The sequence below is a fragment of the Pholis gunnellus genome (assembly GCF_910591455.1).
Source record: "Pholis gunnellus genome assembly, chromosome: 13".
NCBI classification, from domain to species: domain Eukaryota; kingdom Metazoa; phylum Chordata; class Actinopteri; order Perciformes; family Pholidae; genus Pholis; species Pholis gunnellus.
Window position 1 is genome coordinate 24677507 of NC_136540.1, and position 70566 is coordinate 24748072.

The following is a 70566-nucleotide window of genomic DNA, read 5'->3' on the forward strand; positions in this document are numbered from 1 at the left end:
GGCCACAGGGTTCATCTGTGTCCGCTAGTTTACGGGCTCAGGCTCATTTACGACACAACACGGCTGAGTGTGGTCACCGCTTCACAAGAACTTGCGGTGACAATATACAAACGGACTTCCTCATTCAGCCCTGCCGTAAGCCTCAAGTCCTTTCTCACCTTCAGATGAAGAAGTAACATTAGTGTTAAATGAGAACATGGCAGTTCATATCATACTGTAAGAGATGAATAGAAGAATGTGTGAGCCAAAAAATACAATTACCAAAGCAATTGTGTAATGAATGACACAAAGCATTTCAATGCTTTTCTATTTATTTTCTTTCTTTCTATTTCTTTCTATGTTATGCTTTTGTAAAATGTAGTTTAGTAGTGGTGATTTTTCCACATATTTGCTATTCATTGTTTTTATTACTATTGTTGTTATTATTTGAAGAAGAAGTAGGCCACTGGTAATAGTAAGTACAACCAAAATAAATATTGGTATCAGTTATCGCTATCTAGTGTCTACTGTCAGCACTACAGTCAGCACTCAGATCCAATACCAACAATGGTCCAACATTAACATTTCAGGTTTTGGTTAAGTATCATAAACAAACTTTCAGGGACATATTGTACTCCTTTGTAGTTTTCAGGTACTCTCTCCATGGTGATTGTACTTGGTCTGGACCTGAATATTTGAGTGGGATTTGGTTGAAGTGAGCTAGCTAACCTAATGTCAGAAATGTTAAGTTTCCTTCTTATACATACCTGGATTATTAGCAGTAGTTGTAAAAGCGGTCCTGTAATGGTAATACAACCAAAGTAAACTTTGCTATCGTAAAGAGCATTTTGTTGTCATTTTGTTGGGGGCTGTAAGGATCGCGTGAGTGTTTGCCACCTAGTGTCTACTGTGAGCATTACAGTCGACACGAACATCCACATTTAAACTGATTCATACATCTGAGAACTATTCAACCCAAACTCCAGACTATGCAAGTCTGACCAGATTTCAACTCAACAATGTAAATGACAGTCAAAACATCATAAATGGTCCAACCTTCTTTATTCCCATGTTCTGCAGAGAAAGGTTCCAAAGGATTTACATTTTCCATCTCAAAGATGTCTATTGGCCAACTGACATGTTTACCAACAGAGGCCACAGATCACAGGTGTCTAACCCTCAGTGTTTCCTTTGTCCTAGTTCGTATTTTGGCGTATTTCCTTTGTGCAGCAAAGCCAACAACAAAAGCAGGGGAGAAATGCAAAGAGGATGCATTGCATCCACCTCATAAACTCTCATGCAAGTCCCATATTTCAGAGAGTTCGCCACATAAAGTTGTCTGTCACTGCTGTCGCTGAATGCAAAACAACAGAAATACATAACTTTGTGTTGCTAGCAAGCATTTACTGGTAGAATTATATCCCTGGTGTTTAGAGAACCTGTGTGTTTGTATGACTTTGCCAGGCCTTTAATCCACATGCATCGCCCAAAGCTGACTGTTTTCATCGTCATTGTTGGCTCACAGCTATAGTTCAATCAGGAGAGAGACAAACAGTATATTAAAGCTTATGATAAACCACACAGGTTTGGGGAATATTTGATTGGCAGGTTACAACCCACAGTACGGTTGACATTGAGAAAATGTCTCGTCTGTGAGTACAGCATTACTTTATAGCGTTATTTCAGAAAATAGCTAAATGAATGCAGGGAAAGAGAACGGACATATATGTAGATACTGACAGAAACAGGGGCATGCATTAAGATGACTACTATGTGTGCTGTTGTAAAATCTTTCAGATTACTAGAATGTACATTTTAGCAGGATATAGTGTGTATCCCCAAGCACATTTTACAAAGAACACACTTAGGTATTTTATTTTATTTATTTCTGGATTCTTTTCTGTTTTATTTGAAGGCAAACATTAGGAAAGACAGCACTAGTGGAATGACATTCAGCTAAGGTCATACGCCAGACCTGTAACCATGATCTCATCGCCACATGTCGTACAGCGACAGAAACACCAGCAGCAGCAGACACCAGCAGCTTGTAAAAGGGGATGTGAACCAGGGATAGTCAAAGAAAAAGGGATGCGGTCAATATAATGCTTTTAGTGGAGAGGTTGAAGTTGAACAAGCCAATACTGAAAGATAAATAAACTGACATTTCAAACCGAATGCACATATGACGGGATGGTCATGTTAAATAAATAATGCCTCAAAATACAAGACAACATTGGGATCTAATGATGGAGGGTCGGCGTGGTTGAAAAATCACGTTAAGTGATTTCATTTCTAACATATAGATACTTTTGTGGTGGCATTTCTCCTCGTGGAATATTGAACCTGGACTTCCTTACGCTTTGAACTGTCACAGAGCACATAGAGTTCAGTAAAACATGCAGAACTGAGGCTGAGTGTGGAGACTGTAGTAGTACTGTACAACACCATAGCAGAAGCAGGAAGAGGCATAATGACTGACATCTGACTCGCTGCGCTCCTCTTACCTGCCTCTCCGATGAAATATGAGGCATGTTGAACAAGGCCAGAGACCACTCTGCTGCTGGAGGATGGAAACACAATTCACACTTTAACAATACACATTACACATTCAGACAGGTGCATTGGCGAGTGCAGTAAAGTATGAAAATGCATGCATGCGTGTTTGTATTTGTCTATTTGCTTGTGCTGCATATGCACACACACGCATGCACACCTAGATAACAGAAGCATAGAAAGACTGACGAAAAGACACAAATGTATACACACGCACACATATTTCTCACACCTTTTTAAAGGGAAAATTGGTGTGATGGAGAAATGATTTTATCATTGCTGCTTGAAGTGATGAATAGTAATGAGGAGGGAAGGAATACTATATCCTATACATCTACAAAGTCCTGCAGCCAATGCCTCTTCTCAAGAGTCAATGGGAAGGATCACACCGCCCTCTGGTGGTCAATAAAAGAACAACAGCTTTAAGCATGATTGATTATTACTCAGAGTCTCCGCTGGAGTGAAAAGCGTGGGGCACAAAACAACTGAGAGCATGTACCGGCTGACGAGTGCTGACCAGCCATTGCTATGCACGATTTATTTAACTGTAGCCTGGGAAATAAAGACGTTAGATTTTATGTAACTGGGGTAGTAACTTTAAGAAAGTAACTTTATTCAGTTTCTCCCCTTCCTGTATTTTTTTATTTATAGTATATTATTGATTCTTTCAAGTGATAAATGACAATATTCTAATACGATTATCTGGCATTGATGTCACCACTCTAGGTCTGAATATTCCGTGCAGTACACACTCATATAATCTGAAACGGTCCCAAAATATTACTGTAATTTAAACTGTGATTAGTTGAAAACTATCAAACTATCGCTATCAAAATGCCTATTTGGCCCAATAAAGTCCAGAGTTTTGTTAACTTTTTAAACTTCAAATCATTTTTCTACGTTCAAGTATATCGAGTCGCTATGGGCCCAAAATGTAGTGTTGTTTTTTTAGCTCTCTTTACACCGAAACCCCATGTGTGTGTGTGTGTATGTGGACATTTTTGATAAGGCTTTACAGCCTTGTTGCAACACAGCCACACTGAATTCAGGATTGAAAACTGTAATTTCACGAGCACATTGCAGGATAAACTCAATAACGTAGTATTTGTGGGATATGCTTGGTGCGATACATTTGAGAAAAGTTTGAAATCGAAGCTATTTCCAGGAGATGGCAGTCGTGCATCATTCGGGATGCCGGCTTCTGTAAAGTCCCAAAGAAGAAGAAGAAGAAAACGAAGCAGCAGCAGCAGCAGAAGAAGACGAAGAAGAAGAATGACGAGAATACTAAACGGAAAATAGAGGGGACGAAGTACAGTTTGGTGAACGTTAAATTAACGCTGTTACCTCAAAATATTACCATTGAACACTGCTGCATTATACTTGCTAAGCTATGACAGAGCCGCAGTCAGTGCTGTTACTCAGGAGACAGCTTGCAGGTAATTAAACCTTAGTGTTGACTGATGCTGGCTGCAGAGCTAGCGAACACCGCCGTTAGCTGTGATTCAACCGATGGTGCTGGCGACAACAGTTTTCTTGAATCTCCCCCCAACTAACCTTACTGTCCCATGACAAATAAACTGCGTTGAGATCATAGCAGTGCTTGTCGACAGGCACATTCCACTCTTGACAATTAAACGCGTTCAGTGTGTTGGGAGACAAACTGATCTCAGTTAAAGCCGCTGTCAGAAGTCCCAACGACTCTCTGGTGTCGGGCTAGCTAAGAACAGTTAGCCTAACGTTAGCCTCTAGCTGGCTGGACCGACTCGATGTGTTTACATATATTTTATGCGACATAACAAGTGGTGTTTTGCATTTTTAGACAAGGTGTTTGCTAGTTATGTGATCAACGTGATGTCCATTGCTATATGTATGCAAACATAGAAGTCATGTTTTACTAGTTGACCCAATTTCTCCTGCTAACCATATTTAATTATTTACATATTTAGCCAACTCGCTACATCTGATTGCTAAAGTTAGCCGCTGTCACTGTTGTTAGCTTCGACACGCCAAGCTAACAAGCTAACGTTAATCTCGCATTGTCTCTCACGTTATTCGCGATTTTAGCAGTAAGTCGTGAATTTAACTGAGCAACCCTAATATTAGCTTCTTTACAAAAGCAGTGTTGATAACGTTGTTTAATGTTTCTGGTTAGATTTTTACTAAGATTGTGTTTTCCATAAGCAACCTTTCAGGGACATATTGTACTCCTTTGTAGTTTTCAGGTACTCTCTCCATAGTGATTGTACTTGGTCTGGACCTGAATATTTGAGTGGGATTTAGTTGAAATGAGCTAGCTAACCTAATGTCAGAAATGTTAAGTTGCCTTCTTATACATACCTGGATCTGTTGCAGAGGCTTTTAAAAATGGAACAAGTACATTTTTATTGACAAATACATGTCATTTGTTTTATACATACACTTATAAAAGAGTGTCATTTAAACTATCAAAGTATCAGACTTGTAACACAGAGGCAGCTATTGTAAATCAACATGCAGCAGTTAGTGTGCCTTTATCAGTGAGCATTCATAGAGCACATACTGTACCTTTTTACAAGACGTACCAATAAACAAATAAGAAAACATGTTTAGAAGTTATTTATCTTCTCAATGTGGATGTGCATCAAAATACTGAGATAGACTCCTCTACAGATTTTTTCAGAATTCCTAAATCAGCAAAAAATATCAAATGAAATCAGACTGATGTCATTATTGCTGCTGCATTGCCAACTGTTGCTTAAATCCCCCCCCCAAAGCAGCATCATTTTGAGTTGGTAATGCATGTAGTCTACATTTGATTGCAGTTGCTCACGATTGTCAAGAATTATGAGAAATTGGCCGTTTCTATTAAAAATGGCAGATTGTCACAAAATTATAAATTTTCTTGGGGTCAGATCTGATGTAGTTGGGTGAAATGTGAGGAGTGGTGGTGTCAAATGGCAGGAAATCTGTGTCAGGGGATACGGAGACGGCCTTCATTTGCATGTGTGTTGGTAAAATAACAGTTGCCCCTTGACCTATTGTGTTACATTCAACACAATTTAGTAGTAGTAGTATTGAAGATGTCATAGTAACTAACAGACCAAAATGATGTATTCTTTTGTAGAGGTGCCAAACCTTCAGGGTGTCAAACTCAATATAAGTGGTTATGGTGTTTCAGTTTGTAATTATTCAATAATTAGTAATGCAAGTTGAAAATATGTTTAAGTTAGGAGTTGCAAAGTGCTGTATATCTGGATGAATGCATGTGTGCGTGTGAGTTGGCTGTGGACCATTAAGGTGGTGTGTGCTTTCAGCAGCATGCTGCTTCTTATTCAACCCCCAGGCAGGCCTCCTAAGACAAGGGGTATGTTGTCTCCTCAGCAGGTCTGCAGAAAAGAACATCAGTCAACCAGCATACTGTAGGCATTATGATACAAGCTCATGGTTGTCTGAATTTGGCATTTGTTTTTATATCCAGAGCTGAACAAAAACCCAGTGGAAGGATTCTCAGCAGGCCTGATCGAGGATAATGATCTCTACAGATGGGAAGTCCTCATCATTGGTCCTCCAGATACACTGTAGTAAGTCTATCATTGTGTTAACGTGGGATATAGTAGGAGAGATGTGTTATTGTGTTGTGCTAATGTTGTGTAACAACTCTTTTTGCCTCTTTTGCTTTGGATGCTTTAAAGCGTGAACAGGATTCACCCATTATATTGATTTTTCTCTTCCATCTTTTTTTGTTCACAGTGAAGGTGGTGTGTTTAAAGCTCATCTGACATTTCCCAAAGACTACCCTCTCAGGCCACCTAAAATGAAATTTATCACAGATATTTGGCACCCTAATGGTAGGTACAGGTGTAGCACACTGAATCATTTTGCTTTTGTTTGTAGCTAGACACCCGTACGTAGTTCCATTTTAGACGTGTTTAGGATTTTCCCTTTTGTGATGTGCATTAATACCAAGGAATATCTAAACGCAATTCATTAAACAGAATGTAAACTTAAAGTTACCTTTTTTAAATTAAAGAAACATTCAGAGCAATACTTTTCCCAGCAAGAGTAAGAGTCTAGCAGAGTCAACGTCAAACAGTTGCAACACACACTCAGGTTTGCATTTTTGAACTTCAGTACTGCTGAGAAATGCAATTTGTGAAACGACAATAAACTGAAATGCACCAATCAATCTGTTGAAGAAAACCGAGTAGTGTTAGGTTTTATATAGATTATAATGTCACTGTGTGACAGAGTATGTGTTTTAGTTCACAATCAAATGTTTTGTACCATTTTGAATGTCGTATAAACAGCGCTATAGAAAAGGAAGTGCACCCTTTGAGCTTTTGCTCATGTTGACATAAACTATAATTATCTGAATTAGAATTATACTAGGGCAGTAGGCAGTTGTTTTTTGAGTAGTACTTTTTAGCTTTATGAAGTTTATACAAATCAAATATATTAAGTTGTGTGGGAGTGGATTCAAAATAGGAATAATGTCCTGGCCAAGTCACAATCTAGATTGCTGTTCACTCATGTCACAGAGTTATTTAACAGAAGCTGAGAAGCTTTGCGAGGAAAGGCCTTTAGACACCAGGGGCATTTCTTTTGATGCGATTAAATCAAACATCAATGTATTCATTTATATCTGTTGTTTCTATCTTGATTACTTTCACACATAAGGTGAACATTACATAAGACTTCATCTTTTTCAGGACGAGGTTGACTCTGCTGAGCTCTCGCACTGCGAATAGTAGCGTCAACCAACCAAGTGCGGAACGGACATATTCCAAACATCCACTATAGTGTACAACAACACGGGGGCTCCGTAGTCGGAACCAAGACGACAGACTTTATTCCTCCTTTCAACCCTGACAAAGGCAGCGCAGACCAGATCCACTACTTCCGTTCTTACCTTTCACAATAAAAACCCGAGACATATACACTGCGTAATTGTTTACAAGGAGAAAATTCACTCGGAGCGATAATACTCAATAAAATAGTAATAATGATAAACAGTTTACCTCGGACAGACTGTCAGACGTTGCTCTGGGTCAATAATATCCCACTAGATGGTCCTCTGCCTGCACAAATCTATTTGAATCTTATATTGAAACAGTGTTGCAACTGTCAACTGAAAAATTTGCATCGCTGCAAGTATTAATCGTTGTGAAACTATATTCGCTGGCGAGTATTTTGCATTTTTAATGTCTTTGTATGTGCACAGCTGATAGACCTATACACACCGTATACCTATGGCTAAAACTGCCTCTGCTAAATATTGATTCAAAGTAGAGGCAGATATTTTTCATAGGCACCGTATATAAACAATATCATTAATCGGGTTGGTAGCTGACAGGCTAAATATCGTATGTACATGAGTATTAGAAACATAAACATCATTATACCATCGGAACAGCAAAAGCATTTCCTGCTTCATAAATCGTTTTCTGCATGTTTTTTTTATTTCCAGTTGACAAGAATGGAGATGTGTGTATTTCTATTTTGCACGAGCCTGGCGAGGACAAGTACGGCTACGAGAAGCCAGAGGAGCGCTGGCTGCCGATCCACACAGTGGAAACCATCATGATTAGTGTTATCTCTATGTTGGCAGACCCAAATGGTGACTCACCAGCCAACGTGGATGCTGCAGTAAGTTTACTTGTTGGAAAAAAAAATGGTATCTGAATAATATTACTGTTCTTTTCTTCTCAAAACAAAATAAGAAAGCTGATTTTGTTTTGGATTGTATTAAGTAGTGAATGAATACATTATCATTTTTAATTGCCCTTTACCTTTTTTCCTCTGCAGAAAGAGTGGAGGGAGGACCGACATGGCGCATTCAAAAGGAAAGTTGCCCGTTGTGTACGAAAAAGCCAAGAGACCGCGTTTGAGTGATATTCAGCGAGGATCTAGCTTCATGTTTTCAGGGCAAGTATTCTCGACTTTAACCTTTTGGTTCACACATCACAACTGACTTCAGCTGCTCTGGAGAGGCTGCCTGTTGCATCAGGTAAATTTAAAGTAAAACTGTCAAGGAGTTCAAACGTAAACGCCACTTGGTTTCAATGCCAGGTTTATTAGATACGCCAAGCTAAAACTCATACCGCCTAAGAGAACAGTCCTAAATGAAGTCCCACCTTCATGGCCGTTCTAATGTTCAGCTTTTGTTGAGTCAACTTCATGATCATGTTGGAGGCCGTAGTTTGTGGTGCTGTAAACAATTGAATTGTAAAGCATTATACAGAGAGGATGGCTCTGCTGTTGAGCCTACCCTTCTGGATATAAATTGGTTGGACAAAGTAATAGAAACACGTTTCTGTATAACGCAGTGCAGTTAAACAACTCCAGAAACTGCAGGCTCCACAGGAATCAACATCTCTCTAAACACTGTACACTATAAACTTAGATCTACCCGTTCTGCCTCTCCAGCACCATCGACTAACATTGAAATTACCGTTAAGTTCAATTTCACCGTTTTTAATGTTTTTACACAATCAGCTTCACAGTTGTAAAAGGTGTTTCTTTTATACATACTACTGCTGCGTAACAAGTCAATCTGTGATGTTTCTGAATTGTTTCTTTTGTTATGTCAAGTAAGTTAGGTGATATCCACTTGAGTGGGTCATAACAAATTCATGTTGTCACTGTGTAAGTGGCCAGTCAGATGAATGAGTGTGTATCACAGACTGTATATTTAGATGGACGACGCTTCTCCACTTCCTCCCACTGTACGAAAGTGAAGCCAAAATATCCCGCATACGGGAGCTGCCACATCTCGCACTGTTGAAGTCAGTCCGAGTCTGCGCAGTCGTGGTGGGGGCAGTGGAGCGAGTTCAAGGTCCCCAAAAGTAACAATGAATACCAACTTTACACCGTAACTCTGAATAACACACACACACACATCCAGCTGGTTGAACATGCTTCAGATCTTTTGCTGCCATTTTCATTTAATATTTGTCTTCGTTGTTGGTGTTGACTTATGCGATTGGTCTGGATGCTTCCTCACAACTCTTTTCTGTTATTCATCGTGTGCTTCCCCACAGGTCTCCAATTGAAAATCAACATGGCACTATTTCCTGCACTCTTCCACCCTGTCGCCAGGCTTGTCCTCCTTTTTATTTTTGGCAGGAACAGACTGGCTACTGTAGGCTGCAATAGAACATAACAGTGACTACCAAGGCTCACAGAAAACCGCCAAGCAAGTGCCAATTCCAAAAAAGCAAAACAAAAAACAGAAGATGATAAAACATTTTTCAAGTCTATGAACTGCTTCAACATTCAGGAAGATATTGTAAAGACGTGTATATAGCACAGACTAAACCGGATAATATATAAGCTCCTTTTCCATCCATCAAGACACTTAGACCAAATGAATAGCGCTGGTTCCGATAGATTTATTTTTCAAATGTTTCCATTGCCCCCCCCCCCCCCCCTCAACTCCAGCATGCATTAGTTCTCTTTAGATTGTTTGAACAGGATGTCTTAATTAGAAAGAGAATCGTGTCGCTTTTGGAGGATTGTCACCTGTGCAGAGCTGGACTGAGTCAAGCGAGAGATGAAGGACGTGACCGATGAAGGGAATACCGCCATATTAGAAACACGCCGCTGTTCTTGCGGGTTCTTTCACACTCTCAGAACTCATATGTGTACGTGACTGAATTTGTTTTTCTTTGAGTTAAAGTCTTAACATCTCGCTCAGTCGACTCGAGAAAGGCAACGTACCCCTTCATTTTTTGTGCATGCTAAATTTTGTTTTATCTTTTTTCAAAAGTGCCTCCTAATAAAACGCTTGGCCACGTCACCTTGCATTGAACAAGTGTTAAAAGATGGAGATATTGTGTGCCACCGATGTTTGATTTTATTTAATAGCCAGTACACAGGGAATCTGTATAATTCGGGTACTGGTAACAATTTGGTGTAGCAATAACTCCCCTAGTATGAGGTGTACACATATTCATTTTTGATATCCTGATACAATTTGAAGTCGTCCTCTCTGATATGTTATTTTAGCAGCCTCTCTTTTACTTGTCTGTGTTGTCCTCGGTAGGAATTGTTATGCATGCTTTATTGTACTCTTGTTTTGGTTCGTTGTTTTGCTGAATGTTTCTGGGATTTTGTTTGCGAACGAGTGTTTGTGTATACAGTATGTGTGCCCATTTTGTTTTGTTGCTCTTTCCCCTGATCCACAATCTCACGGTTATTCTGCTCACTGAACTATTGCAGTTTTGCCTAATGTACAAAGACAAAATACTGATGTATATTTTTCATGTTAAGAAAACCCGTCACCTGTAGTGAGTTCCTTTAAAATATGACTTTTTTTCAATATTTACTGGTGTGTTTAATTCAGGTGTGTTGCATATTGGTTTATGACAAAGATAACGGAAACCTTTAATGTACACAAATATTATTATTATTGCAAAAATAGCATATTTATTTATTTACCTGGTTTATTTTCCCGGTACTGCAAACAGTCTTGTAGACAATTAATACAACATTTCATCAGTTTAAACTACAGCCATCATCTGTTTTCTCAGCAAGATCACTATTCAAATCATATATTTTGGTATAATATTCTTACTCGTAGTCTGCTTTGCTATTTAACTGTTTTTTTATTGAATGATTTTTTTAGATTAGAATTAAAAGCAATCTAGTGTTGCTGGTGGCAAAACTTACAGCCACATATTTGAATTATCAGAGCTACTGTAACATTGCAGATCATAGGTGCGTAAACAGTTCTGCTTGTCCAGACTTGCCGCTCCACAAGCACATCACTGTTAACTGTTGCAATCTGAATCCTATTTGTTGTTGTTTTTTATTAACTAAATCATATTTAGGTCAAATGAGACTGAGCATAAGACAACAAATCACAGAAGTCCTCTTTCCACCATACAGCACTTCGTTAAACTAAGTGTCTCCAGTGATTTGGGAGACGTGATCAGCACAGAGAACAAGAGTTTTTATAAATATATTTATGTGTGTATCAGTGAGCAGACTATTAACTTGATCTCCTGTTATCTTGGTCCCTGTTGAGCTTCTGACATAAAATGCATTCACAGTACCCTGTACTGGAGTTTAGCAGGAGTACCTGAAGGCAACATGAGTTTGACAACCGTTTTGGACGTACATACTGGACCGTCCTGCTTCGGGTCAGGAACTCCTTTCAGCCTCGTCAGTGGAGACACCAATGACATAATAGATAAGAGTTGACACCCAGCACATCTGTTTTTGTGTCACAGAAATTCCTCAAGTCAATACATTTTAACCTATAGTATAGTAAAGCATCATCATATTGTCAATTAAACCACGCGCGTAAAGCTAGCAACGTAATACTATAATATTCCGTTTCAAGTGGAATAGTAATGGTCATGTGATAACGTGTTTTGAGGACCACTTGAACGCAGCACCACTGCCTACTCTCCGGCTCTCCGTCATATCGCGATACAGAACATCAGGCCACGGAGCTAACGCTGAGCAACATGGCGGAAGGTATGAGCTTGGTTTTTTTGACTGTTTGGTACACTCCCTGCTCCCGTACGTTTGTTGAACTGTCTGCCCGAATCAACTAGTGTCTTGGTAGTTTAATGAGCCGGGCATTGTTCGCGGTTGAACACGCGAAGCATTGCGCTACCTGTCTTGTCACACAGTGAGCGAGCTCTGCCGTTAGCTCTCGTTGATGTTGCTAGCTGCATCTTTATAGCTACGAGTTAGCCGAACCGGACAAGCTGTCGGTGGGTTGGACTGCGGAGAAGAATTCTTGTTTCGGCAGATTGCTGGTCTGCTTCGTGAGAAAAAAGCATTATGTTAACTTACAGAATGTGCAGGTAATGTCGGTATTACGGTTTAACGTTAGCTAAACGCCAGCGTCACGGGTCGCATCAAACTCTAACGTTAACGTAACGTACATTATCTTAACTAACATTAACGTTATAATTGTAGTAGCTATCACTCAACGAGAGCGTTAACGCCCCGGTACCTGTTGTTGTATTTGTTCAAGGAGACATTTAAAAAACTATAACGTTAATTTGACTTCTTCAGTGAAGTGGAGGGTAAATTTGACAGGACACTTGTCACTCCTGTAAGGTGTTATCTGCTCCACCTGGCAGAGGTGCTGGGGCCAAATGCACCACCTTTATTTGGCGGAGACGTAAGGGAACGTCTGCTGTGTGCTCCTCCTCAAGGGAAAGCTACTTAACGTTACCAACTTGAATCTAGAGAACGAACACTCCCTTCTGTGGGCTTAATGTTGTTACTAAGCAGAAGGCGTATTTGTTTGGACATGTTCAATGAGTGTTTTGCGCTTTCCCTTAAATTAAATAGAGAAGGCCCAATGTTGTGCCTGTATTCTGTTGTGAGTGGCATAGTTTGATAGTATTGTCATTGTGTTATTAAACAGCTAGTGCCTTGGTTTATTGCTCTAAAATGTTTGAAAGAGATTAGATCGTGTTAATTTCATACTAGTTATGATCTGGGTGCATTGCTTTTAAATGTTGACTATATACAGTTGTCTGAGGCTGCAGATAAAAATGCATTAATGATGCCTGCTAAATCCTGTAAATGGAAAGTGGATTATAGTGTGGCATAAGAATTTGTCCAGTGGCTGGTCAGTTGGCCCTAAGCTGCTGCTCCTCCATACCGCCCTTCCTGTGTTGAGCTGATCAGGTGGTTTGTTTCAGAAGCACCCCCCCATCTGTTCCTCATGACCAGTGGCTGTGCCAGTAACGGTTTACGAGGGAGGACAACGTAACGTGCCGTCTCAGCATTCTTTCCTCGCTTAAACTTCACTGGTTTTAAAGGAAGGAAATGGGCCTCTATGGACTCGAGGATGAGGCATAAAAGTGTGTTGTAACACGGAAGCTCTGTAGAAAGTCTTCTTCATTCATAGGAAAAGGGAAAAGCTTATCCAAACAAAAATACGCTCTGAGAGTCTGTCATAATCTGTTGTCACGATTCGGAAATTTGTGTTTTGTATGTCTTGTACGGGGGGTGCTGAAAATGTTTTTCTGTTTAACAAAGGTGACATAGGAAAGTGTCAGAGGAAATAGGCCAGTATTATGAAAATGAATAATGGATCAAGTCACACATTTGTCAAACTCTTAGTAACAAAGGTGCAAATCCAGTTACCTGCCATACCGTCACTGCCATAAGAATAATCTTTAAACAGATATTTTTGTTCAGTAATGCACACATTTCGTAAAATAAAAAGTGTGGCTAGGTACTGTATATTGGAACCATTGTGCTTTGAACCACCCCTTTTTACTTTAAGGGGAAACATTCTTAAAGTCCAGTCCAGCGTGTGTTGACAAATCTAACCTACGTTTTGCATCCCTGCCTCTTGTTTTGTCCTCCGATGTCTGTCTCCTACACCTTGATGTGTGACAGAGGAGGTGGCCAAGCTGCAGAAGCACCTGGCCCTGCTCAGGCAGGAGTATGTGAAGATGCAGCAGAAGCTGGCCGACACAGAGAGGCGCTGTGCCGTGCTCGCTGCCCAGTCCTCCGGCCAGGGCTCCGCCAGCCCCGCGGCTGTAGAAACCTTCATTAGCCGCCTGCTGGTCATCGTGGCCGACTTCTACCAGCAGGAGCAGTACAGGTGAGGGTCGTGGTTGGAATGGGTTTTTCTTGAGATGTTGCGTACCAGCCTGTGACCGTGGATCAGGCTTTATGTGCTGTTGAGTGTGTTGATTAGTTTCAGTGTTATTGAAGTCATAGATTATTTGTGACTTTGTTTCTCAGAGGTGAATGATTGCTTTTTTGCAGTGATCTGAAAGTGAAAGTCGCAGGGGAGAATGTCTGTGCCCACAAGTTTGTGTTGGCTGCTCGCAGTGATGTCTGGAGTCTGGCCAACCTGGCCTCCACCTCTGAGCTGGACCTATCTGGTGAGATGCCCTGGTCACTGTGTTAAATGAGTAGCTTAATTCAGAATGAAAATCCAGTAGAGAAGAGACTCATCGCTTGACCGGCCACCGGTCAAAACAAGCCAGATGATACGCTAGATGATTTTTCGTAGGCGGTAACATCACAGTCTCTCACTCATAACATGCACGTCATGCACACAGTGGCGGCTGCGACATACAGTACAGCCACACACACGCACACACATTATGTCGTCGGTGTGGGAACACTTGCAAATTAAAAATAAGCCGTAGAACAACCCTTAAAAAACATATGCAGCAACTTTGAGATTTGTGAGAGAAGATCCTGTAACTTGGTGCAGTTCTGGAGAAAATTAAATGTATTGAATAGTCAATGTTTTATTGTTTCCATGAAAAAAAATGTTTGTGTATCCTGTCAAAGAAAATACGTAAAAGAAAATCTAAATTGTCAGGTCAGACTTTTAAATAATCGGAAATCTGTTTCGGCCAAGAAAACTGCAATCGGTGCGTCTCTAAAATCCAGTTGTTACCCTGTAAGTCAACATACTTGTGGGTTAATAGATGATGACTGAATATTTATTTTGGAGTGGGTCATGCAGTCTGTCAAAGTCCACTATTGGACAGAGTTTTGCTCTGAGTGGATCTTGGCCCTCTTGTCTATTTCCTAGTAAGATAATGGCTTCAGGTTGAATTCATATAAATGTGAGAAATATCAAAAGGAACCTCTAAACAAGTGTTTTTTTTGTAGAGGTCTTATGTAAAAGTATCGCATTTTCCAGAATGATTAAGTGTCTAGAGATACTGAAGATATAATATTTCCGACTGTCTAAATTACTAAAATAGATCGCTGTGTACATTTCTGACGTGGTGACATGATGGATTTCCAGATTGCAAACCCGAGGTTGCCATGGCAATGTTGCGCTGGGCATACACGGATGAGTTGGAGCTCACTGAAGATGACGCCTTTCTTATTGAATTGATGAAGCTGGCCAACCGCTTCCAGCTTCAGCTGCTCAGAGAGAGGTCAGCACAAGTCATATATATATATATATACTGGCTTTTATTTTGCAGGCTGTCAGCATTACTGTTGCACAACAGTTTATGGACATATGTGTCTTAATTGCCCAAAACTGTGTTTGGTCCTGCGCTGAGACAGGTGTGAAAAAGGCGTAATGTCCTCGGTGAACGTCAGGAATTGCATTCGCTTCTACCAGACAGCCGAGGAGCTAAATGCCACCACCCTGATGAACTACTGTGGGGAGATCATAGCCAGCCACTGGGTGAGTGTTTGTATACCTGGCTCTGACTTAGGGGGGAGTTTGTGCAGTATGAATGATTTTCTTTCTTTTTCTCAATCATGTACTGAAAAGAGCTGATAGCACTGAATCTTACGCATCATCAGTCCCAAGGAATCAAAATATATCTTTCTGTTTTATAAGTATGCCACGTCTGAATCACTTTCTCTGTGGGTTAATCTGTTTACATCTTTTTGACAGATCAGTGTTATGTCCCTTTAACAGGGTGAGCCATCTGATCATTAACAATACAGTAAATCCGGAGAGGCCACAGCTCGGCAGTTGTCAAGGTTATCTTTACGACTTTGGCTTAGAAAATGGCTGTTAACTGTCACCAGCCTCTTGACACCTCAGGCCGGAGCTCCGATGACTTGCACTTCACAGAAGCAAGGAATAAGCTTCACGTTATTTTTAGGTTTCGATTTTAAGAAAATGGGTGAGTTCTGATGTTGGACACTGACACTTTGTTGCATTTCATTGCTTGTGTTTTATCAGGATGACCTCAGGAAAGAAGATTTCAGCACCATGAGCGCCCAACTACTGTACAAGATGATCAAGTCTAAAACAGAGTATCCTCTCCACAAAGCCATCAAAGTGGAGCGAGAAGATGTGGTCTTTCTCTATCTCATCGAGATGGACTCGCAGGTCAGACCCCCCCACTGATACCCTTTATCAACTGCTCACTAACTCGTGTTCTTTCTTTTGTTACAGTGTAACCAGCACGTCAGAAAACAGGTTTCCCATCACACTATTAACAGGTTTTATGTTTTCAGCTCCCTGGCAAGCTCAATGAAGTGGACAACAACGGTGACCTGGCACTCGACCTGGCGCTCGCTCGTAAGTTGGAGAGTATTGCCACAACGCTGGTGAACAACAAAGCAGATGTGGACATGGTGGACCAGAGTGGCTGGAGCCTCCTGCATAAGGCCATCCAAAGAGGTGTGTGGGAGTCTATTATTACTACACTTCTTTGCCAACCTTGTGTCTGTCTTGGAGAAGTGCCAGGGTGTTCACTTAAAAATATACCTGCCACTATTATTCAATAAACACTCATTTCAAGGCTTTTTCTTGTACAGACTTGGTTACAGTGTGAACATTAGATTTTTTGAAGTTGATTGATAAAAGCAGAAATACGTCCTTCATGACTGTTAATCTTTGGTCCTCTTCCTCCAGGGGATGAATTTGCATCCGTCTTTCTGATTCGCCACTCGGCTCAGGTGAATGCAGCCACAGTGGGAGCGGTGGAAACCCCGCTTCACCTGGTCTGTTCTTTCAGCCCCAAGAAGCACACTGTGGAGGTGATGAGCGGCATGGCGCGTATCGCAGAGGCCCTGCTCAAGACTGGAGCCAACCCCAACATGCAGAACAGCAAGGGCAGGTAGGTTTTCCGAACGTCACGGGAACGCAAAGGTGGCCGACCGCTGTGCAAAGTATGATGGCGCTTCAGCTCTGTCTTTTGTTGATTTCAGAACTCCGCTGCATGAAGCTGTGGCATCGGGGAATGAGCCAGTGTTCAATCAGCTACTGGAGTGCAAACAGTGAGTTACACACTGCCTTCTAATGGAATTAGTGCGTTTGTGTCCGCCATGGAAAGTCAACACACAGCATGCTCGGTGTTCAATTAGTGGAACTCACAAGAGCACCATAGCCAGCTAACTGAAATGAATCCAAGACTCGATTTTATTTTATTTCCTTTTAGAAAACATGTTTTCTTTTCTCTGCCATGCTGGCGAATAAGAAGAGGAGACAATTAATGTAACCATAAAACAACTCCAGCAAACATGACAACTCGTTAATTTAGATTATTTTAATATGAAAAAATCGTATGAATACAGCCACATTTGAAGGCACCAATGTTTAAGATCATGTGACCCTGGTCATCATTTGACTCTAAGGGTAAGCCTGCGTGTAACGTGGTGTACTCTGCGCCCTCTCTTTAGGCTTGACCTGGAACTCAAGGACCACGAGGGCAGCACAGCTCTGTGGCTGGCCCTGCAGTACATCACCGTGGCCTCAGACCCCTCAGTAAACCCGTTTGAGGACGATGCACCGGTAGTGAACGGCACCTCGTTTGACGAGAACAGCTTTGCGGCCCAGCTTATCCAGAGAGGAAGCAATCCTGATGCTCCCGACACTACCACAGGTGCTCTTTAGTAACCTCACTTTACCCCAAACGCGAAGAATACAATGATACTTTAAATGTCTTTTAACAAAGAAATGTAACTTCATCTCCCTTTTTGTTTTATCCCTTGAAGAAAACTGTCTCATGCAGAGAGCGGCTCGGGCAGGCAATGAGGCAGCTGCACTTTTCCTTGCCACTCATGGAGCAAAGGTCAACCATGTCAACAAATGGGTGCGTATGAACATTCGGCCACATAACAGACAAACTGTTACATGGGTGTGATGAATCAGACCTAGTGTGCAGGTAGTTTTAACAGATATCATGTCTTACCATTTAATACAGTGTCCCTAGGCCAATCGGTGTAACAGGTCAGAACATGGTGACAAAATGAATCCTTTACAACTTTATTGCCATCGTACAAAACCCAGATATAACATTTTCTAGATAACTGGAGAAAATGACAAGTGCAGCTTTGTTCTCGTCCCCCGTTTTATTCATGAGTGAAAAGAGAAAGTATAATTCAAATTTTAAAAAGTTTTATAAAGATCTCTTAGTTCACATAATACATCCGAGCTGTGGCACCAGTGGACCAGTTGAATGATGTCTAACTTGCATGTAACTGCAGTCATTAATATGGACCTGAGTCTTTCTTTAATTTGCATCTGCAGACCATAAAAAGTAGGCTATTCTTATCACAAGACCGAGATAAAATTCTTATGTGTCACTAATAAAGACCGTATTGATACTTTTTGCCTTCTATCAGGGTGAGAGCCCGCTTCATACCGCATGCCGCAGTGGCCTGGCAAGCCTGACAGCAGAGCTGCTCCAGCAAGGGGCCAACCCCAACCTGCAGACCCAGAAGGCTCTGCCCGACGACACCGTTGGTGCGGCTACGCAGACCCCCCTCCACATGGCCATCGCTCACAACCACCCAGATGTGGTCTCTGTCATCCTCGAGCAAAAAGGTCAGCATTTATACATTTGAATGTTTGGGGATTTACCTCACAGCACATGTTAGCACAAATGTGCCTCAACGTCTGAAAATGACCCACTTATCTTTCCCTCGACGGCTCTATTGCAGCCAATGCACTTCACGCCACCAACAACTTCCAGATCATTCCAGACTTCAGTCTCAAGGACTCCATGGACCAGACAGTGCTGGGCTTGGCCCTCTGGACAGGTACACAGCACGACACCACAACGGGGGGAGATGTGATACACTGTACTTAACCTTGTAACAAGACGGCACGGTGATCTGTGTGTGGGATTTATTACATGTCCAATCTGTCCCTGTCAGGAATGCACACCATAGCGGCTCAGCTGCTGGGCTCAGGGGCTTCTATCAATGACACTATGTCCAATGGACAAACCCTGCTTCACATGGCTATCCAAAGACAGGACAGCAAGAGTGCCCTCTTCCTCCTGGAGCATCAGGCCGACATCAGTGTTAGGTAATGCCTGCCTTGTATTGCAGTTGTAAAGCACTTATGCAATGTTTTTTATAATTACAATTATGAGCATTTTATGCCTTTTTTTTTTCTTTCATCCTTTTTTTTTTTTTTTTTTTCTTTTTTTTTTTAGTAGTTCGATAACAGGAAATGAATGGGGAGAAATATGGAGAATGACATGTGATTTAAAGGGATAGTTCAGATTTTTTGAAGTGGGGTTGTAGGAGTTACTTTTCCATAGTCGATGTATAACCTACAGGAGAACACGGTCAGCACGCCACCAGTTCTTTAGTTGGCTAAAATACGTTTTGCTGCTGCCCCTGTCCACAGCAGTACATTGCCTTCTGTGGTCTGTTTCTATAAACACAATATATAAATACACTGACTATGGATAAGTACCTCATACAACCCCACATAAAAAAGTCCAAGCTATCCATTTAATTTCCCCGGCCAGATGCGAGCTAGAATGCCCCCATCTTCTGCCATTTCTTTAGTTCTTTAAACCAGATTCAGTTACACTTCATAAGTAATGTGGAGGGGCAACATAAAACAACCTAAGATGGGATCTGAAATAGATTAGATAGATTATGTGACAGGAAAGGGCCCCTGAATTACACTGCCAGCAAAGACAAATTCATTTCAGGCATTATTAAAGCAATCTCCCAGTATCCTATTAGGAATTTTATGGGGAGAGTTTCAAGTTGTTTCCGCTCTTCTTTCTCTTATGTCTTTATACCTATTTTTTTTTCTCCACTACCAGGACCCAGGACGGACAAACAGCACTACAGTTGGCCATCAGTAACCAGCTGCCACTGGTGGTGGATGCCATTTGCACAAGAGGAGCAGATATGTCTGTGGTGGATGACAAAGGGGACCCTCCATTGTGGCTGGCTCTGGAGAATGGCCTGGAAGATATTGCATCCACGCTGGTGAGACAAATGCATATGCAACCCATTTAGAGATGATGGTGGTACAGTTATTTAGCTTTTATTCAAGAGAAAAATTAAACTGAAAATAAATTAAATTAAACCGAAATGAGCCTCTGGCATAGATGCATGTGCTTGTTTCTCAGGTTCACTCTTTGGTTTGGGTGTGCCTGTAATCACAGGTATATATCTATATAGATATATCTCTATATAGATGTGTATACGTATATACTTTTTTTAACTGTTTATTTGTAGAATTGAAACAGAAGTGATGTTCATATAACATACAGCATCTTAATTCATACCAGCCTTGTCCGAGACCCCTGAAGTGAACACAAATTGGTTCCAAACAGAAAAAAAAACAATTGCTATAAACCTCTGATGTTCTGAAGTCAAACAGCTGCACAGAACCTTTTACAAGCCAGTATTCACACCTGTAACACTTAATCTGCATGAAAGCCTTGCTACAGGCTGCACATATGTTTTATAGATTTCTGGGAGGTCAATTCTAATATTTTCTTGCATTTTGACTGTTTGACTCTTGTTTGTTTCACCTAGGTCCGCCATGGCTGTGATGCGACGTCCTGGAGCACAGGGCCCTCTGGCTGCAAGCAGACCCTCCTGCACAGAGCTGTTGATGAGAATAACGAGGTCACTGCGTGCTTCCTCATCCGCAGGTCTGCCAATCTCTTTAGCATTAGTGTTTGGGGACACCTAATCCTAGCCCTGAATGCACATATTTGCTTAAACTGTGACTATTGCCATATGATCATAATACTAGGAAAATGTCAGTTGTTAAACTTGGTGTTATTGAGATGGATGTAGCTAGCGGTCTTAACTTACTATCTGTCTCATATGTGTGTGTGTGTGTGTGTATGTGTGTGTGTGTGTGTGCGTGTAGTGGTTGTGACGTGAACAGCACCAGACAGCCAGGCCCTAATGGGGAAGGAGATGAAGAGGCCCGGGATGGACAAACGCCCCTCCACCTTGCAAGCAGCTGGGGACTGGAGGGGGTGGTGCAGTGCCTTCTAGAGTTTGGAGCTAATGTTAATGCACAGGTCAGTCCTGTCACATCAGCGGGGTTCATGTTTGTCTGACAACACTTAATATATTTTCTGATGAGAGATTACCAAGTGTGTCGAAGAACATGCTCCTCTTCAAAGCGTTTAATCCGGTGTCTGTCCGTTTTCTGACAGGATGCAGAGGGCAGGGCTCCCATCCACCCTGCCATTAGCAACCAGCACAACGTCATTATACAGCTCCTCATTTCCCATCCAGACATTCGTCTCAACATACGCGACCGTCAAGGAATGACCCCCTTCGCCTGTGCTATGACGCACAAGAACAATAAGGCAGCCGAGGCCATCCTCAAGAGGGAGCCTGGTGCTGCTGAGCAGGTGGTGTTCACACAAATGCACCCGTTTGTCTCACTGGATCACTGGTAAAGTTAAAGTGTTAATCTCAAACTTTCGTTTCCGTCCAGGTGGACAACAAAGGACGTAATTTTCTCCATGTGGCCGTGCAAAATTCAGACATCGAAAGTGTCCTGTTCCTCATCAGTGTCCAAGCTAATGTCAACTCCAGGGTTCAGGATGCAGCCAAACAAACCCCTCTCCACCTGGCCGTCCAGGCTGGATCTGAGATCATTGTCCGCAACTTGGTAGGAACCTAAGAATTTCTTGGTCCTCTGCATTTACTCTTCTTGTTATTAAAAGAGTGGTGCAGATAAAATAGTTTTTATTTTTCTGCTTCCTTCCAGCTGCTTGCCGGAGCCAAAGTAAATGAGCTGACCAAACACAGACAGACGGCACTACATTTGGCTGCCCAGCAGGACATGGCCACTATTTGTTCTGTGTTGCTGGAGAATGGAGTCGACTTTGCTGCCGAGGATGAGAATGGCAATAATGGTACCTTACGTTCTTTATTATTGAGCTTCATTGCTTTTAGCTTTAAGAAATTCCAGCCGGAGTAACTCGAGTCTCTCTGGTGTAGTTGATTATTTATTATCATCCCACCTCCCCAGCATTTCAATAATTTTGATGATACCATTTTAATCTTTTGTCTGTCCTTCTTGTTGTCTCCCCAGCTTTGCATCTGGCTGTGATGCAGGGCCGCCTTAACAATGTCAGAACCCTTCTCACAGAGTCCAACGTTGATGCCGAGGCCTTCAATCTCAGGTACACTCAGTTCCTTTCAGGGTCGGGTGTTTCCTTAAGATCAATGAGATTCAACTTTTAGGTCATTACAGCAGCAACATTAAGCCTGCATTCTCACCAAATCAGCTGTTAAAGTGTTTAGTGCAGGTTTGTGCAGTGGTGTTGGACGGTCCCTTTTAAAAACAGCCAAGTTGTGGGTCCTACGAGTGATTGTCTGACCGCGTGTAACTAACGCATATCATTTAAATAGCTAACCAGGATACGGGGTCCTATCGAACTTTCCGCCACAGGTCGCTGCGTTATTTTCAGCATCCCCTCCGGCCCCCGCCACCTTAATGTGCACCACCCACATTCAAATGTATAGGAGTCCTGCCGTTTTTTCCGTGCAACACCTGATTAGGTGTGAATGTAGCGCAACGCCATGGAATTCAGAAAATGAGATAGAAACAGAATATTAACAACGTAGAAAGTTTAATCTTTTTAAACATAACAGATTAGGCTTCTGTAGACTATAAAGCTAATGTACCCGTCTCTTTTTCACCTTATGTCTACTTAGGGGTCAGTCACCAATGCACGTACTTGGCCATTATGGGAAAGAGAATGCCGCTGCCATTTTTGAGCTGTTCTTGGAGTGTATGCCTGAATACCCTCTGGACAAACCCGATAATGAAGGGAACACAGGTACTGAAGTTTGCTTAATTACTACTGTTGTCAACAGTATACTAATACCCGGGTTACACTTGTGATAGAATGACTGAGACCTGTGTTTTATTTCAGTTATGCTCCTGGCCTACATGAAAGGAAACTCAAACCTGTGCCGTGCCATCGTGAGGGCCGGGGCTCGACTGGGCATCAATAACAACCAGGGCATCAACATTTTCAACTACCAAGTTGCAACCAAACAGTTGCTCTTCCGCCTTCTTGGTAAGTTTTCACAGGTCTTCAGCTATCAGGCTTTCCCCAGGCATTGAAAGTGAAAAGCTGTGATACAATGTATTTGACCCCCATGATGTGACTTGTTTAGATATGCTGTCCAAAGAGCCTCCTTGGTGTGACGGGTCCAACTGCTATGAATGTCTTGCCAAGTTTGGTGTTACAACACGGAAACATCACTGGTTAGTAGTACGGCTTCTTTAGTATTTGTGCAATAAATAATATTTTTATATTTCAAAATGTATAATTAACCCTGTGTCTCGTCTTTTACTCCAGCCGTCACTGTGGGCGCCTGTTGTGCCACAAGTGCTCTATAAAGGAGATACCCATCATCAAGTTTGACTTGAACAAGCCGGTGAGGGTGTGTGACATCTGCTTCGATGTACTAACTCTGGGTGGGGTGTCGTAATGCAGTGGCCTGGATATCCTCCACCCTCTGACCCTGGCAATGCCAGGCCCAACTTGGCACAGTCTTTCAGGCACACCAGGCCAAGGGACATCAGTAGCAGGACATGCGAACAGGAGACTCCCGGACAGTTATGGACCATCACCTTTATACTATTCCAGTCTATGAAAAACTATAAATGTTCTAGAGAGGGACGGTTCAAAGTGAAAGTGAAACATTGTCTTTTCGTTTCTGTTTTGATCAAAGTATCTTAAAGTGGATATAAGCAGCTGATGATGGATGGAGTCAGTTTGTTAATCAGTTTCCCAAGCCCAATGATGTTTGTAGTGATTAGCTCTTATTATGACCAGCAGGACTTTTCAAATCAATGATGAACGTTTAAATCAAGCCACCGTTTGAAGGGATTTTTTATTTTTTTTTCCTGTTCTCTGTTGGGATATTTCACCATCTGCAGCCTTTTATGCTATGTGACCTGCCCAAAGACAAAGATTCCGTGCTCCAAAATGAATATCTACATTTACACGAGAGCTAAACCTGCTCTCAGCCAAGAGCAGAGTAAAGGTATGAAATGCCCCTAGATCACTAAATCTCCAAGGAATGAACGATCAACTTGTTCTCTGTAATCTTTCGTGTTTCACTCTTCTGCCACTCCGATTATGTGTTGACAGACGAGCAGGATTTAAAGGGAAAGCCTCTCAGCTCATTATTTAAATGAGTATCACTTCCAAATAAGACCCAATCCAGTAAGATCCAGAATTATAACATTGATATTGTATTACTTAAGTGTTAAAAACTGAAAGATGGCACAACTGGACATGGATGACATTCCTCATGAAATGTTGTTTTTCTCCATGACTGGAACATAGTCTATCATGTGTAGGCCAAATTAAATGGAATGCTTACTTTTTAAACATGGCAATTTGGGAAAGTGTGAGCTGAGAAAGCAAATTTTATCATAAGGACTATAAATGTGGTCCACAGAACTAAATTCTCCCAACGACAACTCCTGAGTTACAGAAATGCCTATTATGCCATTTAATTTGTAGCCTTTACATCATAGACCTTTTCAAAATCTGTCACCAAATGATTACATTCCATATTTTTATCTGCCACGGGGTCCTCGTAGGAAGTCGTGATCGTAGTCCCCACAATGTTGCCTCAAGTCAAGTTGTTGTCTTGACCCATCACATTGAACGCTTCTTGATTTCTAAGCCTAACGGGTGCACTTTATCAAGATCACATGACATTTCTTATCATTGGGGGAGAATGTGGAGGAGAGGGGATGGCCAAGTAGTGGGGCTTCTTTAAGTATTGTTAAATTGTACAGATAAATGTGTGATATTTTTGACCACTACAACTGTTTTGTACTTAAATGCAGTTTGTGCTTGTCATTGTGACAAACCTAAATCTTGCCTCTGTTAATCTTTTATGCACATTGTTTAATCTTTTATGCACATTATATTGTATCTGTATGCTCAGATATCTAGCCTGTCTCTTCCTGGTGTATCCTTTTAGAGAAAGGGAGGACAACTTTACATAAAGGTCATCAAAAACCAATGCCTTGACTTTTCTTCTTCCTTTCCTCTTTTGTGTGAATACGTTTAAAAATGTCCCTGAGTATCGTGCTGCTCAGGTCCAGGTCCATTTCCTGGGTTGGCCCTGAGACTAGAACTCGATGGAGCATGACTCAGCGTGTGGAGGGCAGGCGTCATATTTCTGCAGGTTGGGGTCCTCCCCTGCTGCAGATGGGTCTTCAACACAGACGCAACGAACACCACTGGAGCCTGGAGAGAAGAGCTTCCGTGGGACACCCGTCCAGCCTCTTTCCACTCCACCACTGGAGAAAGGAAAATAAATCAGTACTGTCAATCCAGATGTATACCAATAATGCCCACATTTTACAGACACACTATTACAGTAAATCACAATGTTGTATCGTATGCCCTGTAAGTTTGTTAATATTTGATTAGGCCGGAACAATTTCCATACCTCTTAGTGGAGCACCAGACTCTTCCTCCTTTGGCAGCGCTCCACGCTGAGTTGCATGCTGGGAAGCGCAGCCTCTCAGCCTCAGACTGGGTCTTTAGTCGCCGGCCCTCTGCTAGCGACGCTTCTGCCTGCAACAGGGCCTCCGTGGGCCCCCCAGTCTCGCTATAGAACCGGCCTATTAACTGACCTGAAATTGAACATAGGTCAATGCTGTTGGGTGGTGCTTTACAGTTGATGATGGATGTCCTTTGATCAGGAGAAATGAGGCAATCCACTTAAGTCAGCAGTTGCTCAAACATCACATATCAGTCAAACTATGGTAGTTGTAAAATACTGCACAGACTGTAGCTCACCAGGATGTGTGAGTCCATGTGCTGACTCAGCTTGTAACTGATATGAGGAAGCGGGAGCCTCACTATCCCATACTGCTTACTCTGGATTTGTCGAATCATTGACAATACTGGCTTTATTGTTTCATATATCTGACATTTTGAAAGTACCCATTCATAGCTGTTATTTCTGTTGGTAAGGCTGCACATGTAATACTGTTGAGGAAAACAAAATGTACCTGATGAAGAATTTGAATGCAACACCTTCAATTAGAATAAAACATAGAAGGAGTAATGGTAGACACTACATGTCAAATCATTTAAGTAGAGCTGAACCTGATCATATCGGATGCTTGGAAGGTAACTACTGGCAAGGAACAAATGGGGGGGGGGGGGGGGGGGATCACATACCTACTCTTTTGTAGTCCCTCTGATAGAAGGCCAGCCAGTCATAAAGGGCCATCACCTGCAGTGGGGACAGACTGGACACATCATCTGTCTGACCACTTTCTGTGAAGTCCCCAGTGATGAAGGCCAGAGAGGCATCTTTGCCTGAAAATGCCGACACACATATATATGACATCACAGTATGTGGGATAGTAATCTACTAGCCTATAGCTGGGCATCAGGCCGTTTTTGACCAGTGTCCTACACTGAAAAGATATAAAAGGGTATGTAAAATGAACACAATATGAGCAATGTAAGAGAAGCAAGCAATCACCTGTCATAAAGTGATAAGCACCTCCAGGTCCATAGTGCTTGTGTCCCTTGATTACATCAAAAACCTGCCCCAGTATGGCAAGGTAAAGGCCCTGGCTGCCTTCCTCCCCATTGTACAGTGATAATTCACGCCTGCTCAGGAGCCGCAAAGGGGTCCCCCGGTCTGATCCATTCCCAAATGTGAAGGACCACTCGCGTGGGATGAACAAAACTGCCAGTGCTAAAAAAGCGACAAAAACATAGCCGAGCATGCTATTCATTAACGCGTTTTGGCCTGTCCCCCATTTACATCACATAACATCACACCCCTTCTGATTGAACAACAGTTACAACAACAGCACAGGTGCTTCCGTTCACTGGAACCCCACCGCGCGTGCGCAAACTGATTGAGGACGTTTTCGGGCACGTTGACGTACATCACGTCAATGCGGTAGTAGTGTACGGCAGAGGCAGAGCTCTAGCCGTGGGTTAGAGAGGTGGTCTGTGTACGGACCGGTGTAAACGTTTCAAAAGTGACACCCAGTAGGCCGCAGAGATTTTCCGGGAGCCCTAGGTCGGCGAAACAAACATGGGGAACGCAGAGAGTGGCTGCGGTGGAGGCAGCGGCGACGAGGAAGACGTAGAAACGGAGAGCCCCGGCTTCGCGGAAGACAGTCCGGCCTCTGCGGCCACCGCCGTCGGTGTAGGAGGCGGCGGTGGCTCCGGTTCAGGGAGAAGCGGAAGGGGATCGAATAACCCGCCCGTGCCCACCGGTGGACCGCCTAGCCCTGGCGTGCTCCTAGAGCAAGTGAAACTGAGGGAAGCGGCGGCTCGCATTAGCGACTCAGGTGTCGCCATTCAGGAGTCTGTTCTGGCCGGGAACGAGGGTGTCCTGGTGCGGTGGCTGGAAGACCGGTTAAACCGAGGAGAAGAGTCCGTCAACGTGGAGCAATTCTGTGAGATGTTGGAGAGCAGAGATGCCCCGAGAGACGAGTGTGAAGAGGTATCTACGTTAGCTAAACGTGCCTGTCGCACACAAGTCATGTGAAATGTTGTCGTTCTTGTCTCAGATATGAGAGGAGAATGATTAATGGCTGTTATCACTCATCATAAATGGGCATGACGAGTTGATATGAGGACGCGATCTCCCGTAACCTGTTAAGTTATCTTAAGGGTGTGCAACGAGTCAGAGAAACGAGCTCTCCCGATGTCACCATCGCTCATCGTGTTTATTGTCACTTGTTTTGTTTGTTTCGCTTTGGCCTCATGTAGCATAGCACGCTGCTTTGTTGCCTGTTGGCGGACATTTGTTGTTTAACCAAAGGTTGACCAATGAATGTGTGCCTTTTGTGTGGGTTGACATGGAATGCACCCCTGTGAGCATTCAGAGGTAGAGCTGCTACCTGACTTGTTCATCAGACACTATACTTCCTAAACGTAACAACAAGCAATAGAGGCAGAGCATATCATGTGCCCTATGAATGAAGGATACTTTAAGTTGTAACCATGTAGGTTTACGATGGTGTCCAGGAATGGGTGGTAGTGTGTTCGCATATAAAGTGTCACAAATGTGTACTGTGTTTGTCCCCGTCTCAGGCTTTTGGACAGTTCGATGCAGAGGGGGATGGGGTGGTGGATGTAGAGAGCATGCTGATTGCACTGAAGAACTCCAACGGTGCTAATCTAAAGGGAGAGCTGAGTCACGTGATAAGACAGCTACAGGCGTGCTCCCTAACTCCAGGTATGAGATGTGATTTGTTTACCGGGATTGTTCATCCTGCCTTGAACCTTATTTGAATAGGTATAGTCAGCGGTTGGAGGAGTTCACCTTAAATAACGTCCCACCCTTTTTCCCCCTCTCTTCTGCCCCCCCCCCCCCAGGTTTTGTTGACATATTCTCGAAGACCAAAGACCGGTTAGGAGCACATGCCTCTAAGATCCTGAAATTCTTACACAGGAATCGTATTCCCAGCAGTGCCATCCCCTTCCCTATTTTAGAGGGCTACAACAGTATCTGCACCATGAGGTCCAGTGTGGTGCAGGACTTCTTGGAAGTCCTCTTGCAGAAGGAGAAAGGTGAACACCAGAGCTTCGGATGAATACAGTGGCTGGCTAGTGCTAAGTGGAGGCTGCTAACTCAATGTTCTCCCGTGTATTTTAAGAATATTGTCACACTTAACACATTTGTGTCTGTCTCCCACGGCTGGACATCTTTTAGTGTGAAGTCCTGATCTATATTTGTGCCTCCTCAGATCTAGATATCCAGTACCGAGCAGAGCTGGACCGTGATCCGGAGGTGGACAAAGTCAAGGTGGTCACACAGTGCTACAGCACAATAGAAGCGTCGTCTAACGTCGCAGACGTTTACAAGATGACGAATGGGGAAACGGCATCTTTCTGGCAGTCGGACGGCAGTGCACGCTCGCACTGGATAAGGCAAGGGGCGCCTGCTCTGTGACTTGAGGCGTTGCAGCTGATTGTCATGTGTGCCTGATCCTTGAATCACACCGTTTTTGGTCCCCATGAAGATGACACATTTTAAGGTGGAAACGCTTCTCTTTTCTGCTCCCAGGTTGAAAATGAAACCCGATGTGGTTTTGAGACGTCTGGCCATTGCCGTGGCTTCTAATGACCACAGCTACATGCCTCAGCTGGTCTCCGTTGCGGTCGGGAAGAACCGGCGTTCCCTGCAGGAGATCAGAGATATCCGGATCCCCAGCAATGTCACGGGCTACGTAGCCCTCTTAGAGAATGCCAACATCACACACCCCTGTGAGTCACCACCTGTCAATCTGTCTGCTTTAGTGGAGTGTTTATTTATCTCCGGCTTGTGTGTTCCTTCACTGATGACTTGTAGAGGAACTGTCTTTCTCATATGCACCCCTCCTGTGGCGACAGAGCTTCTGGCCGCCGCTGGGTTCATAGATAGTCGGCTGGTTAAATGCCTCACTTTGAATCCTCATGCAAGCCTCCATAAACTCTTGATTTCCACCTTCACCCTCAGGTCTCAAAGGACCATATGTGGAGACACAGCTACCTTTTATTAGAAGTTGTCTAGTCACACAGAAGCAAGGCTAAAACACACAAGCTCTGTGTTTGCTAGGGGATATATATATATATATATATATATATATATATATATATATATATATATATATATATATATATATATGAAGAAAACAGAAACTGAGGATTGATTGGTCCAGGCAGCTGTGAGCATGAAAACAGCTAGCAGAGGTTCAGATAATGATGACAAATCGGATAGGATTTAGGTTCTCATATTTGCGATTAGGTTAATTTGTGTCTCCCTCAATCATCATCAGCTCTCAGAGGGTGAAGCAACCTGTTGTGGCATTTTTTTTTTTTTTAGCGTGATGTATTCCATCAGTCTGCTAACTGCATTATCTCTTCTGGCACCAAACCCCAGACATCAAGATTAACATTAAGCGGTGCCTGAGCGACGGATGTGACACGCGGATTCATGGCTTAAAGACACTGGGCTATCAGATTACCAAGAGCAAAGAGGTGTCTGTTTCGGATGCTTCAGCCATCTGGTACCTGTCTCTCCTCACCTCCTTGGTCACCGCATCCATGGACACCAACCCTGCTCTGGCTCAGACTGTCCTTCAGAGCACACAGTAAGACACACCCCTTCTGGTTTTGAATATGTAATATAAAGAAAGAAAGAATGTGTGTAGTGTTTTGTCCAGTGCTCGGGTTCTGAGGGCTTTTTTTTGTGTTTCTTGTGTTTCTCCTAGAAAAGCCTTACGACACATGCCTCCGTTGTCCCTAACACCGTCGTCCACAGAGTTCCCCAAGTTCTTCTCTTTGAACATCCTGGAGGAGGTGGATGGATTTCTCCTCAGGATAGCAGAGTAATGACCTGCTGGGATTACATCAGCACACTCACCCATCACTGCCACGCTCAGCTCGTAACGCTGACGTCATCACGTTGAAAACTGACTAAAACCAAAGTATAGATTTACCAGGGCGATAAAACTCTGATTTCCATTTGATCTGCTGTAAATCATTAACAGCAGCAGCAGCAACAACATGACTAAAGAAATATCACTGGTTAATTATCAACCATAATTCTGTATGTTTATTCACATATACAGTCAACATTGTTCGAAATACATTATGGACAATGTTGGTCTACACTGGAGTTTCTGTAAGCAAATTTTGGAACATTTGGAATTCATGACCCCGCATAAAAATATACTTATTTAGAGGAAATCCGTCTGACACTCTGAAATAGAGCCACAAAAGATCATTTGATTGGACAAAAATTGCACTTCCAAACTAACTTGTTTGTTTCTTTGCCTCCGTGTAGCTGCTGTGTGAGTCCCGATGCAGAGTTGACCCTCCTGGCCTTTGCTCTGGCCAGAGGCAGCGTGGCAAAAGTGCTCCAGGCGCTGTCCTGCATCAGCGATCATTTAAAGACGGAGTACAAGGCCTCCTCCCTCATCGTGTCTTTGGCCTCCGTTCGGCTGCGGCTACTTAATCGCAACGGTAACGCCCTGCTTTACTCTCATTCACACGAGGCCATTTGAAACCTTAGACCAGGGAGAGAAAGTGCTTAGCCTACAAGGAGGAGATGCATTAGTGGACTACTCTGTGGAAAATCGCTTATTCTGTTACAAAGCTGCACTTCAGTGTGGTGAACGTTGCCTCCCAGGATAGGAACGAAATGATAACCTCTCTGCACAATGATCAACTGAGATGTCATAGGAAATGTCATAATGCGTTGTGTTACAGGGAAGCCCCTCCAGTTGCACCTCCAGGCCTGTGATGTGAAGAGTAAAGAGGAGAAGTCAGGACCAGAGAACATGCTCACAGAATCCTCCACTGGTGACGGTACAACTGATGCCATCCTTATTCGATGAGAAAATAACAGCAGCGTTGAGATAATACAGCTTCAGTATGAACAAGCCTTCAAGCATAACGAAATGTTTTTGCCCCTCCAAAGGTTTTCTCACAGAAGGTGGCAGAAAGAGAGCCAGTGTGATCCTGTCGACAGAGGACCAGAGTAACTTCCAGATCACTCAGATGAAGATCAAAGTGAGGCTCCGTTTAGATTTCACCATTTCATTGAGAAATTTAAAACCGACGGCGACGGAGGATCTCCGGTGCTTAACGCTTCCTCTCCGGTTTGTGTGATCAGGTGCGAAAAGGAGCCATTGGTGCGAAATGCGGCCTGGTGTTCGCTTACAAGGAGGAAGACGCTTTTGATGCAGAGAAACATTTCAAGAGGTTCAAGAAGTACGACGCGTGGTACTACAAGGACTTCAAAGAGTTTGTACAAGACAAGTAAGGATCCCTTTACTGGCTGAATCTTGCTTTTCATGATATTTCAGAGGACAGCTGTGATTAGCAAAAACATGCTGCCAAATGTATTACATGCAGGACAATCTAATAAGACGATACTGGTACAGTTAGTTTGTGTGAGTTATGGCACCCCTCAGCAGTGTGGGGGTCTGCCTTAGAGGTTTATGCGAATGGCTGACACCATTCTGTCACCTGACCTGCAGTGTGAAGATTCCAACGCAGTCAGAAGACGAGCCGATTGGCTGGTTTGAGCTTGAGGATGACTGGAACGATGTGGAGATCAAGCTGCAGCAGTGTCGCGTTGCAAAGGTACACACTGCATCAAGGACACATTTTGTCTTTCTTCCTCACATTAATTAATTCTGTAACACCGTTTTGTGTTACTTAAACATTTAGTTATTTAGTAGTATTTAGGGCTTCCAAAATAACAGGTATGGCTACATACTAAAGTATGCTAAATGAAGGCCATCATTTTCAATTTGCTGTCATTGTCAGGGAACCACACTTCCTCATTCTTCTGTTTTCCTTGTCTCCCCAGTTCCTGATGGTGAAATTCCTCTGCACCAGGCAGGACTCTGCCGAGCGCCTTGGAGTGCAGTCCCTCACCTTCAGTGGCTATCTGTGTCCCGGGCCAGAGAGGCTCGGAGACCTGGACAACCTCAATCCAGAGGGGGAGAGCTTCGACTGTGATGCTGTCACTGGCCTTTGTCTACTGAACAAGACCCTCTTCTTCATCCAGCAGCTTACACGCGACATGGTGACTACTAATCACGACCGCAGTAATCATTTAAAAATCAATAACATGAATAGATTTTGGTGGGATTCCCGTGAAATACCACTCTTTAGCTGAAAACATTGCACGTTTCTCAATCCTATGCACTATATATATTGTGTGCCAGCATGTTATATTTGTGGTAAATCTGCTGAAGTGTTTTATGGAACCACACTGCAATGTTAAACTGGCCTCCAACGTAATTCTCCTTATTACTCTTTCTCACACTAAACAACACCAACAAGTAGAAACATCCTCATTGTGTCAGGAAACGATATGAGAAATATTACCATTTAACATACCACTGGCCTGAAATAGAGACTCGGCCCTGATCTGGTATTTATAAGACTTTTACCAAAATACCACATTTAATTTGGTGAACTAACTTCTGTATGTGTTGTTTATTTTTTCACTACATTCTTTATTTTGTATTTGACTGATCAGTCTGCCCACTTATTGTCATTAGGAGACACGCAACATGTCCTTTTACTGTACTGCTGAACTGTTGAGGGTACAGGGATACTTCATATTTATGATGATTCATGTATTGTGTTACTTTGTTGTTGTTGTTGTTGTTAAAGACTGTCGCCCGCTCACTCCATTTCTGCAGGATGCCTCTCACTTCAAGCAGAAGTATCTTCTGGACTTCAGTGGTCTCGGCCTGAACTTCTTTTGGAACTTCTACAGTAAACTCAGGGAGATGTGAGTAGCAGTACAACACTGCTGTTTTTCTTTTGTACTGCAGCCATAAGTACAACAATAATTACCATTTGGCCTGATCAGGCTCATTGGTCAGTCACTCGAACACATGCATTCGTATGAGGGTCTCACCTGTAATAGAGCATTTGTCTTTGTCACAGTGAGGGAGAGGAGGTGTTGAAGAGCAGAGTCCTGCTGCTCCAACTGATGCAGAACTGTTTCCCCATGCTGCCCAACCCGCTGGATCCCCGGGGCCCAGAGGAGAGCAAAGGGCCAGATGAAGGAGCCACAGCAGCGGCTTGTCCATCCACGTCCAGCAGTGCAGAGCCTCCGTCTGAATCCGTTAGGGCCGTCTGCGAACTCTACACCCACCTTTGCCTCGGTAAGAACCTGCCGGCTTTCATACAAATGGGAGTAGTGAAACGTGTTTGGTGGACTGGTCACAAATGGATAAAGCAACTACAAGGAACTTTCATTTGGTGTTGATTTTGGTGGCCCTTGTGGACAATAGCGGTAGTGTTTCTATGAGCACCAGCGGCTCATGTTGCGAAGGTCTTGAGCCGTTTTGGAAGCGTGTGAAAGAAGGTTGCATCAGATTTTGAATGTGCTTTTTAAGCCCAGCTGTTTGCAGGATGCACAGCAATGGTAGCGCAGCATAACAATTGAAGTTATTCTCTTATCTTATGAGGTAATATACCTGAAGAGGGCAAATTCAGTGTTCATTTTGAGTCCTTTTTCCATCTGTTGATTGACTGACAAAGGTTGACTCTTGGTCCTCTTGGACCCGGTGACAGGCATTTAGAAAGATCTACATAGATATAGCCAATCTTGTCTTTGATGGTCTCGTTTGCTTATGTGGGTCATATAGAGGCATCCGTGTTAAATTGAGACTGTTTCATAACCAGTTAAAAACTCCTTGTAGTGTCTTTAAATGACTCACTTCCTCCATGGACAGTGGTGACGCGTCGTGATACGTGGGATGTTTGTGTTTCAGCTGTGGACGGTCCAGAAGGTGAGACATTAGTGGAGAGAGCTTTGCACAAGGAAGCAGTCAAGGCCATTCTTAACGGAGCAGCGGTTTTCTTCCCGGACAAACGCGTCAGGCGGGACAAACTCTTCCACATGATGGTGAGTTTATGAAAAATAGTAATAATATGATAATGATTATGTGATCATGATGATGTAATATGCCTTTTGCAGAAAAATATTACCGAACAGGATCAGCCGGAGTCGGTGAAGGTGACGTTTGAATCGCTCTGTAATTACTTCAGGTAAGGACACCGTAGATGTACAAACACACTGTCATATTCTTGTACACGTCCAGATCACGGTGGATCGGCACTTGTGTTTTTTTTTTTATCTGTGCAGTGACCAGGATCCAAGTGGCCTTCTGCTGCTCCCACCTAAAGGTGCTCCCTCAGACTTTGACATCAGCCCCATACTGTCCGTTATGGAGACGTTGCTACTGGTGGCAACGAGAGAGGTGAGGCCTCTGTCGCATTCACAATGTCTCAACTGTTTCATTACGTTATTACCATTTATCAACAGCCCTCTCTGTCTCTCCGTGTACCTTTTTTTTTCAAATTTTCCTCTCTGTTCAACTGTCTCCCGTCTCTCAGTGTGAGGTGATGATGGTGGATGAGAACAGTGGAGCCAGCAGGACAGTGTTGCTGTCCTTGTTCTGGGCTCTGCAGGGCAGCCTGGTCTCCTGGTGTTTCCTACAGCTCAAAGGGGGAGCCTCCACCACCATCGCTATGGAACTGGCCAGAAACATCCTCCTAAAATGTGAGCTGCTGCGAAGATGTGTGACATTACAGCTTCCCATCTTCAGGGTTAGATTGCGTGTTTGTAATGAGCACACTGGCTGGCGCTGATCAGTCAAATGTGGTGGCCCAGCAGATGAAAGAAGTTGTAAAGTGGTTCAGTACAAACACTGAGCACATTCATCGTCGAGTGGACAAGAGGAAATGCTGTCAGAGTGACTAAATGCTTTATTTCAATAGATGTGGATCAGTTCCTGGGAAGTATCAAAGATGTCCTTGGTTCCCTGCTGGGGAGGTACACTGGTGCTGAAATCACTGACAAACTAGGCAGCTCCATCCTTGCCACGGTCTTCAGACAACTGGTAATGCACTCTTCTCTCAGGATTTAGAACTGCCTTCCTGCACAGTTGTAAAGTTGACCGTGCTGAGTGAATGTAACCTCTGTTGTGGTCCTGGCAGATGATTTTACTCCTGGAGCTGTGCTCTCTGGACATCCCTCACAGTGTGCTGCTGAGGAGCTTCTCCTCTCTGGTGGAGCTACTCAAAAGCCTGTCCAGTGATACTGGAGACATCTTTTCTAAGGTCAGTCCGGTCTGACATTAAACCTTAGTGTACCACAATGTATACAGTCGCTCATCCCACTGTATGAATGGAGAGGTGAAAATACAGACCAGTGTTTGGGGTGTGGAGGGTGGTAGAAGTTAAATTTCAGAAGCAACACTGCAATATAATATATACTCCATCATAAGTAAAAGTCCTGCGTTGAAAAAATGTTTGTACTTTAAGTATCAACAGTAAAAGTATAGTTGGATTATCCACTGTCAGGTGGATCAGGAGAGCTGGCACCAGCCCCAGCAGCCAGTGGTGCTGAGGACGTGGAGCATGGAGTCCCCTCACAACTACGAGAATAGCCGCCATGAGACCAGCATCTTCGCCTGCCCCGGTGCTACCTCCTTTGAGGTGGAGTTTGATGAACGCTGCGAGACAGAGAAGAGGTGAATGATCTGAATAATGAGATGATCAGATGTTATTGTTTTTTTTCATCCCTAGTTTTTCTTTTTAAAACCCATCCTCTATGCTCTTGATCTTCACAGATACGACTACCTAGAATTCACAGATTCTAGAGGCGGGAAGGTCCGTTACGACATGAAGGTTGGAAGTGAGAAGTGGCCAAAGGTAGGATATGGGGAACCATTCAGTTGTCTCCATGTGAAGCACAGTTGTTGCTCAGTTCCTTTACACACGTCTGCTGCTTCTCTTTTCTCCTCCAGAAGGTGACATTTGACGCCGGCCCTCAACTCCAGTTCCTCTTCCACTCTGATAGCAGTAATAACGAGTGGGGTTACAAGTTCACTGTGACCGCCCTGGGCCTGCCTGATATCACTATTTCTTGGATGTCAGACCTGCAGCTGCTGGTGGCTCGCCTGATGGGTCGCCTCGCTTCCAGAACCCTCGCCCTGAAATCCCCTCACGGTGAGACTTTTACCAGAAGGAAGTTTGGGAATGACTGTGTTGGAGCATATTTAGAATCCTTCTAATGTTGTACATTTGAGGTTTACATGAACAGATGTTGGAAAATGATGGATTTGCAACAATTATTTCAGAGCATTTCAGAAAGACACACTGGAGCTTTTCTCCGACCCTCTGTGAGAGATTGAAATGCTGATGTTTGCTGTCTATTCCAGAGATACGCACTGTTAAGGACCTTCCACCGGGGAAAATGTCCCATGTTCAGTCTTCTCCTTTATGGAAACCCATTCTGCGACACGGGTTGTGTGAAACAAGGGAGAAGACTCAGACTAAAACACCCACAGACCAGGTACTGTCAAATAATGCTGAACCCAGGTCATGAAGTTCCATTCTCGGGTTTATATTAATTCATTGCTTATTGACCTCATCAGCTCGGTGGTGCTCTCATACTGTGTTGCTTTTCTGTGTGGTAGACAAATACATGGACTCTTGATGAGTTAATGAGCTTCCTGGAGGACTTTGCCCGTTGGAACCCGTCCATGGAGCCGACAGACAGCAGAACAAAGCTGATGAAGACCCTCATGCAGTCCTGCAGAAAACAGCCAGTGAGGAACGAGATTGCCGTCGGGCCGAAGACTGACCAAGCAGTGAATGCCATTTGGGCAGCCATGGTGTACCACACAGCAGCCCTAAATAATGCCCTGACGACCTATGGTAACGCTCGTCTATAATCAGTAGTCACAGAGCACAAGCTGTTCTATTTATTTCTTATTTCTTGCTGTGTTTTATCCTGGTATTTCTGCGTTGTTGTCATTCCAATTTGATTTCTCCTTTCTGTTTTGTCTCGGCATGAGTAGTTAATCAGGACTGCAAGTCCTGTTTCAGTGAAGAGTTTGTGCAGGTGTATTCATTGGCAGACAGCATCAGAACATGGATGGTGAGTGTTATTGGCATGATTCGTGTCTTTGTTTATTATCTGCTGCTGAGTTTTATTCATCATCAGGTTATTGAACTGTTGTGTTGATGTCTTTTTTTTGTCTCCTGTCAGTTGGAGATGAAGCAGAGGTACCTAGTTAGCAAAATGAATGTTCCTGACGAGAAGGAAGGAGGTCAGGATGAGGTTTCCATGGAGACACTAGGTGATAACTCCTGCAAATAGACCAGTCCCGCCTTTTTTCTTTTTTTTTTTACTAACTCTGTTATCTTTTTTTATATTTTGCTGACGTCTGTTATGTTTCTCTCTGTTTAGCTGAGATGTGCATTGAGAAGAGCCTCTTGCTCTTCAGATTTACCCCCTGTGGAGCACCGTGCCAGGACAGCGACTCTTCCAAAGCTGCAGAGGGCAGCAGTGCTCCACTCCTCCGCTCAGGCTCCATCTCGGAAGGAGACTTCCAGGCCAGCTCCACTGTGGGACAACAGACTGCAGGGTCTGAGGAGGATGCCAGGGCGGAACAGAGCCAGCCCTCCGGTGCTCAAGCACAAAGCTCATCCTCTTGTGGGCACAGCAAACAAGGCCACAGAGGCTCCACAGAGAGCCTCTCCTCCCAGTCAGGGGATCCGGCCTCACCCTCCGCCTTCCCCCGTAAAGCCCCGTTCAGTCGGGCACGCCTACGCCTCCTCTCCTGTCGATCTATAGAAGAGCCCCGCATGACCCCCGCTGTCAAGGATCGCTACCCGATACTCAAACACATCCTGAACTTTATAAAGGACCAGGCTCTCACGACAGCAAGGTGACTGACATCAAGTCTTCTTTTTTTTCATTTGCGTTATTGTACCATACAGGGTTAAATCATCCAAATCTTCCCCCTGTAGCATCCTGCAGACCCTGTCCCTGAGCAAAGCCCAGGCTCTGAGCGTGTGCAAAGTCCTGGAGATGGTGCAGCAGTGTTTGCGTTCCCTGGGAAAGCCACACCTCTTCCAAGCTCCCTGCATCCTGTTCCTACAAGAGCTGCTGGCATGCCAGAAAGACTTCACAAGGTGCTTCTGTAGAAAATGTTTTCAGTTCACGTGTGGACAACAGTACATTGTTTTATGTTAATACTAGAGTCGAGCACAGTTCAGTTAAATATTTGTGATTTTGAACAACGATTTTGCTCAAAATGTCTTTTTGCGTTGTCTTTTTCAGTTATTTCTCTCAGTTGTCAGACAGCGGGCAGAAGCTAGGAGAGGAGGTGAGGTGCTCCTACCATCAGTTGGTGCTCATGCTGGTGGAGGCAGCACAAGGCTTCACCAATCTCAATGAGAAGTAAGCTTCTATCCTTGCAATGCACCACGTTCACACACAGCCTGATTCACTGAAATTTAAAAAGTGCTTGCAGCAGTGATAAGTGTGATTCCAAGTGTGTGTGCAGTGGTGTAACCTGCCCCTCCTCACTGCTCTGCAGAGCCCTGCTACCAGCCCTGTCATGTGTGCAGACCTGCTTGTTGCACCTTCTCGACATAAGCTGGGAGGTACATGACCTGGACCTCTTCCTGAATATCAAGCTTCCTGACCTCCTGCTCAGCATGTCCCAGGAGAACATCAGTGTTCATGACATTGCCATCAGGTAACATCAGACTCATTTCAGAAAACAAGGCCCCGCACAGTAGAAATGAAATGCTTTTCCGATTGATAACAAATGCTAATTATAGCAAAAGATACAGCTTTCATTATTTCCTTTTTACAAATCAATATTCCAAACTGCACCTGAGTCTATGTCAGATCTCTTACAGTATAAAGGAATAGTTTAGATTTTTTTTAAAGTGGGGTTGTATGAGGTGATTATCAATAGTCGGTGTGTACCTATATTAGATGGAGGTCGGCACGACACCGGTTTGGAGAAGCAGCCAGTACCAGCATGAGAGCAAAAATGTATTTAAGACAACTAGAAAAAGCCCGCCTAAGAAGATCTATATCAGTTTAAGTTTAATCTATATTTAGAACATTTTCCCCTCTTTACATTACCGTCAGACAGCTCTTTCTGACAACGAACTGAAGCCGTTAACAAATGCTTCCTTGATCAGTTATATTGACAACTCCACTGTTGTGCGAGGTAAAAGTACAGATTTTGTCTTGTGGTCTTGAAGAAAGCACAGATAATGGCTTCAGTTCCCCGTTGCAAAGGGCTGACGGCAAGGTAAAGTGGTGAAAATCTAAAGTATGCTTAAACTGATATAGATTTTTTTATAGGTGTCTAAAATGTGTTTTTTTGCTGCCTCAGCATTACATTGTTTCGCTCCTGTCTGTTTCTCCAAACTGGGGTCGTGCTGAGCGCCATCCACTGTAGATAATACACTGACTATGGACAAGTACCTCATACAATCCCACTCGAAACAATCTGAGTTATCCCTTTTTAAACGGCGTCCCAGCCAATTAAATTGCAGAGATAATAGATCATTTCTGCTGTTTAAATTCATTTTCAGTCAATGGACCGAGGAGGATGAAATCGCTGACTACAAGAAGAACCAGGAATGGATGGACGAGTGTATGGACGGGATGTTTGAGAAGTGGTATGACAAAATCGATGAAGAGGACTCTACGGAGAACAAGAGAAAGGTACATAAAAACAGTCCAACCATTAGCAAACAAGGAAAATTGCCTCGTGTCTGAACCTGACTGCCCCAAATGCTTCTCTGCTCTGTTTTCTTTCCTACAACCATGCCAACAGCTCAGAGAAGCTGTACTTGTTAAACACGGCAGTTCTTTGAGCTAGTGTATATCTATTTAACTCGACAAACCCACACACACAGATAACCACAATAACAGTTAGACTGAGTAAGCTAGAGTAATATCTATTTACTCTTATAACATAACCCAATCCCAAAAACCTGTCCGTCTATAACACTGTTTTTTAAGTTTAACGAGCTGTATTCAAGTCAATGTTTAATATATCTTTCAAAGCATAGGTAGGAAAGTATGGTGACAGTAATACTGTGTATTTGCCCGGTTTTATCCACAGATGCACATGTTCATTGCACGCTACTGTGACCTGCTCAATGTCGTGATCTCCTGTGACGGCTGCGAGAGGATGGCACCTTGGCACCGCTACCGATGTCTGCAGTGCATGGATATGGACCTCTGCAAGACCTGCTTCCTTAGTGAGCTCATACACAGTCACTAATCATAAGCTGGATAAGAGCATCAGAGCAAACCTGAATGTGTGAATGTGTTTTAACCAGGCGGTGCCAAGCCCGAGGGCCACGAGGATGACCATGAGATGGTAAACATGGAATACGCCTGTGACCACTGCCAGGGGCTCATCGTAGGCAGCAGAATCAACTGCAACGTCTGCGAAGACTTTGATCTGTGCTTTGGTTGTTACAATGCAAAGAAGTATCCAGACAGGTGACTCATCTTGTGCCGTTAAAACACACTTACCTTTTAGTGGTTTACCTTTATTCTCCGAGTAACCTTTTACCATTCCCATCTCCAGCCACCTGCCAACCCATCGGATCACAGTGTACCCCATGGTGACCATACGGATCAGTGACCGGCACCGCTTGATCCAGCCCTACATCCACAACTACTCCTGGCTACTGTTTGCAGCTTTGGCCCTCTACACGTCAGAACTGAGCAGTCAGAAGCAGATGGAGGGAGAGTCTTTGGACAGCAACACCTTGAGCCAGGCCTCATCCCTGCAGACACACTGTTCCCAACTCATCACTGATTGTTTGCTCAAGGGCCAGACTGGAAAAGGCAAGTCCGAACCAGCAACTGGTTAGCTTAGCTTAGCCTAAAAACTAGAAGCAGGGATCACAGGGATGATTCCTGGAGTTCACTGCACTGGCCATTTCATTTGTGCGGATTAAAGAAACAACATACTATGATGTGCTAATTAAAGCGCTTTAGAGATTGATATATTTTTTTAAAGGGACAGCTCACCCCAAAAACAAAATTACATATAAAGCGGCAAAGAAATACATTTGAAAAACTCAACAGCAATGTCTCTGTCCAAAAACTATGACCCGGTTACTTAAGATAATCCACAGACCTGGTTGAAACTGCTGTATTATTGAGGGTGGACTGTCCCTTTAATCTTTGGACAGAGCTGGCCTAACTATTCCCCCCCCCCCCCTACTTCAAGTCTTTATTCTAAGCTAAGGTAATAGCCTGCTAGCTCTAGCTTTATGTTTAGTGTACAGATGCAAGAGTGGTATTGATCGTCTAATGTAACTTGGCATGAAACTGAGAATGCGTATTTCCCAAATAGGAGAATTATTCCTTTATACGCTGGCCTTGGGAGAGAACGTTTCCTCCATCTCTTCATTATTCACACATTTTTCAACAAGTCATTTTATCACCACAATGCAGTATTTTGTAGAGTTGTAAAAGAGGGTTGCTTCATTGTTTATCCATGTATCTCATGGTCTCTCTGATTCTTCTTACCTGTATTTTTTATGTTTTGTCCTTTTTATCTCCACGTAGGACTACGTTCCTCAGCCTTGCTCGCTCTGCTGTCATCCAATGAATCAGCTTCCGATAGTGAACTGTGTCCAGTCTCTCCAGAGTCCTCACAGGAGCTCAGTACAGCCACTGACACCTCCTCTCTCCCTGGCAGCACTGCAGCAGTCTGCTCCCCGTCTTCTCCCAAAGACAAGGTGAAAAACATTACAAGATAATATGAAGATTGAAGGATCTCTGTTTTGGGGTACTGGATCATTACAGAGGCAGAATGTAGAATAGATTAGAAGTTTGTACCATACACATCTATAAATATTGCAAGAATAGATGTATAATGATAAGTCAACCTACTCTATTGTTGTTATCCTCTCACTAGAGTAAACCATTAGGTAAGGAGAAAAAGGTAAAGGAGCTGGGCTCTCCTCCCCCTGCTCCTTCAGAGGTTTCATCCCCCCCAAGCTCTGCAGAGGAAGAGAAAAAGAAGCTGGTTGCCCAAGACACCCTGGACTCCTCCAGCCTCAGCCAGACGCCTTCTGTGTCCAGCGAGGACCCCCTCTCTCCTGTAGTCCGACGTAAGCATTGAGACTACCTCCACCAGGCTGATTACAGCTCTGGTTGTGTTCATTAGTGGTTGTAACTATCCCTTAGGTTTCTGGTTTAATCCTATATGTTTTTTTGTTTTTTTTTACCTTTCTCAGCTTCAGAGTCCGGTCCAGAAACAGTCAACCCTTCGGCATCTGACGTTGTCAAGGAGGCAGACGAGAGGCTGCCCCAGGTTCCCCTTCAGGAGCATGTGTTTTCGGAGTGCTCCAGAGAGAGGATCCTGGGACTACTAGCAGCCATGCTGCCACCAGCCAAACCAGTATGTAAAACCAAACACCAGTTTTTACGGTTGAGACTATGCAACGCTAAATAAATACCCTTATGTGCTTTGTTGTTGAGATCTGGATGAAAGAAATCTATATTTCTCTCATATCTGTGTCATTTTTAACACTTTGATTTTAGTACAGAAACAAACAAGATATAATGCTTTTGTTACTTTTGGACAAAACCAGGCAAGCTGTTTACAGTCTTTATGCTAAGCTAAGCTATCCGCCTGTAGCCAGGATAGATGGGCAGATATGTCAAGTTAAACAAATACACCGAAATCTATCAACACTTTGTCAAGTTAAAACACTACATCACTTTGTACCCAACATGCACTGCTGTTCCTGAAATGTTCACGACTCAACATATTGCTTCAGCATATTTTGCATTTACCTACAGATAATATTTACATGGTCTTTCTTGTGTCCTCAGGGCAGCACCCTGTCTCTGCCCAGTCTGAACTCCATCCTGCCCAAGCTTTTCAGGGCGGTCATTTCCAATGCAGGCTCTCTGAACGAGACCTACCACCTCACCCTGGGACTACTGGGTCAGCTGCTGCTCCGAATCCCTCCGATGGAGGCTGACACTGCCGTCACAGAGGCCCTGGCTGACAAATATGACTTGCTAACACAGGGGGAGGCAGCCAGCTCAGACACCCACGGCTGGAAGACCACCCAGTTGCTTTTCAGCCTAGGGGCTGTCTGTTTAGACAGGTAAAAGAAAGGAAACCTGATGATACCACGGAAATTAATTGTAGTTTATATAAAATGTTCTGGATGAAAAACCTGCAGATATTTATACTAACAACAAGTCTGCACTTGTCAGTACCCACAAGGATTTTAGCCAATCCAGAGCCATGGAGATATGATCCTTCCCTATAAAAACAAATATAAACAAATGTATGAAATAGTTTTCTTTTTTACAGAGTGGGTCCAAATATTTTCATTTTCATCATTATCAAAATTGCTGAAGGAACGGTGTGGTTTTTACTTTGTAAAGTCACACATTAAAGTTAGAGATTTGATCTTTGTTTAGTCCTGTTATACCTGTGTAGTAACACATATATATCCCTTAATCGCACAGAGATCTTATGCCAGAGAGCTAAAATATTAGTTTGCGCTGCTGTTTGTCTGCTATTGATAACCACTGAAGAAATAATTGCCACCCACCAGCTGTTATTGTTGTTTTGCGAATAGTCTTTTCTCTTCTTTTCCTCTGTTTGGCAGTCGTATTGGTTTGGATTGGGCGTGCACAGTGGCAGATATTTTACACAGTCTGAATGCTTGTCCTGAGTGGAGCACAGTGATCGCTGCCTTCACTGACCACTGTATTCGGCAGCTGCCGCAGACATTGAAACGCACCAACCTCTTCACCCTGCTGGTGCTAGTGGGCTTCCCTGAGGTAGGCAGAACATGTGCCACTGTAAACGTTTGTACACTTGTGCTCCCTGACTTTCTAAGCTCAGCTGTGACTCCTCTGTGTCTCTGCCAGGTGCTGTGTGTGGGCACCCAGACGGTGTTTATCGACAACGCCAATGAACAGCACAACATGATTTTGCTCAAACACTTCACAGAAAAGAACCACGCCGCAGTGGTGGATGTTAAGACACGCAAGAGGAAAACAGGTTGGTGCAGTTCACTTGAAAAACTTTTACCAGCGCCTAGAAGGAAATTAACCCTCTGTGTGCTTTGTTTCTCTGTCTAGTGAAGGACTACCAACTCATCCAGTCTCAGGATTCCACTGCAGCCGGTCTCCCAGGGCAGTCAGAGGGCCAGGGCTCCCCTAAGACCCTGCTCAGCCGCTACCTGAGCAATTTCACCTCAATCATCAGCCACCTACTGCAGACCAGCCAGGACAATGGCTCTCCTGATGCTGTGGAGGCATCCTGGGTTCTCTCCTTGGCCCTGAAAGGCCTCTACAATACCCTGAAGGTACCTGCCATTACCTAGGAATCGTCGATGTGGTTCTTGGCTAGGAACAACTATCTTAGATCATATAAGATTCTTCCAGAGGTGGTGTTCTCATTCTGTTGTGTCCTCTTGGGTAGAAACACGGAGTAGAGCAAGCTCAGGAGGACATCCGGCAGTCGGGACTGACCCAGCTGCTGGTGAGGAAGTGCAGCAAAGGGACAGGCTTCAGCAAGCTGTGGTTGCTGCGAGATCTAGAGATCCTCTCCATCATGCTGTACTCCTCCAAGAGGGAGATCCACTCCATGGCCCAGGACCCAGAGCGAGACCAAAGAGAGCAGGACAAGGAGCACGACTCTGACCACTCCAGTTGCTGCGCTGACGACACCGACGTCAGCAAGCCCGACCCCTTAGAGGGCCTCGATGAGGAGACCAAGATTTGCTTCCAGGTGACGTGGGATAGTGTTTAGGACATGTGCAGCGAAACAAGCGAAAAGAGTGGTGTGTTAATCTCAAGTTTATTTTCAATGCAGATTACCCACGATGCCTTAAACGCCCCTCTGCCCATCCTACGAGCCATGTACGAGTTGCAGATGAAGAGAACTGACTCCTTCTTCCTGGAGGTGCAGAAGAGGTCAGCAGAGACTTTCTTTTTAATTTACTTTCTTCATCCGATCCACCGCTGTAAAGGTCATACTGTTCTACTTCATACTGCCTCTCAGTCAATGGTTGTGCCTTTGTGTTATTTTCAGATTCGATGGCGAGGAGATTAAAACCGATGAGACGATCCGGACGTTGGCTCAGAAGTGGCAACCCACCAGGCGGCCTCGCTCTGAGGAGAGGAACACTAAGGCCGTGGACACTGATATGATTGTGGTGTCATGCGTGGTGAGTTGTTTTAAAAATGTGACCTGAAACAGCTTTTTCTTTTTTTGTTAACAATCAGTAAACACTGCATCCACATTATATGAAATATTACAAAAACAGTACAGAATTTACACACGCATAAAAAACGATTGGACAGTATGTATACAGTAGAAACATTTTAAATAGTGATGATTATGGATATATCTTTGCATATACGAAGGGCTGCCAAGCCTTATGGAATAGTTGAAATGGAACCTCTTTAAGTCAATGAGTTTTGCCAGTTTGAAAAGTTTCAAACAGTTGTCCTCTAAGAGCAAAAAGGTTTGCGACAGATTGAATTTACTGCGCAGTAATTAAAAAGAAGGAAATGTTCCAGTAATATAAAGATTTTTCATTTTTATAATGCCCTTATAAGTGCATAATTAAAGGAGCAATCTATTAGAGATGGATGAAATGATGTTTTGCACACAAAGGGTCAAGGAGAGTATTCCCATGCCATCCAAAATTTAGAAATAGACTATTTTATTATGAACTTCCAACACGGAGGTTAAAAGCACTACTTACAGATGGCAGTTTGGCACATTACCAATTTTTTTTATTTTGTCAAAATTCTGATGTATCCCCATCATCGCCCTCCTCCCACAGTCTAAACCCAGCCACTGTGAAAAGGCCACCGAGGAGGTCAACGTAGTGGCCCAGAAGCTCATCACAAATTCAGAGAGCGACCTGCAGCTCAGCTACGCCAAGCAGAGACGCACCAAAAGTTCTGCTCTCTTGCACAAGGAGCTGGATGTGCGAAGCAATCGGGCAGTTCGCCAATACCTGGTGAAGGTCAACCAGGCCATCGGCACGCTGTACGCCCGCCACGTGCTGGCCTCGCTGCTGGCCAACTGGCCCGCGGAGGCGGCGTTGAGCGAGGAGGCCCTGGAACTGAGCGGTGCCTCGCACATGGCCTACATCCTGGACATGTTGATGCAGCTGGAGGAGAGGCCGCTCTGGGAGAAGGTGGGTGGAAGGCAGGAGAATGTGGAGTTTGTCTTATGTGATTTCCACATATGATACATTGCTGGTGTTTTGTGGATTAATGTGATCATAATAATCCGTTAATAAATAGATTCTCCAGCGGGTGCTGAAGGGTTGCAGCCAGAGTATGCTGTGCAGTCTGTCCCTCACTGCTTGCCAGTTCATGGAGGAGCCTGGGATGGCCGTGCAGATCAGAGAGTCCAAACACCCATATGACAACAACACCAACTTTGAGGTGGGTGAACTGCCTGTCATAGCTATTTATGAGACACACACAAAATGAAAATGTAACTAAAGACGACTTTGCAATAGAGCTGGCTATTTGTGCACATCCTTATTTGAAACAGGGTTTTTTTTCAAATTCAGTTTGAAGGCTGTATTGTGTCCATCTTTTCTCTCTAAAGGACAAGGTGCACATCCCCGGAGCCATCTACCTTTCGGTAAAATTTGACTCCCGCTGCTACACAGAGGAAGGCTGTGATGAGCTCATCATGTCCAGCAGCAGTGATTTCCTCCAGGACGTCCACAACTTTAGCGGCTCGCCTCAGAAATGGTCCGATTTTGAGATTCCTGGTGAGGAATATTTTTTTTTTTAAGTCGTTTAATTCCTTTTCTTCTCTATGTGATAGTTTGACATGTATCAACATGTGTGTTGTGTGTGGGTTTCCCTCAGGTGACACCCTGTACTACAGGTTCATGTCTGACATGAGCAACACAGAGTGGGGCTACAAGTTCACAGTTACAGGAGGCCACAGAGGACGTTTCCAGACAGGTACTTCACATTAGAACGGATACCGTGTCATTTTTTTGTTTGAGCGAACCTGCTTCATTTGGTGGAGAGCGTCGTGCAAACTACGAGTTTGAATCCTCACGTTAGTCAGGTCGTCACCCTTTCTGCACTTTTGCTTCTTTGTAATCAGGTTTCGAGATACTGAAGCAAATGTTAGCAGATGACCAAGTGCTCAGTCACCTGCCACTGGTTGACATCTGGGAGTGGCAGGTAGGCGTGGCCTGCCGCCAGACTGGGAACCAGCGACTCAAAGCCATTCACTTGTTGCTCCGCCTCCTGCAGTGTCAGTCCCAGACGTAAGAGTCCGGCCTTGCCTGTACATTTCTGTCTCTGTCCTTCCAAATCTCTTCAACGCTTCTCACACTTTTTCTATCACCGGTGAAATCTTGTATAAGCTGTAAGGTTCAGTCGTCATGTATAAACACCCAAAGTAACATGCACAAACATTCTCACTTGGGTCAATCCACCTGGACCTAGGTAGTGCTAATTTGGCTAAAAGGACCCAGTGCACATTCTTACCTCAGCGGTGTATTTTCCCCAGAGCTGCAGGACTCCACACAGGGTTTGCATAAAAGATAAAAGCCTTTGTAAATCCCTCATGTCCTGGTAGTCACCACGGAAATGAGGTAAAGGATGTGTTTAGGAATTTGCATGTGTGCAGATTAACTCGGCTCCCTTCTGGTCATAATGACCTAACACAATTTATGGGAATTGTAAACCCATTTCAATTTTTTCTTTCAATAATATTCTTAATGTTCCTTCACAAAGAAACACAGGACTCCCCCTCAACGCCGTCATCTTTAGCTTTTACCCGTCGTTAACGCTTCACGTCACAGACGTTTCATGCCGCAATGCGCCTTGGGAGTTGTCGTTGTCGTACTTTTTAGTTTTTTTTATGCACACAAGCTTGTAGCCGCATTAATAACATCCCACACACACTCCTTATATTATTAATATTTTTCTTCTTTTGGGACTATCTGGAAACAATGACAAGTCAAGTTTTGTTTATGGCTGTTGGTTACAAGATGCGCGACTAAGTCATGCAAGATATAAAGTTAGACTCTCGTTTCTTTCCCAGCCACATGTTTGCTTTTCTGAGAAAGTGACTCTTCATTCTGCCGTTCTGCGTGCAGACTTTTGTTTGTTCGTCTAAGTATCGATTTGTTTGCACTCCAGAGCCTGTGAGCTGACGCTGCTGCGGCCTCTGTGGCAGCTCTTCATGTCCATGGAAAACAGCCTGAGCCAGGATCCCACCAGTATCACCGTGCTGCTGCCTCTTCACAGAGCCCTCACTGAACTCTTCTTCATCGCAGAGGCCCGTGCCATTGTGAGTGACGCATACTCACTCACACACACACACACACACACACACACACGTACACACACACACACACGTACGTGCAGGCTACATCTAGTGTGTGTAGGTGCTGTTGTATTTAAAGAGGTGTGGCTAAGTGACATTTGGGGTATTTGATTAGCTGTGTTGACTGTTTATGCTGTGATGACAGCAGATGGCTTTGCTGTTGAGTATAGAAACAATTGTTTTAGTCGACTGTCCCTGTTCTTTTGGCCTGATGACATATTCAGGTTGAGGCCATTTGAATGAAATAAGAGTGAAACTTAGTATATGCTTTACCTCTGTCTTCCCCTCCTCTCTCCGTCTATATCTGTCTCTCTGTGAGATGAGCATGTTTTTTCCTCCACCCACCTGTTCTGTTCTGTGCTGGGCTCAGGGCCAACGCCCGGCCCTGCCATCTGCCAGACAGCACAGTCCACACTGGCTCCATGCAGGCTGCTTGAGAGAGGAAGAGATGCTATCCATTTTGTGATGCGTTTGGGCTCTCGCTCTCTCTCTCAATTGTCTTGAATTATTGATTAAGAGAATCCTCATGGATTATGAGCACGCCGTCAGCCAGGAGTTTCCCATCTGTAAATGCAATTGAACCAGACAGTCCCAGAAAAGCATCTGTCCGGTTCCCATCTGGTCTGTTTGGTGAGGCTCGTGGCTGCTGACCCGACGATAAAATGACATCAGTTGACTTGTCGTCCAGGGTGGAATCTGTGCTCCCATCTGCATCGACCGAATGTCGCTCCAAAGCAAGTTGCTTGAGTGGAGCGGTACGTGTCAGCGGCCACCAGGGGGCAGTAGCAGCACACAGCCGTTTATCCTGGGCTGCCCTTCATGGACACTCCAGTGTTGTTTTAACAATGATGGACACATGGAGATGGATGGATTGTGGTAGGTAGTGTTTTGCACACGGCCACGGGCAGCGGTTGTATTCAAAATAGATGCGTTGACCCATTCACTTCCTCCATATAAGCTTTGCCAGCATTCAGTCTTAATTAAGCTAACAGACTTAACACAACAGGCTTCTGTTGGTTTAAACACACACGCACACACACACACCTGCTACCTCTTGTGGCAGCTGTCGCGGTCAGTGGTGGCTGGTGTTGCACTGGGTTCAGGATGTGGTTCAAAGGTATTACAAGAGATTAGCAATGTTTTTAAAAGATGTCGGTTGAGTCTGTTAAATTGAACCTGAATATAGCCAGTGAATATGAGTCCACACTGGGTTCACACAGACGACAACTCGGCTGTGTGCCATCCAGACTGGATTCACTTTTCCAGGACTTCTGCGTTTGTTAAGAGAATTGTATAAATAGACTGTTCTGAGGCTAATGTAGAGGGGGAAAGTCCTCTTTAAAATCCATCCTGAAATGGACATAAATATTAAAATCCTTCTTCAGCTGTAGACTTCAGTGCTCTACCTACAACACCGTCTGTCGTCATCCTCCTGAAAAGTAAGGTTTAGTGAGGACTAAACTTGGGTGTGAAGGTTTGGTGGACCTCCTCATGTTGACATTTGAGATCAACTGCAGTGATGACATACAGCCCAGCTCAACCGCTTCGTAATGCCTCTCCTCTAAAATCATGGGAAGCTAATGAGTGAACACATCAAGGAGTCCTCTGTGTCCATATTAGGTCTGAGCCCACAACCAGCTGATTTTAAAGATGGAGCGCTGTTCACATTCCAGCATGAGTCCTCGGTCTTTGTACGCACACAAAGTTCACAACCAGGTCCGCTGAGATTCAGTGAACTCTCTACCCCAGGAAGTGAGCGTTATATTTAGGGAAATCAAAATGGCATGTCACGCACTACTGACTGGACAAATGATCCTAGGATGTTCCCCACTATAAACAGTCGGGGTGCTGCGAGACGGATGGTGGACGAGGGCTCTGGACTGTGTCTCCAGCTCTGTAAAAGCTCCGTTTTGCCGGTCTCGGCCCATTTAGCCGCTGTGCGTTCTTATCTGTGTTCCCTAACTCCCTGTGCTTAGAAAACCCGAGATATGCTTCTCCCGTTGGGCTTCAGTGTGAAGCGCTGTTTGGTTTGTTTATAATTGTGATTGACTGTTCCAACATTCCACAGTTTCAATTTTATGCTGAGATGGAGATGAGTGGTCAGGGAACCAGGCCTCATTTATGACCAAAATTCCTCCCTATGTAACCTCTTAGTGCAGGCTGTCTAGGGACGCTCTATTTATTCATGACAGTTTTCTGTTAACTGTTTCTTTGCGAGCTGCATTTAGGAAACATGGCAGGAGAGATCCTTGTAACAAGCCTTTGATGTGTTTTCCAGGCACAGGGCATCCTCCAGGACTACCTGTTAGCCATGACCACTGACGAGCAGCTCCTCAATCACACTGCAATGGTAAGACTTACAGCTTCTTTTGCTTTGTTTATTATTAGGGATGCACGGATACCGATATGATATGAGATATCGCTTACAATGGGGCCGATCTATTCAATTCATTTCTATGTTTATATACTATATATAATATATACTGGAATTTGTATTCCTGTTTAAGTCTTGAACAATTTGTTGCTGCCTTAAAAAGGTTTACAGTTAAATTGTAATTTCTGTTCATTTTGAAGATTTTTTTTTTTCCCAAGTTACTGGTGATTCATTTATTATTTTAATAATAAATAGCAATTCAATACATATATACCTATGTATTTAATTGTTACATTTTGCTTCAGTTAGGAAAGAAAAGGTACGTGGTATTGATATCACAACTCAGTCGGTGCGTCCTTATTTTGCATAATAGCCACTAATGACTTTTCACATCTCTGCCTTTCTATATTCAAAGTCCTGCCTTCAGCCAGGCTCTCTCAGGTCATCTTTGATGTTTTCAGTGTTGAATTGCTGCTTGACGTGGCCGATAGTAGACAAGTTACCGCTCACCCTGAAGTGTTGTAATATTATGCAACCCTTTCTTCAATATGCAGTCCCGTTGGTTGAACAGTCTTCAGTCGCCGTGAGTCAGCACGCGGCTGGAGTCTCTTCTGCTCGTGAATCACCAAGCTGTTGACACTCAGCAGATCCCTCTGCACCCCCATCCCCCCCCCCCCCCCCATTTTATTTTGAGTATGTGTGGGCCGCACTCAGGACTAATGTATTTGGTAATTACAGTCCATTAGAATTTGCGGCACAGCGAGCCACAGCGCTCAGTTAAGAGGAGCAGAGGGTGGTGAAGAAAAAACACATAGTGGGCGGTTCTGTTGAGCAGTTACCTAATACCTGTCAGGTAGAAAACACAACTATAGATGACTTGGCTGTAGTCGGGACTATTATGATAACAACAGTGCAAAGTCCAAATGTAAATTTGCCGAAGGTTGGGAAACAAATGTTCTAAAGCCATCCGCAAACAAGTTGACTACATTTTCTCTCTTAAGTCAGTGGCCTGTCATCTTTGAGTTTATTATCCCACGACGCAAGTCGCAGTGTTCAGAGGCTCGCGGCGACGCCAACAGTTCTCCTTGGCTTTTATTTATCCTGTTATTCGCTCAATTAAACACGGACCGCAGTGCACGATAGCTGTATTTTTGATACAACATTTGCAAAGGAACTGCCGACTACTAAATCATCTGATCACGCAGACAGCCAGCACGTACTGCTGTGTGTCGGGCCATTACCTGGAGCTGTGCTGGACTTCTCAGCTCCTAGGAAACCACTGGGTGAAGGGTATTGTTCAAGAGGAGAGTTGGAAAGTGACAAATCATCGATTAATGTTCAGAAGGGAGCGTAATCATTTACCCTCAGACCTAAAGAATACATACATTTGGTATCTTTGGTAGGAAATAAGATATTTGAAGTGCCACTGAGACTGTGAGACAGCTGCTGTTACTGAGTGAGCAGGTATGTCATGTCATGTTCATTGAGTTAAAGCTGCATTAATCTATATTTTTTGTATTAACAATTGATCAAATGAATGTGTTTATTGTGAAAGGAGTCTCTGCAGTTCCCCTCAGCTCTTCTGGATGTTTAAAAAAAGAAAAGAAAAATGCAATATGTTTTTAGCTCATTGTTTTTGTTTCATAGTCAGCAACTTTATAGTTTTGGTTCACTCTCAACAACCTCATTTCCAGCCACAGCAGCAAACCAGCTCTGATCAAACCTACCCAGCACTAAACCTCAGACAAAGTTAGCAACGAGCTAACAAGAAGAGAGGCTATTGGACTTTCGTTCATCAGGTTTCCAGAATGAATCCTGATGTGTTTTAAAAGGCAAATGCTTCCTTTGAAAGGTGATCACATATCAGTGCAGTGGTTTACAGCATGTCACTGCCCTCAAGTAACCAAAAAAAGAAAACTGCTTTAACACGGTGTACCAACTGAAGTAAAGCTCTTTGTAGGTTTGTAAATTTGAATAGCTTAACTTAACCAGCATATTGTGTTGGAATCGCAGCTGTTTTTAATACATTGCACATCATGAGGGTCATAAGGCAACAGGTGCAGCAGCCTGTCTATCCCTTAAATCCATCCAACAATATTGTCGGCAGTGCTTCCATTATTTCCAGTTATAGTTTTTATTGATTAATGACTACGGGACAGCTCTGGGGACTCCACAGTGAACGGAATGTAAATCTGGCCTTATATTTTTTAGATAAATGATCTTGATCAAAGTGAGATTTTGACCTGACGTAGCGCTTGTCAAATGTCACAAAACAAGAGAGACCAGAAGCATAAGACATTTTTACCAGATTCAATGACGCTCTGTACCAAGACCGAGAAAAACAACAACCCTGCGAAGCACATTTGTTTGTTAGATAAAGTGACGTAAACCTGGTGACCCCTGGATTTGCCTATTTATCATCACTCAACATGCTGTTGACACTGCTTGATTTTCTCTCCCCTGCACTGTATTTCATTCACATCCTTTTTTGTTGTTGTTGTTTTCATTGTGTAGGCTCTGAAGAACATCGCTGCCATCAGCCTGGCTATCAATTACCCCAATAAATCTACCAAGCTACTCAACATGTCCCCTTGAGAAGATGCCCTGGGAGACGGGAGGAGAACAACCGTAAGGGGGCCACATCCTGACTCAGCTGGTTTCACTTTGAACAAGAAAGGGAGAGGTGACCATCCAGTGCTTTCCTCCTTAAAGGACCCACCTCCACTCCGGTAACACTCTGCAGTAACTCTGGACAGGAGCTGTGGAGGGGTCCTCAAAGAGCCCTTTCCACACTTACTCACAATCCTTTTTGCCTTAGGTTAAACCGGTATATCAGCATGTGCATTCACTGGAACAGGAACAATTGCGGGGGTCTGTATTTTTTTTTTTTTTACTTGAAGATGCAATGCTAAAGGACATGAGGTGTGCCAAATTCGCGACCTTCAAGGGAAAGTATACTCCTTTTTTTTCGTCCCTTCCTCTTTTCCTCCTAAACAGCAGCCACCACTGGGTTGCATAGTTGATCATGGTGAAAACAGGTCACCATGGCGACGTACATATCCCAGTGGACATGTAGAGCATCCTAAAAATACTGTCCAGGACAGTGGAGTCTCATTATTCACCATGGGGAGAAAGTACTGACCTACTCGCTCATTCCACTCCTTCCTTCCTTTTTTATTTGATCTCCACTTCCTTTCTATTTCTACCCACCTTCTCTCCTTCTTCCTTCCCCATTTACTTCTGTCCTTTTCAGACAACAGAAGTGAATGACGGTATGTTTTTCAGGGCTCCTGTTGAAGGGAAGGATCCGTGCATCGTCACAGATATCCGAAACGTATATGTGACCTGCAACTTTCTGTCACGACGACGGGTGTAATGTGCACTAGGACCCACAGGATGAAGATGATACTCAAATAGCCATAGTCTTTGCAGAGGATGAGAATTCTCTTTACAGCTGAGGGAAAACTGTGATAACATACTGTTGCAATGCATTCCTCTGTGTTATTCTATCAGTATGTTGAAGTATTTTCACTCCATTACTAGTGAATGAATGAAAGACTATTTTGATGTCAAATGATGAATAACAGCCAAAAAGAAAAAATAATCATTGAAAAATTCAGAATCTCTTAAAGGCCTTCAGTTTTATCCGCTGATTTATTTATTAATCATTATTTTATCTAATGCATCATTTTCTAATGCATAAAGTTCAACGCTTTATGAAAGTCCTGATTTAGTTTTCACTGCCGTGAATGAAAAGCTGAATTCTAAATCACAGACGGACCGTCTTTCCCTCACATCACTTACAAAGACTTGATGTGCCGTCAATGTTAAGGATTGCAGTTTGACAGACTGATAAAGACACATAAAGGTGACTGTAAAATAGACACATTATCCCACTTATTCACTAGTGCCACATCTCGTGTTTCGTGAGCTGGGCGAGTTGAATTCTGTAATGATGACTTACATCTTTTGTAATTACACATGTAATTGGTGGGACACTAAGTGAAATGTTGAACGCGTCTCTTCACATTACACTACCCCCGTGTTTTATTGAAGCTGAGAGCCACCGGTGTTCATTTCCACAGAGATCAGTCATGTACTTTCAAATCTAAAGTTTTAAAAGGGAGCGAGTTGTTGGGGGGGGCGGGGGCTGTTTTCCAATCATTACTGTATTCATTTCAAATGGAGAGATTATTTTAGTTGTTGGAAGTCATGGTGGTTTATACCAAAGAAACCAATCATTGTGAGCCATGAAACATCTCTGAGAGAGCTCCTGGTAGAGTTCCTTCTCCGTTTGTCACATATCAGAGAGCCACCCGACGAGAAGCTGGAACAGAGGAAACCTTGACACTTCGTTCTGTTTTTTTTTTTTATTTTAATTTTTTACTTTTATTTTCGAAATGGTCCCTTTTCAAGGACCGTAGAATAGCTCGGTGGTTTTGTTTACACAAACATCAGCTGCGGCGAGGAGAGAGGAGGAGACACATGGCCTCCATTTGGCTTCTACGACGCCTCACCTATCTACAACGTGCCTATGGTTAAAGATGAAGCAATCATAATTTAACTCATGTTAGCCGAATAGTTATTAATTCTATTTTAAAAGAGAAATATATTGTTTCATTTGAAGTTTTTTGTAACTTTTTACTTTTAATGTTGGTTTCTTTTTCTTGAGGATGCTTGATATTTGAGGCTTACTAATTTGAATGTACATATCTGTGAATATTCCACAGGGGGAAAAAAGACTTTGATATCAATCCCTTACAAATATAAACTCTATTGGGCACTGACAGATGGACACTTGATTTTGTATGCATGGCACATTGAAGGTAAAAACAAAACAAGAAATAACTCGTACTGCTTGGGTTGAAACGTGATCCATTTCTAATAAACAATAGAAATGACTTAAATACAACCTCTGTTGTCACCTTCATCTTCTCATGTGTGGGCTCAACCGAGAATTTCTGTGCACGGACAGATAATGTATCGATCACTCAGTCGGCGTTGATTAGAGCCCACACACTCACTCCCAGCAGATACTGTTCTCAGTGATCCAACACCAACGTCAATAGTTCTTGTTCACGCTGCTTCAAGCTCTTTAACCCTTGAAGAAAACCACTACATCTCCCCATATATTCAGACAAATGGCTCCTTCCTGCAATCTAAAAGTCAATTTCTGTGTTTTCTGCCCAAGCTGAACATTGGTAGGCCTTCTGTTTATTTGGTCTCACTGGGTTTTGACCTCAAATGCCCCTCAGCTCCGGGTCTGCCTCCCGTATCTCTCCCCTGCCTGTAGTCTGGAGTCTCTGGGACGGTGCTGATGATGGGACTGACGATCACTGGGGCGGTAATGACATCAAATCGAGCAAATATTCAATAAGGCTTCAGATGATTCACTGCTCCTCTGCACCACCAAAGCCCCCACACCGGAGTGAGTCAGCTCTCCTGATCGTCTCCCCTCTGCTTGTTTTTTCACCCGGGATCCCAGTGCTCTCATTTACTCGATGTGAAAAGAAGCAGCAGTGAAGTTGGAGAGGCAGTGCCTGTAACGTCACAATACGGGGATGTCGTGGTGAAGCTGGGCGATGCTTTGTTCAGATTAGACTTTGGTTCGTGATATACTGTCCATCACAAAGTCACACATTCTGAACATGCAGTATTGAGCTGTACTAGCTGAGTGAAATGTAAAAAGAAAAGCTAATGTTCTCTCTATATAATTACATATATATATATAATTACATATATATATATATATATATATATATATATATATATACATACATTTTAACATTTTTTATGGTGATTAAGCGCATGATTTTGTTTGCGATTTATCGCATTGTTATGCGCAAAATTCAATAATGAAGTCAAAAGTAGTGTATTGTGTACTTTAATTTTAAAAGTACTGCTATATGAACAAAAGTGCAATAACATTTGGTTTGCAAACACTTTAAAGGTGCTTTTTAACAGCAGTATTCCCTTTACACAGTAGCAGTTAAAATACAGTTATAATGATTCTGATAATAGATATTCAGCCGTGTTCGCAACTTTATTTTCATCTACGTCATGTTTTTATTTTAATATATATGTTAAAATTTTGTTTCAAAATGCCCTTTTTTTTTAAAAGTCTATTTTGGCCTTTTTGTTTTTCTTCTCTTATCCTTCAAATTTTGAACCAGAACAACAACGTGTATCCTAGCGACTGCTGACACGAGAGTAGTCAGTTGTTCATTCCTGAAAGTGGCTTAACAACAAGTGTATTGTTAGTTAACGTTAGCTGATGTTTGTTGCTGGACTGCCTCAAATGATGGAAGCTCAGGAGGACCGTGAACCGGACCGTGAGTCGGACCGTGATCCGGACCCTGAGTCGGACCGTGAACCGGACCGTGAGCCGGACCGTGAGTCGGACCGTGAACCGGACCGTGAGTCGGACTGTGATCCGGACCCTGAGTCGGACCGTGAACCGGACCGTGAGTCGGACTGTGAGCCAGAGCCCATAGACTGTAGCAGCATCTCTGAGAAATTGTGGCACTACATCTCGACGCACATATTCCTCATTTCAACTCTGTCAGCTGTTGCTGTAGGTGAGTATTTAGATCTGTATTTGGAGGACATGGTGCGTCTTTGGAAAGTACTTAAACATATTTTATTGCCAAAAACACAAATTGTTAGCTTCAGGTTTTTGTGCAATCTAAGTAACGTAAAGTAACGGTTGAGGCCCCTTCACTGTGAGCTTTACATCACCGTTAACCGCTAGAAAGCGTTAAACCGTGACATAGCCCGCTTATGACACGGCCACTTACCAAATAAATAAATTAACTGATTAATTGATACTTTGACTCATGATATTGATATTGAAAATGATTGTATTGATTTGAACATAATGGTATTGCTTCCGCTAGTCTAACGGTCTAGACTAGCCTGAACTAGGGCCATAGCAACAGCCTATATTATCCATAGCAACGCTGGAGGCTGCGCAGTAACTGATCAGAATAGAGTCAACGGCTACAATTGAATACGTCACCAAGTCAACAGTCATTTAAACAAACAAACATCACAAATTCACAGCCAGTGAAAACATCAACATGTATTAGTTCAACACTATCTGTCATTGTGAATATTAGCCACATCCCAAATAATAAAAAGTGTTTATTCTGACTGATTCTTCTTTTCTTTTTTTTTAGCTAGCTGTAATGCTAATAGAGGGTAGGATGTTAGCCACAGATAAATGGCATGGCAACCAAGATATCAAGTGATGTATTGGGTTTTATTAATGTGACTTCTTATCAACATAAGTTATTTTCTTTCAATTAGTCAATGTGGACGATTTATGGACTTTGAAAGCCCAATTTCTCATCAAAGAATGCCTAAAGTTCAGTGCTACGTGTTGCTCAAATGTTTGAGCTTCATTGTGCAGCGAGTTAACAGTCTGGAGTCTTGTTGTTGATGAAAGAGCTTCAAGTTTTCAGAATTGTGTGCATAGTTACATGTTTCTGTGTGTATACAATGGAGAAAAACGGTACTACCGCAAATATATAAACATTGCAACACTTTCATCAGTGGGCCATAGGCTCGATCACCAGTGTGTCACCTCCCTTGGCGATAGGAGACTTTTTTTTCCCATTCCTATTCTCACGCATTTTAAACCATTTACTTGTTCTAATTATACTTTTTATTTTCACACAGGGGTTGGATTGGGCATGCTTTTCAAGACCTACGTCCCTCCTACACACCGTAACATATTCTTCTTCGCCCTGCCAGGAGAAATCCTCCTGTGGATGCTTCAGCTTCTCACTTTTCCTCTAATTGTGACAAGTGTGGTGAGAGGTAAACCAGACGTGCACTTCTGCCTCCGTTAACCGTTACAACAGATCATCCATGTTACACACAGGGCATACAGGTGGCTTGTCTGATTTCAGCCCGCTGTCTGTGAATTGTGTTCATTTACATTACAGGCACCCTATATACGTATATATCATTATTTTGTTATCTTTTATTTTTTGAATATAGGAGCATCTGGCCTGACTGTTTTCACCTCCATGAAAATGGCTTTGCGCATGGGAGTGTACATTGTCTTGACGACTGTGGTGTCTGTGTCTATAGGTAAGAGAAGGTTTGGGGATACTTTCTTTATATGTGCACATTTCTGCATACAATCACATAGTTATTGAACCTATGTAACGCGAAGCAACTCTTTATTGCTTGAAGTCCCTTTCCTGTTTTATTTAAGTGTTTAAATGTCATCAACTGTCAGTCATTTTCACATCATGTGTTATTTTTCACGTTGTATGTCTATCAATTAGCATTAAAAAGTCATTCTTAGTTTTGTTTTGTTTACAGAAAAAGCCATGGAGCAACTCTAAAACTAAAGACAAAGGCAACTTGCTCATTATGACAGTTGTGGCTGTGTATCTATAAATCACTTCTCTTCACACTAATGAAGGACTTTGTTGATCAAAACATGTTGGACGTAATGTTTATTTACACACTGTTATTGTTCTTATTCTCTTTCTAACTTTTATCATTTCTAGTAGAACATTTTTAGACATAAAAATAAGGCATTTGTGACCTCATTTTCACGATCCATATCGAACAGCTACAGCATGCATGCCACTTTTGCCGCTTACGTCCATCCTTGAATACGGGTTGTAGGATTGACCCTGGTTCTGGTGGTCAAGCCTGGGATTGCTAACACTATCGACGAAGATGATTCGAAGGGATTGGACACGTTCTCCACCCTAGATACCTTATTGGATCTACTGATGTGAGAAGAAAATGACATTACATCTGAGTTTAAGCTGAATTCAGTGTTTGATTTGTCAACATTTGCAAGCTGACTAATATGTTTGACTCTTCGTTGTTCTTTATAGTAACCTGATGCCACAGAATCTGATCCAGGCTTCCTTCCAACAGGTATGCTTTTCATACTTGTACCTATTTCTTTGCTCTCCACGAGAGAGAAAAATGACGTGTTTACTTGAGGACCCTATCTTTTCTTTTCTTAGTACAAGACTACGGTGGTGGTTAGAAATCATGTAACGGTACGTCTCTTCTTCTCGTCACTATTAAGATCCTTTATTGAAGTGCAATGATAGTTGATGGTATATGAAGTTGCCCTCAGACATCTGTAACTATTGTTTCCCCCATCTTGTGTCAGAATGCCACTTATATGGAACTGATGGGTCACTACGTCGAAGGAGCCAACATGCTGGGCCTGATGCTGTACGCCTTTGTTGTGGGAGTGGTCCTGGCTAAGATGGGAAAAAGGGCCAAAATCATCATGGAATTCATTATCATCCTCAACAAGGCCACGAAAAAGATCATCGACTGGGTTCTGTGGTAAAGTGAAACCGCATAATCAATACCATGTGGCAATATTCCACCTATTTACAGAACTAGAGTAATATCCTGCAGCGCAGAATCAGTGTTTATGCCCTTCTATAACTCAAAACACTGGGTCTTCTCTACTGACAGGTGTGTCTATTAGAACAGGAAGCATCACAGTATATTTCCCTCTACTACTAGTATTGCTTTTACAATAATATTTATTCCTAATCAGATTAAATTTTTTCCCCTTTTCCCAGATGAGAGAAACCAAACTTCTTTTGGAGTAATATTGTAACAGTAATCAGACTACTGTCCCAAATGTTGCATAAGTTATTGACGTTCCCCCTTCCGTTTTTTGTCTTTTCTCCAGCTACTTGCCAGTTGGAGTGGTGTTCATGGAGTGGTGTTCATGATTGGCAGCCATGTTGCTGAGGGTCGCGACTGGGATACTATTTACAAACTGGCAAAGTTCATGGCTGTGATTCTTATTGGGTACGCCCTCCTTTCCTCATTGGCACCAAAACACCAACGTGTTTGTACATTTCGCAGCATTCACAACCCTCACGCCTGGTGTATTGACTCTCGAGGCACATGGGGACACTGATGAGTGTGAGAGTGGATGAGGGCAGGAGGTGTGCCAGTGGTTTTGCAAAAGTTCTGACATCATCTGACAACAGCTATTTATAGACACAATACCAAAGGGTAGGCCTGCCATCTAAACACAGGACGGGTCCTTTTATTGCAATAACTGACACTAGCCAACATGTTTTGAAATGATTTCTCTGTTAAAGCAACAAAACAGTTGTTAAACACAAAATCCATTTTCTTCATCCATAAAAGTCAGACTAAAAAATATCAAATGGGCCTTTAAGCCTTCTACTAATTTCATGTCATCAGCATCAGTATTTATTGTGTATTAAATTGTGTGTTTCAGACTCGCAATCTTCATTTGATGAAGTATTTCCACGTGTATGATTGCTCTTATATGATTCGTGCAACGAGAAAGCATGCATTGTGTCCCAAAGCTCCGCCACACAGCCGATCACTTTGAAATGCTCTGAGGAGAGAAACAATATCGACCGCAGAATCACCCGCTTCATGGTGCCCATCATGAACGGGACGGCCCTTTATGAGGTGGTCGCCGTAGTTCTCGTCACCCAACTCGCCAACCTCGATCTGGACGTGGGCCAGATAATCGCCATCGCGTAAGTCGCAGTTATTGTCTCTCTCTTCTGTCCGAGAATGAAAGAAAATCATAGATATTACCGTTGGTTAAAATGGCATAATATGGCATATTTTACACTTAAAAAGTACTGTTTTGTATTACTGTGTCTTCATAAAACGACTCTAGTCATTCACTGAACAGTCCGTGTGTATGCTCTGCAGAGCGCTTTCAGCTATCTCCAGCCTAGGATCAGCAGGTATCCCGGCGATAGGAGCCGTGACCACCTTCCTTATTCTGGCAGCGCTGGGCTTACCTGCGAAGGACGCCTCCATCTGGTCACAGAACTGCTGCTGTAAGTGTTAATGCTTGCACAAAATTGAGTTGATGTATCAAACGGCGTGATGTAGGTGTATTTTCTGCTTTCATAACTTACTGTGATTTCGCTTCAACACTGTTGTCAATGTGTTGGGAGACTGCATCGGCGTGGCACTGGTCTACCAACTGTCCAAAGAGGAACTGGGAGGATTGGTTGATGAAGAAATAATAAAACCGAGAGATGGCTCGATGTCTTCCACGCCAGAGTAAACTGTGACTGTAAAATGTGTGACTTTAAAATCATTTGCCCAAGGTATACTCTGTATTCCTATTTCAAATCGAATAGACGCTGTATTTGTTTAACCATTTATTTTCCCATATGCAATTAGTTTCAGCCAAAGTCATTTGCATCTGATATTTTATTTTATATTTTTCCTTGTTGGATGTATCTTTTGTAATAGGTTAATGTAAACAACATTACTTGATTAGTACCTTCAAGTCTATTTTCACGGTTAAATGTCTCCACCGCAAATTGTATGACTTCCCTTTTTTCTTCTTCATAGTCTAACATGTTCTGTGCAATCGACGCAGTGTGTCATGAGGGACCATGAGTGTAACTTCAGAGTAGCCCACAACGTCCCGTGCTGCTAATATAGCTTTTTCAGCTGCTGCCACAGCTCGCAAACAGAGGGGAAGCCCCGAGGCAACAGGGTCAAGTTTTGAGGAGAAGTAGGCAACAGGCCTAAGTTTCCCTCTATGAGGCTGACACAAAACTGAAGTCATGTAACAGTCCTTCTGGTCTATGAACTGAGTGTATGGCAAGTCGGGTCTCGGCAGGCCCAAAGTCGGGGCCTGCGATAAGGAAGTCTTTAAGTCCTCAAATGCCTTGTCGGCTTCTGTAGTCCAAGTCAATTTGTCACGTGCACTAAGGTTTTTACCATGGACCATGGATGAGAGAGCTGCCTCTCTCTCTGAATAATTAGGGATCCACTGTCAACAGTATGACGTCATTCCTAAAAAACTCATCATTTGTTTCTTCGTAATTGGTTTTGGTACTGATTGGATTGCTGCAATACGTTTGGGAGAGAGGGATTTACCCTCTGCTGTGATCACATGTCCCAGATAAGTTACTTCTTTTAGAGCAAATTGGAGTTTTTTCAGGCTGGCCTTGTGACCGTTTACTGCCAAATGTTTAAGTAGCGCTACTGTGTCTATTTTACAAGCCTCCTTTGATGGGCTGCAAATCATCATATCATCCACATAATTCAAAAGGGCCGACCCCGCGGGGAGTTCTACATTTTGAAGGTTTTCAGGAAGTGTGCTGTGGAACAAGCCTGGACTTTCATGATAACCCATTGGACATCTGGTCCATGTATAGCCACGCCCCTCAAAGGAGAAGCCAAACCAATTTTGACTATCTGGGTGAACTGGAACAGAGAAAAATGCATTTGCCAGATCAATAACAGAAAAATGTGTGGCGCCTGGTGGAACCAGTGACAAAATTGTGTGTGGATTTGCCACTTCTGGTGCCCGCTGATAAGTAGCGGCATTAACTGCTTGCAAATCTTGCACAAACCTCCATTCTGTGGGCTGACCTTTAACCTTTATCGCAAACCTTTTTTACTGGGAAAATGGGTGTGCGTACAGGTGAATATTCGCAGGGGACAATTATACCTGATTTTAATAGGGATTCGAATACTGGTTTTATACCATCGATGGCTTCTTGTTTGAGTGGATATTGTTTTAGGCACAGCCTGTAATTCGATTTAGGACATACTACTAATGGAACAGCACTTTTTATCAGGCCCACGTCATATTTATGTGCAGCCCATAGTGAAGGCGGTACTTGTGACAACTCAGGAATTTGATCCACTGTTATCTGTGGATACTAGTGTGTGTGTTGTGTGTGTTCTTCAATGAGCTCAATTGTTCTATGTACATTTACTGTGCTGGTCAATGCAGTGCGAAATACATCACCAATAGCGCTATACTCAATTTCTGGATCCTTTGCACCCGGTCTGAAATCCGATAGGTCGAGACATTGTTGCAACCATGATTCGAGCTCCTCCCACTTCCAGTGTGATGGTTTAGCCAATGAAATGTGTGGGCTGGACCCCCCAAAACACTTTTTCCTGTGAGGGAGAGAGAAATACAGACACAGCAGCGACCCCCGCTGTAAAATACACATGCCTTAGAACTAAACTCTCTCTCTCCCCCTGTGGATCGCTCCACACTTTCTCATAGCTTCTGTCTGGCCCTACGCTTACATGTGATGTACAATGTAATGACTGTTCATGCATGTAATTTTCCTGCAATACTATGTGTATGTGCAAATGTAACAAGATCATGAGTAATTGGAGTTACATTGTCTGATGTTAGTTTCCACTCGTATACATACATTAGTGCGTTTGGGCTACACTCAACCATCTGGAAAAATGGGAGTTCATCTTTTTTCAACACCTTGATGCCCTCTGAAGTTGAGCACAGCACAATGCCGAAATGACACATCAGATCTCTCCCCATCAGATTTACTGGGCAATTTTGTGACACTAGAAAAGAATGTTTTGTCATTTGGTCATCTAATTCACACCTTAGCGGAACTGAGCAACTCTCAGAAATGAGAACGCCACTCGACCCCACTGTAAGACGTGTTCTTCCACTTTTCTTTGGAGGATTGGGCAAGGCATCTGTTCTTAAAACTGAGCTTGTAGCTCCTGAGTCCACTAAAAATGTTACAGGATGGTTGGAAATCGTCAATGTTAATTGTGGGAATTTTTAAATCCTGGGTTGCTAATATACATGATAAAATGTAGGATGGGTCTGTGTGCAGTTGCGTTAACACTTGTCTGTATATGAGTGGATGTAGGGTGTGATACTTGCTTTCCTGTGGTGAGGTGGTCTGTCTCTGAGGTCCGCCCCCCCCCCCCTTCCCCTGTCAGTCCGACGTGTGGAAAGCAGGTCTCATTCTTTTCTCCGGAAAATCTGCTTGCCAATGTCCACACCAGGAATGTCAGGAATTTACTCATCATTCGTCGCAGCTCGGTCATGGAGGGACGGTATTCTCTGACAAATTGTTTAATGTCAGTCTCCCATTTGGCAAGATTGTCCTTAGGATTGCAGACGTGGCTCATTGCTTCTGCCACATCTGCGTCTGACCAGGGTCTGAAGACCAGCATTGGCCCCTGAACCCCTGCCACTTCAACCATGTGGATCTCAGGATCAAACGAAGCCTCCTCCTGTTCTCTGATCCTGGCCCTCATTTGTTGAGCCATTCGGCGGGTCATATGAGGTGAGAAGGTCGTCTTGCTGGAGTCAGAGGTTGACTCCAGCTGCCCTCTTTCTTGAATGTTGGCTGGCGCAGGAGGAGATGTGTGTGATTGTCTTGGTGGAGTAGAGGGCTGCACATTGTAGGCTGGAGGGGGGGATGGGAGGAGCGGAGTCCAGATCCAGTTCCACAGATGTTCTCAGCATCTCAGAAAGACAAGGATAAAAAGGTTTTGGTTGAAAATTATTTTCACCCTTTTTAGTTTCTTCGGGCTTTACTGAATTAAATGTTTTCAGTCTCTGTTTCTCCCTTCTCTCCTGTTCATATTTCCACATTCTAAATGCTCCCCAGTCTGCTCTAAACATCACATTCTTTTTCTGATTCCTAACAGACAGGGTCGCATGCTGTGCCGCACATTTTCTCTCCAACTCCCTCAGTTGCTCCTTCAACTGCGTTAATTGATTCTCACTTAAACTTCCATTTGAAGGAAACCCCAAATCAACCCATTATTGCATTTGATTTAGACTGCCAGGATAACGTTCTGACATACATTTACACAAGGGTGGCAGGATATTGGTATCATGGTTTGCATCATTCTCACCTTTACTCTGACCGCTGCCCATTCTCTTCTATCCTATTCTGAAGTGTGCGTCAGTGAGTTTTCAGGAAACACCAGATGCATGCAAACTTGTAAACGAATAACACATGAATGACTAATGTCGCGTCAGTGATTCTGACCGCTGCCCATTCTCTCGTCTATTCTGTCCTATTTTGAAGTGTGCGTCAGTGAGTTTTCCGGAAACACCAGATGCATACAAACGTGCAAAAAATAACACATGAATGACTAATGTCGCGTCAGTGCCCGTTGCTTCTTTCTCTAGTTATCTGTCTACTGCACTAAACGGGAGGTGCACCAATAATTTCAGAGAATTACCGGATGCATACAACTCGAGAATAAATACCACAGAAAAACCACGACACGTCTGTTGACAACTCTCAAATAATGAGTTAGTGAGATAGGCCTATTAACCCTTTAACCCTATGACTCTGTCTGCTTTAAAATAATTTCGATTTCTCACCGCGTGTTTTCAGTTTTCCATTTTTTCAACTCGACTGGATCAGCAATCCGGGCTCCGCTGGACGGAAAGCTTCTCACCCTCGGGGAGGACTCATCATTTATCATATGGCCTTCTGTCCATCCAACGGAGTCCAGATCACGCGTCCAATCCCATCCTCGTCGCCAAGTTTGTGGTGGAAATTAAAGTATTTCCTTGATGAGAAATCAAAAAGTATCTTTAAGCTTTCTGTCTTTTAAGTATTTATTACAAGATAAAGATATAGAAAAATTATAAAAGCATACAAACAAACAAAACAAAATCAAATAGATCTAACGAGCTCAAACAGCTCAAGTGTGCACTACAATTTACCAGAATAAACCACATTAAAACACAGAATATCAACGCAAGATTAAGCACAAAGTCATAGGTTTGCTATCAGCTGAAGCAATTTGAAAGCGTCTGTTCACCCCGAAGAACGGACAGAGACTCTGCCTTCTCCACAAAGGAACTTCCCATTTAAGCACATCTGAGGGACGTGTTTTACTACAGCAGGAAGCTGCCTGTCAATCAAACTCCAGTCAGTCAGTCAGTCTCCTGGTGTCTGAGGGATGTTTACCTTAAGATCGAGTGACCCATCTGTTTCCTATAAGTTACCCCACATATGAGAAGCTGAGAAGAGACAGGAAACCCCTTCTCAGTTGCCCGCAGGCCAAAGTTCAATCTAGATAGAAAACACATGTTCATCGATCGGAGTGAAATTAGAAGAAGTAATACACATAAGAACTTATTAACAATTTTCCCTCTATAAACCAGGCCCGTTGGACATCAGACATAGAAGTTATGGCAGCAGCTGGAGACTGTCCAACATATGCTCTGGAGTTTTTACAGTTTATGTCCCACCATTGATGGCTGTGTTGTGTTTTGTCTAACTAGGACGGCTAATGATGATGCTAAGGGACACGTCCAGGATGAGCAGGTCCATTCCAGCACCTGAGCTCTAATGAGTCCCTTTGCAATCCCCCAGAATGTAATGTTATGTAAACAGGGTTGCTTCTGAAAAGGTTTCTCCAGATGTATTTTAAAGTAGTGTAGTAGTACAGTTGATGTTGCTTTTTTGAATGTACTAATGTAATGCATTGTGTTAAGTAATGTAGTGGCCTTTAATAGATGTACAATATAATAATAGATGCCATTTTTGAATTTATGTAATTGATCTAAATGTGTTTGATTTGTATTGATGCAATAGATGGATAATATAGGTGGTTGTGGAATTAAATCAATTCAACATTAATTGAAATCATCTCTATTGATTTTAATGGTATTTTATTTTAAAGTAAGTAATCCCAGGGGAACACACACACACACACACACACACACACACACACACACCTGTTACAGTAAAGGTCAAATACCAGGAATACACAGTGTCTCTGCAACTACAATGTCTACTTGATTGATCTTAGTATCAAAATAAAGCTAACACTACAGAGGTGTAAGCATCAGTATATATGTAACTGTAGATGACACAGCATAAATTAAAATGAAATGGACAGGCAAGAGCAAAATACAAGTTTAAAAAATAAAAAAAAGTATGAATTACTTTTACTGTCCTGTCAAAGACCTGTTTGACGAAAATAATTTAAGGTGATAAACAGATGCTCACAGAGACCGAGTTGAAGAAGCATGATCAGTCCAATGTATGATTGAACATGACAAACGTTTGAATCTTGGTTGGAATTTGTGAAATTAAGAGACGGTCACAAAGCTTGTCGAGGTCGTGTACATAGATGCCTTATTCCCAGAACAGCACTTGAAGGATGAGAGAAGATGTTTGTAATTATGTCTCAAGGTGTGAGAGCACCTAATTAAATAAATATAATAAATGATAACAGGACATTGTCATTGTACCACGAAGACATTTCTCGCTTTAGTAGCCTCAGTAATATATATATATATATATATATATATATATATATATATTAATGGATGGATGGAGTTACTGCTGGGTAGCTGAATTTCTACCATATTCTATCTGTTTGTAGTGAGTAGATTTTTGAATTGTTATGTAATGTAAGAAGCGGCTTGTCAGAACAATTCATATTTAAAATCCTCAAATTTGGAGATATATTATTTTCTTGGTTATTATGTCTCGTAACAAAAGCTGCCAACAGTTACACAAGTAGCCATACATACAAGTGTGTGTGTGTGTATATATATATATCTGCTGCACTGGTAATATAACTCCCATAACTGAAGTGAACACAGATTCAATTCAAAGCTTGTTTCATGAGCACGACATCATTCCATGTTCACCTCCTTCAGCTGCTTCCACTTATGAGTCACAGACAATCATGAGCATCGGATGAATCAGATTGTTAATGTTTTCCAAAATGTTGCCTTTAGCAGTAACACAGCTCCCTCTTACCCATACCTCCAAACCCCCCCCCTTGTCTCACATTGTTTATTTCCCATTAGATCATTCTGATAAATTAGCCATCTACAGTATGGCTCTCCGATTATTAAGGTCGGCTGAGGGACAAGTTGCCCATGTGAATCATGTGCTGCCTCCCCTCTCTCCCCTGCTGTGGATCTCTCCTCCTTCCTCCCGTCGAGGGATCTTCTGATGTCACCAGGCATGACAAGTGTGACGTCTGCGTCATATCATGGGGCGCACAATCAAAGGCCTCCTCATGTGTGGTCACTGGTTTTCATTGCAAGTCGGCATGTGTGTCCTGATGTGGCAGCCCTCTGTTCTCCTCTGGGAGCTCATTATCTCTTTTTAATTCCGATCCTTTTGTGTGTCAAAATAGTGTGTTTGTGCCTACTGTTCCTTTTCTTTTTTCAATATTCACTGCCCCCTTGGAGGTTTTTATGTTGTATTGTTCTACAACATTGAGATTTAACGTGGCTTTTTTATACTAGGTATGTAAAGGTGATTGGTAATGGATACAAGAACATCCATAATATAAATAACATATTAATTCAGTACATCGTTGCAATAAAAGTATATTCCAACAGGAAAAACTAAATAATAATGATACAGAATACATACTATTAAAAGTAAATACAATCCTAGTGCAACTAAAGTGCAATTTCTGCATATGAATAAAACATTTTACAAATAATGTGAAAAGAATTCTGAGCAATTCTGTAGTTTTGTCACATTATAGCTCAAGCTGAGAAAATGCTGTCAAGAATAAAATGTCTTTATTCATTTCATGTGCAGCATCCTGAAAAACTATGATTGACTGTTTCTCTTTCATTTAATAAATATTATGTTAACTTCCTCATCCTTGCCAGGAACACTGTATTTATAGAGATTCCACCAAACTGATCCACAGGGGGGGGGATCCTGAAGGCATGAGGCATTATTAAAGAGACTTACCTCTTTTATATTTCTGTTGATACAAGCGTAAACACACTCGCACTCTCTTGCTCCGTAGTTTCAGTGTTTGGATTTATTGGTCGTGCTGCCTCTGGTCATTTCTCCTCCTTTTTTTTTTGTCGTGCCGCCTTTCGTGACTCCATCTGAGCGCACAACCCTGTCAATGGAACCTGCAGCCACGCTGGAGGAAACTCCACCTCCGCCTTGTCATAATGAGACCTACTTCTTCTCACCATCCCGGGACAAGGGGGCCAGTGTGGGTCACCTCTCGCGAGGCTAGGGGATAATTAGGTAGTTTAAACAATCCAGGGAGAATAAGACACACCGAAAGGCCTCCACCCATATTTAGCAGCTCCGCACACACTATTGTGTCATTGCACGGGGAGAGAGAAACTGGCCCGTCTCCTATCTGGGTTAGAGGCAGGCTGTTATTGGAACGGCCACCTGTGGCACCGGGAGAAGGTGGACTATAATGGATTGCTGGGGGTTCCAACATGACAGCCGCAGTGCCAAGCCTGTCAGTTCATCTGGATCATTACGACCGGGGCCTGTGTGACTAAGAGGATAAAAGGCTCTAATGTGATGGAGATGAGAGGAGATGGACTGCCCTGCCGTGCCCGAGCCTCTGTCAAATGGAAGCCTCTATGTTTACTCGTGACCCGAGCGAGATACTGGTCACTAATGGCCAAATTAGCTTGAGGTCAGACTGACTCTGGGTCAGGGCCAGTGTGGAAGAGACAGAACGGTTGAGATTTTGGGTGATTGTCTACCTC

At 43.2% G+C, this 70566-nt stretch overlaps 4 protein-coding genes across 4 annotated transcripts; 3 read left to right on the top strand and 1 right to left on the bottom strand.

Annotated features, from left to right (window-relative positions):
• Positions 1 to 3778: 3778 nt before the first annotated feature.
• ube2g1a (ubiquitin-conjugating enzyme E2G 1a) lies at positions 3779 to 10833 on the top strand. The gene is made up of 6 exons (XM_079172252.1): positions 3779 to 3968; positions 5990 to 6092; positions 6262 to 6359; positions 7979 to 8157; positions 8317 to 8436; positions 9552 to 10833. Exons 1-5 carry the CDS (start codon positions 3923 to 3925, stop codon positions 8401 to 8403), a joined length of 513 nt encoding a protein of 170 aa, XP_079028378.1. The 5' UTR covers positions 3779 to 3922; the 3' UTR covers positions 8404 to 8436; positions 9552 to 10833.
• Positions 10834 to 11965: 1132 nt separating this feature from the next.
• On the top strand, positions 11966 to 23674 carry ankfy1 (ankyrin repeat and FYVE domain containing 1). Its single transcript, XM_079172198.1, has 25 exons — positions 11966 to 11994; positions 13888 to 14095; positions 14263 to 14381; positions 15266 to 15401; positions 15535 to 15658; positions 16169 to 16318; positions 16447 to 16612; positions 16847 to 17051; positions 17143 to 17211; positions 17614 to 17816; positions 17929 to 18026; positions 18559 to 18760; positions 18877 to 18975; positions 19093 to 19246; positions 20004 to 20172; positions 20728 to 20846; positions 21071 to 21227; positions 21366 to 21566; positions 21653 to 21829; positions 21929 to 22076; positions 22256 to 22346; positions 22882 to 23006; positions 23103 to 23249; positions 23350 to 23440; positions 23535 to 23674. Exons 1-25 carry the CDS (start codon positions 11985 to 11987, stop codon positions 23665 to 23667), a joined length of 3501 nt encoding a protein of 1166 aa, XP_079028324.1. The 5' UTR covers positions 11966 to 11984; the 3' UTR covers positions 23668 to 23674.
• Positions 23675 to 25283: 1609 nt separating this feature from the next.
• Positions 25284 to 27039, bottom strand: cyb5d2 (cytochrome b5 domain containing 2). Its single transcript, XM_079172199.1, has 4 exons — positions 26704 to 27039; positions 26394 to 26534; positions 25654 to 25840; positions 25284 to 25501 (listed from the first exon to the last, which is right to left on the bottom strand). The coding sequence occupies exons 1-4, from the start codon at positions 26960 to 26962 to the stop codon at positions 25330 to 25332; spliced, it is 759 nt and encodes a 252-aa protein (XP_079028325.1). The 5' UTR covers positions 26963 to 27039; the 3' UTR covers positions 25284 to 25329.
• Positions 27040 to 27162: 123 nt separating this feature from the next.
• On the top strand, positions 27163 to 55438 carry zzef1 (zinc finger, ZZ-type with EF hand domain 1). The gene is made up of 54 exons (XM_079171447.1): positions 27163 to 27684; positions 28278 to 28422; positions 28563 to 28757; positions 28934 to 29117; positions 29254 to 29453; positions 30109 to 30319; positions 30440 to 30556; positions 31015 to 31193; positions 31440 to 31538; positions 31651 to 31742; positions 31846 to 31991; positions 32213 to 32318; positions 32548 to 32766; positions 33392 to 33483; positions 33642 to 33862; positions 34475 to 34608; positions 34681 to 34751; positions 34849 to 34963; positions 35100 to 35265; positions 35484 to 35605; positions 35703 to 35825; positions 36069 to 36238; positions 36338 to 36419; positions 36515 to 36716; positions 36929 to 37062; positions 37187 to 37427; positions 37571 to 37650; positions 37762 to 37852; positions 37963 to 38443; positions 38526 to 38690; positions 38839 to 38958; positions 39098 to 39259; positions 40116 to 40248; positions 40652 to 40790; positions 40872 to 41037; positions 41126 to 41388; positions 42118 to 42290; positions 42470 to 42665; positions 42792 to 42955; positions 43393 to 43673; positions 44187 to 44361; positions 44452 to 44584; positions 44665 to 44891; positions 45008 to 45316; positions 45401 to 45501; positions 45620 to 45755; positions 46380 to 46739; positions 46849 to 46992; positions 47162 to 47330; positions 47431 to 47529; positions 47678 to 47843; positions 48724 to 48874; positions 51189 to 51260; positions 53799 to 55438. Exons 1-54 carry the CDS (start codon positions 27271 to 27273, stop codon positions 53877 to 53879), a joined length of 9117 nt encoding a protein of 3038 aa, XP_079027573.1. The 5' UTR covers positions 27163 to 27270; the 3' UTR covers positions 53880 to 55438.
• Positions 55439 to 70566: the final 15128 nt, after the last annotated feature.

Excerpts from the sequence above, each read along its gene's own strand:
- zzef1 (XM_079171447.1), top strand. The coding sequence starts at position 27,271 with ATGGGGAACGCAGAGAGTGGCTGCGGTGGAGGCAGCGGCGACGAGGAA. Across the intron at positions 29,118-29,253 it reads GCACGCTCGCACTGGATAAG|GTTGAAAATGAAACCCGATG; the intron begins GCAAGGGGCGCC and ends TTCTGCTCCCAG. Across the intron at positions 31,194-31,439 it reads GCGGCTACTTAATCGCAACG|GGAAGCCCCTCCAGTTGCAC; the intron begins GTAACGCCCTGC and ends GTTGTGTTACAG.
- cyb5d2 (XM_079172199.1), bottom strand. The coding sequence starts at position 26,962 with ATGAATAGCATGCTCGGCTATGTTTTTGTCGCTTTTTTAGCACTGGCA. Across the intron at positions 26,535-26,703 it reads TGCTTATCACTTTATGACAG|GCAAAGATGCCTCTCTGGCC; the intron begins GTGATTGCTTGC and ends CGGCATTTTCAG. Across the intron at positions 25,841-26,393 it reads GAGGGACTACAAAAGAGTAG|GTCAGTTAATAGGCCGGTTC; the intron begins GTATGTGATCCC and ends GTTCAATTTCAG.
- ankfy1 (XM_079172198.1), top strand. Across the intron at positions 15,659-16,168 it reads AGATCATAGCCAGCCACTGG|GATGACCTCAGGAAAGAAGA; the intron begins GTGAGTGTTTGT and ends GTGTTTTATCAG. Across the intron at positions 21,228-21,365 it reads GAGCTAATGTTAATGCACAG|GATGCAGAGGGCAGGGCTCC; the intron begins GTCAGTCCTGTC and ends GTTTTCTGACAG.
- ube2g1a (XM_079172252.1), top strand. The coding sequence starts at position 3,923 with ATGACAGAGCCGCAGTCAGTGCTGTTACTCAGGAGACAGCTTGCAG. Across the intron at positions 6,360-7,978 it reads AGATATTTGGCACCCTAATG|TTGACAAGAATGGAGATGTG; the intron begins GTAGGTACAGGT and ends TTTTATTTCCAG. Across the intron at positions 8,158-8,316 it reads CAGCCAACGTGGATGCTGCA|AAAGAGTGGAGGGAGGACCG; the intron begins GTAAGTTTACTT and ends TTTCCTCTGCAG.